Source organism: Silene latifolia, chromosome 7, assembly GCF_048544455.1.
Source record: "Silene latifolia isolate original U9 population chromosome 7, ASM4854445v1, whole genome shotgun sequence".
NCBI lineage: Eukaryota > Viridiplantae > Streptophyta > Magnoliopsida > Caryophyllales > Caryophyllaceae > Silene > Silene latifolia.
Window position 1 is genome coordinate 90,473,880 of NC_133532.1, and position 72,089 is coordinate 90,545,968.

General features: G+C 35.8%; 3 protein-coding genes and 1 long non-coding RNA gene across 5 annotated transcripts; 3 read left to right on the forward strand and 1 right to left on the reverse strand.

Annotated features, from left to right (window-relative positions):
- Positions 1–1,226: 1,226 nt before the first annotated feature.
- LOC141592353 (uncharacterized) lies at positions 1,227–4,691 on the forward strand. Of its 2 annotated transcripts, none has more exons than XM_074412984.1 (6): positions 1,227–1,775; positions 3,081–3,253; positions 3,390–3,474; positions 3,565–3,699; positions 4,080–4,252; positions 4,384–4,691. In XM_074412984.1, exons 1-6 carry the CDS (start codon positions 1,446–1,448, stop codon positions 4,433–4,435), a joined length of 948 nt encoding a protein of 315 aa, XP_074269085.1. In that variant the 5' UTR covers positions 1,227–1,445; the 3' UTR covers positions 4,436–4,691. The 2 variants fall into 2 exon arrangements, with proteins under 2 accessions (XP_074269085.1, XP_074269086.1); XM_074412985.1 differs by having other exon boundaries at positions 1,228–1,775; positions 3,565–3,677.
- A 12,558-nt stretch (positions 4,692–17,249) lies between these two features.
- Positions 17,250–27,170, forward strand: LOC141592354 (carboxyl-terminal-processing peptidase 2, chloroplastic-like). Its single transcript, XM_074412986.1, has 13 exons — positions 17,250–17,505; positions 17,598–17,883; positions 17,961–18,110; positions 18,557–18,639; positions 18,828–19,036; positions 21,256–21,324; positions 22,355–22,470; positions 23,620–23,695; positions 23,778–23,819; positions 24,250–24,358; positions 26,260–26,357; positions 26,564–26,657; positions 26,776–27,170. Exons 1-13 carry the CDS (start codon positions 17,476–17,478, stop codon positions 26,899–26,901), a joined length of 1,488 nt encoding a protein of 495 aa, XP_074269087.1. The 5' UTR covers positions 17,250–17,475; the 3' UTR covers positions 26,902–27,170.
- A 20-nt stretch (positions 27,171–27,190) lies between these two features.
- On the reverse strand, positions 27,191–28,292 carry LOC141592355 (uncharacterized). The gene is made up of 2 exons (XM_074412987.1): positions 27,954–28,292; positions 27,191–27,865 (listed from the first exon to the last, which is right to left on the reverse strand). The coding sequence occupies exons 1-2, from the start codon at positions 28,290–28,292 to the stop codon at positions 27,440–27,442; spliced, it is 765 nt and encodes a 254-aa protein (XP_074269088.1). The 3' UTR covers positions 27,191–27,439.
- Positions 27,214–28,614, forward strand: LOC141592357 (uncharacterized). Its single transcript, XR_012521132.1, has 2 exons — positions 27,214–27,294; positions 27,412–28,614. It is a non-coding gene; the product is annotated as an uncharacterized LOC141592357 (long non-coding RNA).
- The last annotated feature ends 43,475 nt before the right edge of the window (positions 28,615–72,089 follow it).

Here is a 72,089-nt window from a genome sequence, read left to right on the forward strand (position 1 = left end):
AACACTATCAAAAAGGCATCATTTGATCGAGGACATTAAGTACTCGATCGAACAAGATAGTACTCGATCGAGTACTTTCCAGCGCACAATTCCTGCTTCGCGCACTGAACTCCAAACGGCCTCCATTTCTTCGTTACTTGGGCAAACAGAGCGTTTCCGGTGGAGTTGGAAAGCTAAGAGGACAAGATTTCATCTGCAATTGGAATCACTTAAAAATCAGTTGTAGAACTCGAGATATGGCTCTTCAAAGTAGGCACTAGCAATATGAAGCTCTTCCTTTGCTCGCTTAGCTTCCTTACTTCTATGCGCATCTCAAAATAGTAGTCTCCAAGCTCCGACTCAACTCATCTCCTAAATGCATGCATAGGGACATGTATTAAGCTTGATTCCGCTTCTCTTTGGTTCATTCCTGCAAATAAGACAAGAGAAACCAAAGTAGACAATTCGGGGGACATTTGTAGCTAAACACTACTAAATATGCATAAAGATGCGTGCAAAAATGGTATAATAAGTCTATATAAAATGCACGCATCATTAACCACTAGACTCCAACCTTACGGACTCTAATCGTCATTTTTGTTTCTACTTTATCGTTTAATAATATACAAAAATCAACGTTACTAAAATATGTAAAGAATTGAAAAGGGATATGTGGGGTTCTGAGTTTTTGAATCGTTATTTTATTTTGTTACTTTTTGAAGCGGGTTTTTTTAATTTTGAAATCGGAATTCGAAAATGAGAAAAAAAAAAACAAGGGAGTAGTAATAACTCAAGTGCAATAAGGTAATATGTTAAGGGCGGAATGAGTAAAAGTAGACCTGACAAACGGGTCAATCGGGTCTGGTCAGTTCAGGTCTCTTATTGATTTTGGGTTAATTCGGGTTCGGGTCGAATTATTTCGGGTTTCGGGTCTATTTCAGGGTTGTTGTCGGATCTGTTTCTGGTCAAGCGGGTTGGGTCATTTTTGGGTCAATGAGTAAGAGATAAAAAGCCATTACAACCTTTTCGGTTCAATTGGAGTTATGTTTTGTCGGGTCATTTTCGTGATCGGTTCAGTTACGGGTCAAGAAAGCTCGTGTCATGGTTGGGTCGGGTCACTTCGGGTTTCGGGTCACCTTCAGGTCAATTTTGATCTCAGATCAGTTTTTTTGGTCGAATTGCTTTTGCCCGGTCTAAGTAAAACTAGTTGCGGAATATAACAACCCCATTAAAATTCGAGGCCTCCTCGGGGAAGAAATATTGACGGTCAACGCAGTTAGCTAGAGCCAAAGTTAAGCAAAGATAAGACGATCCAGAGCAAACCCATCCTCCTAGTTCCCCCCAAACAAAAAGGAAATTCTAAACTTAAATTATAGGAGTAGCTTCTGAAACAAAATTTGAGTACTTGGTAGAAAAATTAGAAAGAAAATTAAGGCCACAAAAATAAATAAGTTAAAAAAATTAAAATGTTGGAAACAGCCCCATCATTGAGTATATATTGGAAGAAGAATGATGAAGGGATTGAAGGTGAAAGAGTTACTAGAAAAGTAACAAATGAAGGAAGTGGTGATTTCAGTTTTGATAAAGTAAGCATGGATTTGAACAAAGAAGATGAGGAGGAAATAAGTAGTAATAGTGCTGTTGCTACTGGTATTGGGGGTGAGGGGTTGAAGGATCATCATGATTTTGAGAAAATAATGATGAATAATGATATTACTATCCAGTATTGCACAGAGTTGCTTGATGATTACCCTAATCATCCTATGTTGTTGAAGAAATATGCTGATTTCCTACTGGTTTGTTTTCTTAATGCACCCTTTTCACTTCAATTTACCCAACATCATCATCGCCGCTTAGTCTAGTGGTTAACACGGAGGACCACTTTGTCGAATCCCCCCTCCCCTCTATTGTAATGCAACTATGTGCGCTTCGTTAGACCCCAAAAAAGAAAAGAAGTTCATCCCAAATTTAGGCCGTAATAATTACCCTCATCCCAAGCGAGCCCTCCCTTAATACTGTAAGTCGACCTCAAAGATGTCTTACACAGCTTCATGCACAATCCCACATCTTCATCTGGGCAATACTCTTCATTTAAACACTTGTCACATTACCTACACTTTGAGTAATTTTTATGTATAATTGGCGCCATATTCATCTGTCATTATTACTATTACTGCAGTCTGCATGTTATTTCAGGCTGGATCAATTACTATTTATATTATATCAATAATACTGTCAATACAAATTCTTGCGGATTCGTTGAAATGGGTCATTATTTGTACTAAAGAGATTCGTTTTACATAACTTCTATATAAGGTGACAAGTTTTGTGTAAGGCGATGTTGCAGATGGACAACTGTAAATCTGTAATGTCAAATATATAATCACTTTGTTCATTATAATAATTGTACGGAGTTAATAGCAATCATCCATGCCAAATGTCTAATTTCTACACATGTTCAAGATCTAGTTATTTTAATGCTAGAAATGTATATTATATGAAATTTTTGTGACTAACTATTTGTTTCACATATTAAATTATTACTTCCTTTTTAGTTAGAGTGTTTACATGATTATAAGATTATGTACATTCATCAAAATATTTTATCGAAAAAAAGCCTAGTATGTCATCCAATATATGATTTGCTTGTTGTTGCCTAGACATGTCACCCAATTTGAATTGTCACTTGACATGTTAGCTTAACAAAACAATCCCAATTGATGTCTAAAACCAATGATATCTAACTCCACTGACCTAATACCCGAAATAAGTCTTACGATATGACGTGACCAAACCAGTCTGCCCCAGAAACGCACAAGACTCGAATAAACCTCATGTTGTATGACCTGAATCTGAAACGACTCATCTCCAGGCTTCATGTCCCCAGGCCAATTGCCACCCTTACATGTAGAGAAAAATGAGTAATGAGTCGCGGGTTTGAGGATTTTTTCGTAAAAGTTCTCCTTTTATTTCATTTCATCCTTAAAAAAATAATTTAAGCTAAAAATCTTGTCATCATTGTTGGGGAAAGGTTGCATATATCCGACACCCTACACCAAGTAACGTACTTTTCTCGTTTCCTTTTTTTCCCTTCCTATAAGGGAAAAGGAGACCTTCACGGAGCAGAAGAGTATTATTTCAGAGCTTCACAAGCTAACCCGGGAGATGGAGAAAGTTTAGCGCAGTACGCCCAATTGGTTTGGGTCCTCCATCATGATCATGAAAGAGCCTTAACCTACTTTGATCTTGCCGCTCAAACTGCTTCAGATAATAGGTGTGTCATTTTAAGATTAAGTTCCAGGTCATAAGGAAAAAACATACCTAATCGAATTTAACTACTGTATACTTGAGGATTGTGCTTGTATCATCTCGAATGGTCACTCTCACTGACATTGTACTGTATCGTTTAGCTTTGTTATGGCAGCTTATGCCAAGTTTCTTTGGGAAACAGAAGATGATGGAGAAGATCTATCAGCTGTTCCCGATACGTTTCAGGTATAAATTCCTGTCACTACATTATTATTGTTTGATTCATAGCATTGGGTGCTGACAATCGCAGAATTGCTGGCTTCTGGATGGCCACAGAAATCTGCTCACTTTCATTCAGATGATGGAATTAATGTCAACACTGATGAACTGGAAAGCTACTACAAAAGGATGATCAACGACAAGCCTTCCGATCCCACTTTCTTGAACAAGTATGCTCAGTACTTGTATGAGGTGAATCTCCAGTTATAGTTCATAGTCTATTTATGTCAAGGTTGTCTTATTCGATCTGAGTATGTAACATCGCATTTGTGAGACATTTATAGAGTATATGTGATGATAGATTTAAGGCACTATAAAATAAGCCTTAACCGGTTCAGCATTGGTGCTGAGCCATTCCAGTAATTGAGTAAAATAAATCTATGACAATGAATTCTATTTTGTTGCAAACCGTGAATCATCTCATTGTGCTAACGATATGAACAAAGGTATCTTATAGAAAATGGTTACAAACTTGTCATAACAAATGACGAACAAAACAAGTAACTCATGGATATCAACTGTTCTTTTTTTAAATCACACGAAATTTTTGAGTAACTATGTTTATGTAACAGTCAAAGGGAGATCTTGAAGATGCCAAAGAATACTATTCGCGTGCGGTCCTGGTCGAGCCACAAAATGGTGAGATGTTGTCACAGTTTGCCACATTACTATGGGAACTCTATCACGACCGAGGGCAGACTTTGAATTATTTAGAACGAGCAATCGAAGCCGCCCCACAGGACTGGTAAATATCTAATGTAGCCTTTTAGAGTTCTTGCACAAGACATACACACACATCAAGTTAAATGCATATGTTGTGCATATGGTTGTGACTCTTGAACTAAGTAGTTGCTCTTACTGTTTATTGCATTGCAGCAATGTTCTCGCAGCATATGCTCGTATCCTTTGGATCGTAGGTGATGAATGATGTTGCTACAACTTTTGATCTCTTTTGCGCTGAATGGCTCCAGACTACAATAATTTTCTACATAAATCTGTACTGTACGAATATAGATGATGTAAAGGTGTTCCCAATGCCGGACATCGGGGCCATAAAATATGTTGTTTTTGGTTTCCTTATCAGGTTCCACCGAATGCCAACCTTGGTAGGACGGGCTTGACTCAGCTAAATTGGTCTGGTGGTTCTTAAAATCAAACCCTTGTTTGGATAGGGGATTTGGAAACCGTACTGTTTACATTATTGAGTCAATCAACATGTGCATATAGATATAGATGGTAAGTTCCATTGCATTTAGTTTTAATACATACATTATTATTATTATTATTATTATTATTATTATTATTATTATTATTATTATTATTATTATTATTATTATTGCATTGTTTTAGAATATGTTATTTAGAAATTTGTTTCATATCATTTGCATGCACATGTTAATTAATGTTTAAAAATGAGAAATGTTATCTTAAGAGATACTCCTACGAAGATAACTCTCTATAGGAGCCTCTTATAAACGATCATCATCAATGATGATGTTTTATTAATTGAGTTTTGGGAACTCGTAATTATATATGAACATCTACGACACGATTGAAAGGTATCGTGGTTATTTCCGAAATGAAAAATTCAAACTTCTGTAAAGTTATTTAAAGAAAACTATTATTATTTCAACCTGAAGTTTGAGCATATGAGGATAATTATTTAAATGAGCTTCTGCCTAAACATGTGAAATTAATTTATGTTCCAGAAATACCTTAACGATTGAAAAATAATGTAGTCAAAGTCTACAATAAGAATGTCAATTCATACATATGTGGTTTAGCAAAGAAAGTTGCTCAAAGGTATTGGATGATTTATTCAATAATTATAATTATCGGATTGATTCTCAAGACAAGAATTAAGGAATGATATCTACCCTCTTTTTCCCTTCGGCTGGGTTTTTTGTCCTATCGGGTTTTTCCTAGCAAGGTTTTTAACGAGGTAGCATTATAAGTGCATTAATACGCTATTGTCATGATTGTCATTATTGTTGCGATGACAAATTATTTTGGATATATAAGGTTATGTCATATATTGAGGAGAAACACTATCAAAATTATGGAGGTATTAATTGAAATGAAGATCCAAGAGTTATTATGAAATAATTATATCTAGACTGTGAGTTCTCGAAGAAATATGATACCGACGCTGTAACACCCCACATACCAAGGTGTCTTACCAAGGACTACCCTAGCATGAGAGACTCTTACCATCTCGGTTTCCCGAAGCTAGTATATCAAAAGTAACCATTTCAAAACATTTATTAAAGTATATAAAGTTAACGAATACATTGTCTCAAAACTAACTCAAAAGAAATGTATATGAATCTCAATACAACTGGAAACAAAATAGCTAAACTCGTAACAGCGGAAGCTAGACTCGAAGTGATGACTCCCCATCTCGTCCCCGTAGCTAAAGTCATTCATCACCTGTCACAATCTGCTCACCATCCCCGAATGGATCACCACAGATTTTAAGACAATAAAATGGGGCCAGTTCACTGCATAATTAAAGTAAGCCAAATGCAACAAAGATAAACAGCTGTTCCACCATCAATCTCCAACTCACAATCACATCTCATAACTAACTATACACCAAAGTGTGTAGCCCTGCCAGATTACTGCCGCAACAGATAATCCTCACCGCCAATAGGGGACCGCAGCCTTGCCCACTTAAGCCCCGCTCATCACACGAGCGATAACCCATATTCATTAATGTGCACATCCCCTCTTGTGGCGGGTTCCACAAAGGGCGAATCAAAGGCGTGAAGTCATTCCCGCAAGTGACTCCACTCAGCCGAGGACGCACCTCGCAAACATCATTAAACTATCTCAACTCCAATACTCCATACTCCAATCAACCAACAATATTAATCATATCAATTAAATCACAACAACGCATCTTAAATCAGTTATACAATCAATTGAGTAGGGAAACCCTATCTTAGCACAAATCTGATACGAGTCAACAAGGAAGCTAGAACGGCTCTTCTACGAAATCTCCACCTAACAACAATCATACAATCCAATCACAATCATGCAAAATATCCCTTTTTCCCCCAAATCACCAAAACTAGGGTAAACCCTAAAAAGACAAACTGACAAAACTCATAAGACTAGTGGTTTACCGACGCAAAAGAGGAATGAACAAAGACTCACGAATGATCAACGATCTTGAGAGGGTTTAGAGGTGATTAGAGTTACGTTTGAGTGTTTAGATTTTGTAAAAAGTAAAAGTGAAATTGTTTAAAATAATTTATAACTCTAATCGTCTCTAATAAAACTGCGAAAATAATTCTCATCAGACCAGATACTCGGTCGAATATAGAGTATACTCGGCCGAGTATCCCTTAGTCGATCGAGTATGTGGGGTAATATCCGTATAATACCCTTAAAATATAGGACTATAACGCAAATTTTATATGTGATTATTGTCATAAAACGAAAATACAATAGAAACGATAAAGGTAAAGAATCAACCTCGGGTCCTAGTGCAATTCGGCAAAATGAATAGAAATCAACGTAGATCTCCTCCTAATTGTTGCACCCAAGACCGTCTGAGATTATGCCCTTGTGCTAGAATGTATTCTCTAATTGTCTTGCAATATTGAGAGAATTTGTTGTGAGTTTCTTTAGATGTGAGATCTAGGTTTTGAGAGAAAAATGTTCTCAAAACCCTAATAATTTTGCAAATGAAAATAATTAGGTTACAAAAGAGAGAGAGCCTCTCTTTTGTTTCCTCTTCTTAGCCGTGAGTGAGCCTACATGGGGAAGTGGGCTTCCACTTCCTCTTAATTTTACCTCGTGGTCCGGTTCGTAAAATGCTAAATGTATATGACACGCTTTTATTATAAATCGTCATCGGTTATCGGTTATTAAAACATCAACTAATAACACGGATTAGTTGAAATATTAATACATGTCCGACAAAGACAATATTGTATAATTAATTCAATATACATCAATTAAATATAATCGTTAATATTTAATTTACGAATTAACCGCTTAATTCGTCTTAGCCATTATTATTTAATCCGTATCAAATAATCATCTCAACATCGCGTTTGACTAATTATTAGTCAATGACTCCGACTAACTGTTTAGTCAACTTTGGCATCAACATGACCGTATTTTCATACCGTCACATCTCTCGAACGTATCCTATAGGTGTGACTTTTAGGGACCAGTTGATCACCGCCATCTGTATGACAATAACGTCAAACTTATCTAGCAAGCCAACCGTTATTGATAAACGTGGACCAACTGATAATAATACAAAAGTATACCCTTTGATCCTTTTAGAGATTTATAAGTCCTTGCACTAATCGTAGAGGACACCAGGCCCCAACAAGCTCCCACTTGTCCGTACAAGTGTATGTGCAATGACGTTATCCGCACTAACCGGAGGACACAAGCTCCAACAAACTCCCACTTGTCCGTACAAGTGTATGTGCGATAACCGATTCTCATATTCATTTAAAATTTCTCCCACTCAATGTAAAACAATTTGCAAATCCGGATCCGCAAAGGTCGGATTTTACAATCGATCTGTATCAAGAGTGGTTTCCCCGACTAGAGAGTAACTTAACTGATAAAACGAATTCGTATTCGAGCATGGCCATGCATTTCGATTCTGACTCCTCGAGTGGCCCTGAGAAATATCGAGTACCTGATAAAGGTTGAATATTTCCTTCAACTCGACTCCTTACGATCTAAGCACAGCATGAAATGACCCAGAAAAAAATCTACTTGGCCCCTGTTACGGATGACCGTGAGAAAGAAACCAAAGTCACCCAAAATCTGCCTTAGTCTCAAGAGACCGTCGATAGTCAAAAGAATCGACTCTTAGGATCACCATGGAGGTCCTATCCACGACCGGGCACCGAATGTTATAAAACATTTAGGACTCAACGTCGATGTCACAATTGTGTCCTACGAGATATCCGTATAAATCGCCTCTGTGATTGGTCAGTCAACCTTTTGACTTATGGCTCGTTGAACCCACCATCAACCAACGTCACAAAATAATTACCTTGAGTTATCAGCTCACGTGGGCAATTAAGGACCAAAAATATAATGTTTGTTCAGTTCACTTTGTGGTGTTCAAAATTGTCGTACAAAACCACATGAAAAACAAAATATATAAATATCAAAACGATGATGTCGTATAGAGTACATAAGAGAATGAATCTAATCCATAAAAGAGTACTACAACTTAGGAACACGTTTAATTCCCATGGAATTAACCTGCCCTTCATGCTTATCTTGTCGTAATGGTTTAGTGAGAGGATCTGCTATGTTATCCTCAGTAGCAATCTTTTCTATCACTACTTCCTTTTGCTCCACGTAATCTCGGATTAGATGAGCTTTCCGTTGTACATGTCTAGACTTGTTGCTAGACTTTGGCTCCTTAGCTTGGAAGATGGCACCTCTATTGTCGCAATAGATGGTGATCGGGTCATTCGAACTAGGCACTAGAGATAGTCCTTGTAAGAATTGACGCATCCATATCGCTTCCTTTGCGGCCTTCGGACGCGGCATAGTACTCGGACTCGATCGTAGAATCTATTGTAACACTTTGTTTGGAACTCTTCCACTGATCTGCGGCGCCATTAAGAGTAAAAACGAATCCAGGCTGAGATTTTGAGTCATCTCGATCCGTTTGGAAGCTAGCATCTGCGTAAGAAGGTTGCGCATAGCTTTTGTTCGCCTCCATAAGTCAATGCCCAATCTTTAGTCCTCCGTAGGTACTTAAGAATGTTCTTGACAACCATCCAATGTGATTCACCTGGATCTTTGTTGGAATCGACTTGTCATACTCAATGCATATGCCACGTCCGGACGTGTGCATATCATAGCATACATGATTGATCCTATAGCCGAGGCATAAGGAATCCGTGTCATGCGCTCTTTCTCTTCCGGTGTCTCCGGTGCACGAGACTTGCTCAAATGCACCCCCGGAGCCATAGGAAGAAACCCCTTTTTGGAGTTAGTCATGCCGCATCTCTCTAGGATTTTGTCTATGTAAGACTCTGATCGAGAGATAACATCCGTCGTGATCTATCTCGATAGATACGGATGCCCAAAATTCTTTGTGCCTCACCCAGATCTTTCATCCGGAAATGGTTTTTCAACCATACTTTCACCGAAGTTAAGAGAGGTATGTCATTCCCAATCGGGAGTATGTCATCGACATACAATATTAGGAAGACAATCTTGCTCCCACTCGACTTGATATATAGACATGGTTCCTCGACCGATCGAGTAAATCCATTTTCTTTTATCACTTGGTCGAAGCGATGATTCCAACTCCGAGATGCTTGCTTAAGTCCATAAATGGAACGCTTAAGCTTGCATACTTTCTTAGGATGTTCAGGATCGATGAAACCTTCGGGTTGTACCATGTACAACTCTTCCTCCAAAAAGCCGTTTAAGAAGGCGGTTTTCACATCCATCTGCCAAATTTCATAGTCATGAAAAGCGGCAATCGCTAAGATAATCCGAATGGAACGCAAAGATGACTACGGGTGCAAAGATTTCATCGTAGTGCGGACTGGCACTTGGGTGAAACCTTTAGCAACTAGTCGTGCTTTATAGATATCTTGTTGACCTTCCACAGAATGCTTTATCTTGTAAAGCCATTTGCATTGAAGGGGACGAACCTTAGCAGGTAAGTCAACAAGATCCCATACGTTGTTCTCATACATGGAGTCCATCTCGGATTGCATGGCTTCAAGCCATAGCTTTGAGTCGGAACTAGTCATGGCACCTTTATAGGTTGCGGGTTCACTACTCGTTAAGAGCAGAATGTCATCTATGTCATGTTCCTCGACCATACCAATGTATCTGTGCGGAGGAATAGAGACTCTTCCCGACCTCCTAGGTTCCTCAGGAATATTAACCGCGGCCGGGATTGAAGGAATTGGTTCCTCCAATGGTTGCTCGGTATTTGTTCTGGAATCTCCGACGGTGAAGGTTCTATCACTCTTTGCATTCTCGAGAAATTCCTTCTCTAAGAATGTCGCACTAGCCGCAACAAAAACACGTTGTTCGGTTGGCGAATAGAAGTAATGACCAAGTGTTCCTTCAGGATAACCTATAAAGTATGTCTTGACCGATCGCGGGCCGAGCTTATCCTCGTGTCTCCACTTGACATAAGCCTCGCACCCCAAACCCGTATAAAGGACAAGTTAGGGACTGTTCCTTCCATAGTTCATATGGAGTCTTGTCAACAGACTTTAGACGGACTTGATTTAAGTATTAGAGCGGTGACGAGAAGAGCATAACCCCATAATGAGTCAGGAAACACGGTGTGACTCATCATGGATCGAACCATATCAAGTAGAGTTCGATTTCTCCGTTCGGACACACCATTCAACTGAGGTGTTCCAGGTGGAGTTAACTGTAAGGCAATCCCACAGTCTTTAAGGTGTTGATCAAACTCGTGAGAAAGATACTCGCCACCACGATCCGAACGTAGTGTTTTAATCTTTCTACCCAAAGAGGTTACTGTACCTATTCGGTATTCTTTGAATTTCTCAAAGGATTCACTTTTATGCTTCATTAAGTAGACATAGCCATATCTACTTAAATCGTCCGTGAAAGTGATGAAATACCTATAGCCTTCTCGTGCGGTGATTGACATAGGTCCACATACATCCGTGTGTATGAGTTCTAATAGGTCGGCGCCGCATTCCAACACCTTTGAAGGAAATCCGAGTCATCTTACCGATGAGACATGATTCACACGTGCCAAATGATTGAAAATCAAAGGCCGAGATAGCTCCATTCTTTATGAGTAATTTACGCGTTTCTCATTAATGTGTCCCATACGGCAGTGCCATAGATACGTTTGATCTTTGTCACCAACCTTTAACCTTTTATTCATTACGTGTAATATTTCGGTGGTCTGATCTAAAACATAAATTCCGTTCATGGAGACTGCCTTGCCATAAATCATATCGTCTAATGAGAAAATGCAAGAATTATTCTCTATTACAAATGAAAAACCAAGTTTGTCAAGTGCGGCCCAAATAATGTTTTTAGAAAGACTGGGTACATAATAGCGGTTATATAAAAATAACTCAAATCCGCTAGGAAGTTGGATCACATATGTTCCCCTTGAGACGGCGGCCACTCGTGCTCCATTCCCAACACGCAGTCCACCTCACCCTTTACGAGGGTTCCATGTTTCGAGCCCCCGCACATGATTACACGATGAGAACCACAACCCGATATCTAGTACCCAAGTTCCGTAACTTGCGTGGTTAATCTCAATCATATGAATAAAAGTAGAAGAAGAAGACATACCAACGGGTTTAACGCGACCGCTTTTATGTCCTCATGGTAAACAGGACATGTACGCCTCCAATGCCCGATCTTGTGGCGGTGATGACATTCCATGTTTTCGGTCTTGCTCTTTATCGCACTTTGATGAGTTGCTCGACTCACCAGGCCCACTCTTACCTGACCACGACTTCTTGAACTTCGGTTTGCCTCTGCTAGGTCTGCCGAGCTTTGCCCTTACCCTTGCCCTTGTTTGACACAACGAGAACATCCTGTTTCAGGCTCCCACTGAACTTCATGTCCTTCTCGGTGCATGCGAGAAGGGAGTGCAGTTCATGGAGACTTTTCTTCAAATCATTCATATAGTAATTCGCTCTAAAGAGCGCAAAACCATCGTGGAGTGAATGAAGCATGCGGTCAATCACAATGTTCTCGCTGATTTTACAATCAAGCGCCTCCAGATCTCTCGACATTCTCAATCATCTTTGAGAATGTGTGGGCTAACCGGTTGGCCCTTCCGGAGTCTCGCATCAAAGAAGCGAGTGGTATGCTCATAGGTCACGATTCTCGGTGCTTTCGAGAATTCCTTAGTGAGCGTGGTGAAAATCTTGTTTGCACCTTGGGCTATGAAGCGTTTCTGCAAATTGGATTCCATTGCAAAAATGAGTACGTTTTTAATCGCACCCGCTTCCATGACGAAGTCGCTATACGTGAGACCTCGTTAACTCGAGCCGTGGGGCCTGGGGCTGGCGGGAGGGGCTCGATCGGATACTTGAGCTTCCCGTCGCCCGGTGGCGGCATTCCGTAATGCCGCCTCCCATTCCGCGAAGTTTGATCCATCATTCTTGATCCTAGTAGACGATTCATCCGATTCATAAAGATCCGAAGCCAGGACTCACGGTCCAATGTGGCACTTGGCATTGGGTCATCGAGGATACCAGCCATTATGTTATTAGCAGTTTAAAAAACGTGATCTACGCTGAAAAAGAAAGAAAAACAAAAAACGAAATAAGCAACTCATCGAGGTGATTTAAGTCTATTAAAAATTCATTTTAATCGTGTAGACTCATTGCACTTGCATAATTGATCTCCCTCAAGAATAATACAAGTGATCCCAAGACTCAATTTCCGTAAATTGATAAGCCAACTGTTTAGCTAGTTCTATCGTTAGAACTCTTGGTCGATAGATTTCCGTAAATCCTATCTATAGTCCACCATAATCACGGGATCGCATGCAGTGACCATAGTGTTAAGATAAAATAGGTCAATCGGTTCCAACTTACCCGACGTAGAAGGGGTCATATTATGCCTACCGACGAAGAAGGGATTCATTGGAGTTTGACCTATAAAGACTGTTCTCAATTTTTGTTTATACGAGGAAGATCCCATCAACTTAGTTTTAATTCATTTTTAAGTGAACGAAAAACTAGCATTACGTGAATGAATTAATTTAGGTGATGGCTTAAATAAAATCGTGTGATATCTGTATATCAAAGAAAACTAACGCGTGACCTCTATATGAGTTAGTTTTCATGCAATTATTAGGTGGTTTGGTTTTAGGCGGAAAATGATGCAATCTATCGTTACGATAAAATAAATAAAAGAATGCAATACGTAAATAAAAATTCCTAGTGTGGCCTATCCTAGTAAAAAGAACATAATACAACTTTGGAATCCACCGTTGGACCCGAGAAGCTTGTCTTGATGTTCCATCTTTGTCCATGCGGCGGAGTGAGCATCCGATCTCCATCTTTGGCCGTCTCAAAATTACAATTAAAATTTACAAAATATAAACCTATTTACATTCTAAATAAAAACTGTAATTACAAAGAAAAAAAACCAAAATGGAGATACGAGATCTCAAAATACAACCAAGACCGTGTTCCATCATTACGGTAACACGTTCTACTAAGGCCACACTAAGTTACAACTTATTGTAAAAATAAATAAATACGTAATAAAAGCATTCAAAACATACAAAATAACGATAAATAAAATGCATCAACTAAAACAAATTTATTCGAGACATAATTCCGTAATTATGTAAAATTTATCCAAACCACCTTTAATGATTAAAATTATGCGACAAAACCGCTTTAATCAACTTAATTTTAATCCGTGATAATCCGTTACTTTAAATCGCTTTAAAATAACTAAATGGTACGTGAGTGAACCGTTTCACTATCAAGCGAATGCATAAAATCCGTATTATGCATAAAAAATGGCCAAAAAAAAAAAATTGAAGCATGAAATTTTTTTTTTTTTCTTTTTCACGGTTAAACCGTGACAAAACAGCCCAAAAAAATTTTTTTTTTTTAAATCTCAGCAGAAATGCCGAGACCAAAAGGGGGAAAAAACAGTAGCTAAACCGTGAGCCACAACAATCCCAAACAAAAACGATTTGTTAAAATTCAATTGCAATTTGAACATAATTCGTATGAAAACAAAACTACAATTGACATGATCTTAACATATTGTTATAATTATCGTTTAAAATAACAATACGCAAAGAACAAAACGAAAACAAAAGATCGTCTGATCTAGCAAAAACCGTGTAAACAAGGCACGGTTCCCAAAAAAAAAACAACAAACAAATAAAAAAATCCAAAGTGACAATTTTTATGCAAAACTCATCGAATCAAATTTGTTTGATGAAAATCACAAAGAAAAATTTACGTGGCCTCGCTCTGATACCACTTGTGGGGTAATATCCGTATAATACCCTTAAAATATAGGACTATAACGCAAATTTTATATGTGATTATTGTCATAAAACGAAAATACAATAGAAACGATAAAGGTAAAGAATCAACCTCGGGTCCTAGTGCAATTCGGCAAAATGAATAGAAATCAACGTAGATCTCCTCCTAATTGTTGCACCCAAGACCGTCTGAGATTATGCCCTTGTGCTAGAATGTATTCTCTAATTGCCTTGCAATATTGAGAGAATTTGTTGTGAGTTTCTTTAGATGTGAGATCTAGGTTTTGAGAGAAAAATGTTCTCAAAACCCTAATAATTTTGCAAATGAAAATAATTAGGTTACAAAAGAGAGAGAGCCTCTCTTTTGTTTCCTCTTGCTTGGCCGGCCGTAAGCCTACATGGGGAAGTGGGCTTCCACTTCCTCTTAATTTTACCTCGTGGTCCGGTTCGTAAAATGCTAAATGTATATGACACGCTTTTATTATAAATCGTCATCGGTTATCGGTTATTAAAACATCAACTAATAACACGGATTAGTTGAAATATTAATACATGTCCGACAAAGACAATATTGTATAATTAATTCAATATACATCAATTAAATATAATCGTTAATATTTAATTTACGAATTAACCGCTTAATTCGTCTTAGCCATTATTATTTAATCCGTATCAAATAATCATCTCAACATCGCGTTTGACTAATTATTAGTCAATGACTCCGACTAACTGTTTAGTCAACTTTGGCATCAACATGACTGTATTTTCATACCGTCACATCTCTCAAACGTATCCTATAGGTGTGACTTTTAGGGACCAGTTGATCACCGCCATCTGTATGACAATAACGTCAAACTTATCTAGCAAGCCAACCGTTATTGATAAACGTGGACCAACTGATAATAATACAAAAGTATACCCTTTGATCCTTTTAGAGATTTATAAGTCCTTGCACTAACTGTAGAGGACACCAGCCCCAACAAGCTCCCACTTGTCCGTACAAGTGTACGTGCAATGACGTTATCCGCACTCACTGGAGGACACAAGCTCCAACAGAGTATTACCATACTCGGCCGAGTATTCTTGGACAGTAACCTGACCAGAAACACGCGACACATTACTCGACCGAGTAAGCCCTATTCGGCCGAGTAACAGGACTTAGAAAAACGTAGTATTACAGTCTTCCCTCCTTAAAAAAAATGAACTTCGTCCCCGAAATTCAAACCCAACCTATAAAACATGAATACCAAACACTAACTCCACCCACCATGCTTACTTCCACAACACGGCTCACGATATCGTCTCAACTACAACATATCCTCTCGATACTAACTCCATAATATTATGGAATACCAACAACATAAGTGTTGCCAACTCTGTCTTATTTCAATAACCCTCACTAGCAAACTCAATACCAATACAATCCACCAAACAAGATCAACCACAAAACGAAATGTTACAGCTGACATGGTTTTCTATTGATCGAAGATTCAAGTTTATTAACTACAATGGGTACTACTTCAACGATCGAGAAGTTATGTCAAATCATGAATCATTTCAAGATTTATTAAGTTATGTAATCATCAGGCGGAGTAGCACGCGCTGCACTCTTTTTCCTTAGCCATGGTTTTGTCCCACTGGGTTTTCCATTGAAAGGTTTTAACGAGGCAACTTGTTATGCGTGTTTGAAGATTAGTGTGCTCTTTTTCCTTCACTAGTGTTTTTCCCACGAGTTTTTTTCTAGGAAAAGAAGCATTTTTTTCGGTAATGGACATCCAAGGGAGATTGTTATGAAATATTATAGTATAATATTATATGGATGTCCATATCTTAAAAAGGTCTAGAGTGTATTATCTTGTGGAAACTCTACCCTCATTATATGTGTATATATACCCCTCATAATGAAATAATATACTGTTCTATCTAGGTGTGTTAATGAGACGAGACAGCTCGCGAGCTACTCGAGATTGACTCGGTCAAAGCTCGGCTCGGGCTCCGCTCGAGAGCTTAAAGAGTCAAGCCGAGCAAAGGCTGGCTCGACTCGAAAAGCTCGCGAGCGGCTCGAGCTTGTGTGATTACATAGGATATTGCTCATATTTTATAAAAATATTTTATCATGATTATATTCTTGTATTACACATATCAAATGTCTCGCTGATTTGCCAAATATTTTTACACATAACCTTCGAGCCTTGTTATTTAAAATATTGAAAGAAAATAAAATAAAAAAAATAAACAGTTTTATATAGGCTCGATTGGGGCTCGAGCTCGCGTTAAAGCTCGCAAGCTTTATAACGGCTCGAGCTTGTGTGATTACATAGGATATTGCTCATATTTTATAAAAATATTTTATCATGATTATATTTTTGTATTACACATATTGAATGTCTCGCTGATTTGCCAAATATTTTTACACATAACCTTAGAACCCTGTTATTTAAAATATTGAAAGAAAAAAATTAAAAAATAAACAGTTTTATATAGGCTTGATTGGGGTTCGAGCTTGGCTCGAGGCTCGAGCTCGCGTTAAAGCTCGCAATCTTTATAACGAGCACTTTTTAAATTTTTTTATCAAGCTCGGTAAGCTCGAGAACGGCTCAAGTTCGAATTTTGATTTTTGATTTTTGAGCATAAGTCGAGGATGGCCAAACTCGCGCTCAGCTCGGCTAATTAACATCCCTAATTATATCTTTATTTTCTTCTCTCTATAATTATCTCATATCTTTATTTCACCACCGAAATCAAGTACAAAAGTACACACCATAAAACATGATCTTACGCTATCCATTACAAGAGGGAACCAAAGCACTAGGAGCAAGAGCAACTATTGGAGTAGGAACTTCGCACTCCATTTGAATGATTGAACCGACATTGTAATACTATCCCGGATTGAGATCAAACAAAAGGGGAGTAATTTGGTAGTCCTAACCATTGACTGTGTGTCATCTTCCATTTTGAGTGTAAGAGCAAGTATTTCATTCATGTGGGCTTCCACCGTTGTATACTCATCGGTGAGTTCTTCTACTAGCCCTTGTATCTATCAATCAATAACCTCTTCATTATTCTTCATTTTGCTGAATTCCCTTTTAAAACTCATTTACAGGCCTTGTCCTCTAAATTTACGCTGCTATATGTCAAACAACCTCGTCCTTCTGTATATAGGCATTCCCATCATGTTCAACATTTGGTTTTTCGACGATTTTGTAAACCAATTTTATCCCAACATTACGGTTTGTATAGTCTCCAATTTTACAAATTAATTGTTGGGAAATCCTTGGAGAAATGCAAACGGCATCCTGTTGTTGTTGTTGTTGCGCCCTTTGTCCGTTTCCTTGTCGGAGTCATGCTCGTAATGTCTGTTTCTCTTGCTACCACTCAAACTCCCTCATGTAAGCTTTAATTGAATCACAATGTCTTTTATATTTTGTAATCGACCTCATTGTGACATGTTACTTGTGCTTTGCAGTGGCGCTCTCTGAAGAGAATCGCCTTTTCTTAGAAGCGTGGAGGACAATTGATCGCGCATATGTTGATAAGACTTTTAATGGCCAAAGTTGGTTCCGTTATAGAGAGAATGCCCTTCGCCTTGACCCAATGAACACTCGACAGCAGACATGTAACACCTCTACACTTTCCTCATTTTTGCTTTCCATTTCATATTCATAGTCTACAACATATTAAGTACTCCAACTTACTACTACTCCCAATCATTTGTTTACCTTTCCTGAAAATATCCCTCGAGCCTCAAGGAATAAAAAAGGAAACAAAGGATTGTAATTGAGGGACTATCAAGTAATTAGATAATGCCAAATGCCATTACATGTTGAAATTATTACTAATGAAATTCATCAATATGGCATTTGGTCTTATATGATACTCCGTAATTTGTAATTGCACTATTTGCTGCAAGCTTTTAATCCCATATTCTTTTGCGTTTCTTGTAGAGACGTTAATTTCCTAATTCACAATCTCATCAAGGAACTGAAAATAATGTCGTTGAATACTGGCCTTTGCAGCAACTTGCTTTGTCATAAATCTTTTGTTTTTTTTTTTCCCTTGCAGACATGGCGATAAGAAAGATGGTTGCTTCACTGGATGATCCTTTCACTCGTTTTCTGGAGCCTGAGAAGCTGAAGAGTTTACGTGTGAGGCGTACATTTCACTGTCTTAGTCATTTCTATTAGTTTTTTCTTAACTAATATGCTTTGTTTTTTTCTTTTAAGCTTCATTGTTTGTCAGTCATCATGCTTACTTGTACAGAAATAAGTAGATTTTATTTGATCTCAAGTCTCAACGCGTCATTACAATATTGTTTATCCTTTTCTGAAGGCAGTCAGGAACTCAGAACTCTCTTACGGGTGTAGGACTGTCCATTGGCTTCCCTACTGGCGTTGATGAATCACCAATTGGAGTTGTTGTAATCTCGGCTGCTCCTGGGGGTCCCGCTAGTAGGGCTGGCATTTTGCCTGGGGACATAATTCTGGCAATTGATGATGCACGTACAGAAAGCATGGGCATATATGATGCAGCTAATATCTTACAGTTAGTTCTTTTACCTTGTTCGCCTCTTTGCTACCTTGTGTCTTTTTTTAGGCTTATCTGCAGGAAAATTCTTGGTAGTGGTGATGGTGCACTAGTCCTTGCTTTTTTATATTCTCTATTATTTGAATAGTTTTTGTTCTTCCCAGTTTCATATTTATTCAGAATCAGAAAAAGGAGATACTGATCATCAACTACAAATTTAGTTTATGCAATGACCTTTTTTAATATAATCTCCAATTTTGATGGTACCAAAGACTTGGTATTCTTTGGGTTCTGTATTATGACGGAATAAAACAAAATAGCACACTAAAATAGACGCGCTTTTGTTTATTTATTAAATTATGAATTAGTAGGCGTCAATGCAATTCGTGATGCAGTTTTCATCTCGACGTGTTTTTGTGTACCTCATTTTATATTTTAGTAACTGAAAAATCATTAGGGCCTACACGGACTCAGAGTTATGTGTTAATGTGGTAATCGAGATCAAAACAAAAGGGAGTGAAGTGACCATGGTGTAGAGAGAATGAGGGGGTAATTATTGCAGTTTTCATCTCGACGTGTTTTTGTGTACCTCATTTTATATTTTAGTAACTGAAAAATCATTAGGGCCTACACGGACTCAGAGTTATGTGTTAATGTGGTAATCGAGATCAAAACAAAAGGGAGTGAAGTGACCATGGTGTAGAGAGAATGAGGGGGTAATTATTTCAATCATTTGGAGATCCCATTACCCTCAAATCAAGTAAGCCCACACTAATCAGTTCAATTTAAAGATTACCTTCTATTTTTGAGTACGCTCTAGTTTACAACATGTGATTTATGTTTTAAGTAACCTTTGTTATTTAAATTTTAAGAACATAAAAGTTACAAAGTAAATTAGATTGAACTTACCCACAGATCCAAGACGATATCAGAGTTGGATCATCATCTGGATATGTACAACTAGGATACATTGCCTGAGTGACTTTATGCTCATGCTAGCGAAGTTGCTATATTATTTCAAAGATTTCTGAGGATTATTCTATTTTTTTTGCTTTTCAGTTCATGTTTAACTTTCAACTAGTTTTAAACCCGTGCAAAATTGCACGGGTATGTATTTGGGCCGGTATTAATGTTTTTGGATGTATTTTTGTTTTTTTTGCATTTCTATTGTACTTATCTAGTTGGTCTAAATCAGCATCTACATAATTAATGTTTAAACTTGTTATAAATACGTGTTCACATGCAATAGTTTAAGAGGAAATAACAAAGGATATTTTTTTAAAAATATATATCGTACTATCTAGTTTTTAAAAATTATGCATGTAATTTATTCGCATTATATGTAATTCAATCCCGTTATTAAATGTAATTCCTTCTCGTAATTATGTAATTTTATTATTATTTAATTTTTTTTTTTTTTAAAATTATGTAATTCATTTATTTGTAATTAGTTTCATTTATTCCGATTTGTAATTCATTTCGCTTATATGCCATTAATTTCATTTATTCGAAATGTATAAAATTATTTCATAGTATTATTTCATAGTATTTGTTCTAAGACGCAATTTGTCGCATGTTTGTATAGCCGAAATTCTGAAGAAATAAATACATTGCACACTAACGGGTCCCACCATAACATGTATTTCCAAAAAAAATAAAAGGTTGAATTAATGACGTGGCACGCCCTGGATTGAGTATTGTCTTCTGAATTAATAAAGATAAGATTGTCCAATTGGGACAAAAGTTCACTATTCTTTGGCTTTGGAATAGGTTGAAAAGAAGCTAAATAGCTCACTAACTCCTTATGCTTCTTTTATTGTGAAGCAGTAGAGTGTCTATGCATTTTATGATTTTCTTCATAGGTGATCCAGAAATAGTCTGTATGTATTTTAAAGGAGTAAGTCGGCATATATCTGAGTATCTGACCCCTTACGGCCATAGGTGGGAGCCATTGAGACACTAGGGTAATGTTGTATCAATTACCAGTGAACAAACATGCTGTTGTCATATGATGATGTCTTATTTAGCTAGCCTATGTCAAATTATTTTGGGATGGTGAAATCTACATGCATGAGGTCCTCGTGTTGCTCTATTTAATTGGGTAGCATGTATTCTCAATCTATGATGGCAACTCACTCTCTAGTTTTCTATTCTAGTCAATAGTTCTAAACGTTCTTTCTAGGACGCTCAAGATTAATATGTTGACTTAATTGCTTATGTGTGCAAATTTATCACAGGGGACCTGAAGGAAGTTCAGTGGAGTTAACAATTCGTAGCAGGGGTGAGCTTAAAAATGTTGTCCTGAAGTAAGTTAAAAATTTCCTCTCTTCTGAGATAAAAAGGTCCATCTCCCCCACCCCTTTTTTCTCATACCTTTTCTCTTTATGAGACAAGGGGAGTACGCAGAATGGAAGCTTCCAAGAGACTTGAGATCAATCCCGTGTAAACCTTTGAGGGAACAAGATCAACACATAGCCACCTATTAAACTACGCTACGAGTTTCCTCATAGAATTACTGCTTTTTCTTTTAATAAACGACAACAACATTACCCTAGTGCTTCAATGGCTCCCGCAAATTGCGGAGTAAGGGGGAGTCCGATGTAAGCAGCCTTACAACACAAAGAGGCTGTTTCCAAATGAGTCAAGATGAAAATTGTGTCAAGAACTGCATTGAATAACCGCTACTTCACAAGAGAAAGAAGTGCACCTACTTTAGTGAGCCATTTTGATTTCGTCCATCACAATCCATATTCAAAGAGTAATGAGTTTTTGGTTCCATTGGAATATGGAAGCACTGCCTTTTCTTTTAAATGTAAAATAAAAATATATGAGCTTCTTGGAGAATAAAGAAGAAATGGCATTGAAGAGTACAACGCATGCATAGAGAAAAAAAGTTAATAGATGATGAATTTTTTATATTTATTCCTCACATTTTAACTCTACATTTCTTTTCTATCCTTCTCAATGTTTTTTTAGATCTATTTTTTTTACACTTTGTTTCGTTTATCATTATGAGTTTCTTTATACCGCGTTGGTGCAATGTTGAGAGAAATAAATTTGTTGCATTTTATTTTTTGACTTTGATGGCTTTATTTGTAAAGTAAATTTACCTTCTCCTTTCTTTAAAAGAAAACCAGTTTTTATGTGTCAATGACAGTTTCGAACGATGATTCATTTTAATTTGGGACTCAGGCTTTGTTGTTCTTGCACTCAAAAAAGAAAAAGTTTTTGGAGTTTCTGGCATCTACCTTTCAGTTTCATCTTTCTTTTTATTCCGCCTCTAACTTGATATGTTACTTTTTATTTTGATTTTAATTATGCGCCATATTGTTCCAGGAGAGAAAAAGTCACGTTGAACCCAGTCAAATCCAGATTATGTGAAATACGTTCAGCAAAGGATACTGCAAAAGTAGGATATATCAAATTAACATCATTTACTCAGAATTCTTCTGGTGAGCTCAGCTCTCATGCTGTTTCTTTTTCAAACGTCTGCAGAATGAGTGTATGTCTCTTAGTCTTAGACAGTCTGTTCCTTTTCATGTCTATGTATCCGATGTCATTTTCTTGATTCTTACTCTGTAAAGGATAGGCAGAATTAAAGGTATGGAAAAGAGAGGGAGGATTGAGGAGGTATCCATAATCCTTATTTCTCATAACAGTGATATGATGATGGAGAAAGAAAGAGTGAGAATAGGAGGCAACTGTTTCCTCTGTTCCCAATATACCAAATAGTCTAAAGACATTGAACTTTAATTCTCATTTACTTCTGATTATTATCTTTTACCTTCTTCCATAGCTAATCTAACAATGGAACTCTTTCTCTCGAATCTTCTTCCAAGCCTCTACCGCGAGTGACATGGATACCCATCAAATTTTTTGTTCTTTATCATATAAGTGTGTCCTGTGACTTCTCTAAATCAAAATGTGAACATATAAGCTATACCAAACATTCTGAAAGAGTACATTGGCTCCTTTTACCCATTTGGATCTTCTCCCCTGTCAAAATTTTGAGTGAAGTTCCTTTTGCTATAACTGTATTAAAATAAGAAGAGAAAGAACCAGCTTTTTTGTGTAAACTTGTATCCAACGAAACAGTTAGCTGATCCAGTGCATTCTTTCATGCCTTGCCTCTGGATCTCCTTCATTTGGGAAGTGTTTATTTTTTTGTCTTTTAATGAACTACATAATTAGTGAGAAGATCAATATTTGCTCCACAATTTCGTATTCTTCCCTTTGTTTGCATTTCATTTACTTCCCCTTCCTAATCATAAACTTAAACAAATTGTTAGTGTCATTGGATCAGTGAGGGTTGTAACTTTCATGTGAGTGTTTATCTCTGAAATTAGAGTTCGGCTGCCTTGTTCCGCCCAACCTGTCTATGTATGTATGTATTAAAACATTACCACAGTGCCTCAAGGGCTTAGCCTTTTAGGTGTATTTTAAATGTACCATATATTTTCTTTTCCTGTTATCCTAGAGGATTTAGCTCTTGTGTCTCGTCCATTGTACTTCCATAACTTTCCAGGATGCCACTTTAGCATGTTATTTTGCCATTTTGTCACGTTATTTGATTTTTTTTTTTTTTTGTATATTCCGTCCAGCTGCTGTCAAAGAAGCTATAGAGACACTGCAAAGTAAAAATGTTAATGCTTTCGTGCTTGATCTTCGAGATAATAGGTGAAAATTTTGCATTCTTGTATCCATTTACTATAAAACACAAAAGTAAACTGCCTCTAGACTGACATGCATTACTTTGCAGTGGTGGTCTCTTCCCTGAGGGCATTGAGATAGCCAAAATATGGTAGGCATTTGAATTTGTTCGTAGAAACATAGTATTCTCTACATTTATTATGCTGTCTGTGAGTTTCTTTGTTGACTGCTAACAAAAATAAAAATCTGTGTTTTCATTATGTTTTCACATGCATGATAATGGATTAGGAATGAGATTTGAGCAGGGATTTAAAAGGTATAGGAGTACGGTTGTACTGTGGGAAACAAAGATTGAGGACAGGAGGGTGAGGGAACTCGCGGACTGTGTTAAACACTTTTTTCTTAAAATAGTCGTCTCATGAAGATTGAAGAGTTTGTTTATCCAAATAATGTGACCGTTTTTTTTGAATTTTTTTTGTCCTGTTTTATCTGATATTGCTCTTGAGGCTGTAGGCAAGATAGGGATACCAGATTTTCCTTCTCTACTTGTGAGAACTACTGATTTTATCTGCGATATTCAGGATGAACAAAGGAGTTATTGTGTATATTTGTGATAGCCGTGGTGTTCGTGATATATATGACGTTGATGGAAACAGTGCTCTAGCACCTTCAGAACCTCTTGCTGTTCTGGTACTCAACTTCTTTTAATGATGTTTGCATCTTTACCTTGTTTCTACAAAAGGACTGGCCGTAAAGCTTCTCCAACACGACCACGACACTTGGATACTTAATTTAAACCGAAACGTGACAGTTTATGAGTTTATCACATATCATAAAATCTCTGACCGTATACTTGAATATGAACGTAGGAAACTTCTGACTCATGGTATTAAAATGCAGTATCGGTATGGCGGTAATGGTCATGGAAATATCGCAAACGTTATGTAACGTGTCGCGGTCGATGCAGTCAGAATTTTGATAAAGTTACCAAATAAGCAACACGGAATAATGCTGTTATTTTGAAAAAGATTCATCTTTGCTAGAGAAATCTCTAAAATATCGCTATTAACGCCATTATTTTGGAAAAAAAAGACAAAACCGCAATAATGGTGTTTTTGAATACACTGTTATGTGATATTTTATCGTAACGGTGAACACCAAAGCCATTACATTATGCAACGACCGCATTTTAATATCCCATTCTAACCTAGTCTAAGTATATGTATGCTGTGATGCTCGGGCTCTCTTCTGATCCCGCCGTATCCGTACGGACCCGACCCAGACACGGAATACGTGTCGGATCCTGCAATGTGCAATCGGAGACTTCGTTTTGGTTGAACTATGAAGATTAAATATTCATGAAGCAATGAAGATATAAAAGAAGTGAAGCTTTTGTAGTAGGGACTACAACTAGAGAATAATAAAAGAAATAAGATATTCAAGTTAAATTTTACTTGGGGATCCTCGTATCCGAGTCCTTAATTATTAGATTTCAAGAGTCCGACCCTCGTATCCGTATCCGTATCTGTGTCGGATACTCCTATCCGAGTCTGAGCATCACATTATGTATGGTGTGGCTGCTAGTGTTTGATCATCGCCATGCTGTAGTGACAAGCGTTTCAAGGTGTTTGTTGTTGAGTCTTTTATGTTATTGGTCTTCTGGTCTTATCGACAGCCGCCTAAACTTCTGCATGAGAGAATAAATAGCATGTCTTGTAAAACAATAGTGATGGGATAAATTAGTTTATGCTACATCTTTCTGGTGCTATACTGCTATACTGAGCATTTCTCTGCGTTTTTCTACAACTTTTTGTCAATTTTCATGCATGACTGGTAACACCAGAGATCTACCTAGTATGCTTTCCTCAAGTAGTCTTTGAAAATCTTGTTTCTAAATTTACGATGGAGATCATACAATCACTACATGTTTATTTACTTTGAATAACAATGGTGTTCTCTTAGACATGTGCATAAAACTGGGCTTCTTGATACTGTTTGAACATTCTTCTAGTTGTTGCTCAAGCGCCCAAATTGGTATTTTGTCATACACTCCTATTTACTAGAAGTCACTCACTAACTTTGCTTTTGAAACAAAGTTTTAGGAAATGATATATGTACGAGCAAAGATATGGGCAAACACTTATATGGGAGTATCTTGTGGCTTATTTTTTTTTTTTTTTTTTAGAAATCATTTGTGGCTTATTTTATATTCCCTCCGTCCCGGTCATTTGTTGTCCTATTTCATTTTGGGGTGTCTTAGTCAATTGTTGTCCTTTCTATTTTAGGATTGCATTTGATGAGCAATTTCATCCTTGACACTCAATTTGGTCCACTTGTCATTTTATAATTTGCCCCCTCCTCTTATCTTGGTCTTTGTCAAAAACCAAAACCAAAGACAATGATTGACGGGGACGGAGGGAGTATCAAAGTGGAAATGTATTAAATTAGTTCAACAACCTTAATAAAAGGAAAATATTGTGAATCCAACTGAATTGAAGGAGACAGGGAGCAATATTATATGGCTTTACTTTGGGGTTTCAGTTTGCGTCGTTGATTGTGCTTTGTACGTGTTCATTTGTAATTCTGCTCAGGTGAACAAGGGCACTGCAAGTGCTAGTGAAATATTGGCAGGGGCATTAAAGGACAACAAGCGAGCTGTGCTTTATGGAGAGCCTACCTACGGCAAAGGGTACTCTTTTTAAGTTTCTTCAGTGAGCCTTGTATGAGGTTGTCTTACATGTGAAACCAACTGAAATCCTTATCTATTCGTTGTTAAATAATATAGGATTAACGGTTATGTCTCAAATGTAAGACGGTCTCATATAATTTATTGTGAAGTTTTATTGTTCTTTTCATCTTGTTAGACGTTTATCTGTAATTTGGTGCCCTCTATAGCAAAATACAGTCGGTTTTTGAGCTATCGGATGGATCTGGCTTGGTGGTCACTGTTGCTCGCTATGAAACTCCCGCTCACACGGATATTAACAAGGTTTTCTAGGGTTCCCACTGTTTTAATCTTTTTCGTACCCAAGTTTCACATTCTACTCTGGTTGAGTCTTCTCACTTATAGCTTTAATTTAATGTGTATCATTAAATGTTCTTATTAGGTGGGAATCAAACCCGATCATCCTCTACCAGCATCATTTCCCAAGGACGAGAACGACTTCTGCACATGCGTCCAGGATTCCTCATCAGCTTGCTTTCTGGACAGGCAACAGCTCTTTTCAAGATGACCTTAAATCTCATGAATATGGCTATTGTTTTTCATTGTATCGGAAGGTTCATTATTTTACTCAATTATTCATTGTAAGACAAGTTGCAGAATTTTAGACAGATTAATGATTGATAGTAGCTCCAACTATGGTGTATATGCATCGTTCATCATTGAAAAACACCAACAGTTCAGTACCTACTGTTCATGAAGCACATTCTTGTATTTTGGTTGAATCTCAACTCTAAGAATTTACATGTTTATATACTAATGACTCCTGTCATTCCCTTCCTTCACGTGAGTACTTAATCTGGATAGAATCGTGAGTTCACTATTGACCGTCGATTAATCTGGGATGGTGCAGGACTTAAATTTACAACAATGTTATTCAATTATTTTACGGGACATCCGAAAGGCAAGTTTTCGGGGAAAAATAATTTACCTTTATTGTACAATAGTCTTTAAAATGAAGAGACACCATGAAACACATTTCATGTCTTGTATAAAATTAACCTCTCGTGGTTTGATGCAGGAGGTGGTGATAAAATTAGAGGCAATTATCATCTCTCTTCCAGTGAACTCCCTAGCTTCTTCCCCGTCATCATCTCAAATCTTTGTTTGGTAGCAGAAGGCCTCTCTGTTTCGTGTTCAGTAAGCAACTCGTCCCACCCACCAAAACTGTTAATCCTCGTTCTGTAATTTCTGCTCTTGTTCTTTTCACCTTGTCGAGTTTGTTGCTGTTGGGTATTCTGGTCCTCCATGGAAATGTCCCATTTTCCATCAAAGCGCGACCTTGAGTGCTTGTATTTGGGTGTAGGCTTAGAGGTAAGGGTATAATTAAGTGATTGGGACAACTTGTTGAATGCAAAGGCGAGCAAGGAGAGTCCAAATGGGATGCCTGAGCCCATGATGAAGGCTTTTGGTCCGGTTGCTATCAGGAGGGATATCAAGATGATGGGTAAGAATAAACCATACGATTTGAACACCTACACTAATTCGAATCAGTCAGGTATTTATTTAATATTTATAGATGAAGAAGATAGGTATGTAGTATGTAGTATGTAGTAGTGTTACCTGAAGAATCCAGAGATTATCAACTAGTTGTTGGAGAATACCACCCTCTTCTTCATCGTCGTCTTGATGATCATCAAACCACCATCTTGGTTGCCTCGACCGTCTACCATTTCCTCCTTGGGGTTTTCTTCTCCTCCTCCTCCTCCTTAGAAACACCACATTGTCGTCGTCGAACCTCGAGGGATCAGAGTTAACGTTCCGGGCATGTAAAATGACAGAGCGAGAATTGAGGCGTAGGAAGGGAGGAGTTAGTGGAATAAGGAGCAAGTGAGAGGAAGAGAGTTGCCATGGTGGTGGTGGTGGTGGAGTAGAAGGTAAGGGAGGAGCAGGGTACGCCATAGTTTTAGTTGTGTTGAATATGGCGTGTCATGTTTTATGACCACACCACGTTTTCTTGTTGCGCGTTATCTGTTTCTTTTGTCATCTCACTTCAGGTTGTACAGCGTCGACAAAACCAAACGCAAATACAACCAACCACCTATCCAATTGGAATTGTAACGGTAATAGCAATGCCACACTCGTAGGGGTTCCCCGTATTTTCTTCTCATTTTCTCTTTCCCTATCATTTTCCACTAATTTTTTCAACAATAAATCTACGAGAAAAAGGATTGTACATCGGATGTACTACATCATATTTAATGACTTTTTGAGTTTTTGTGTATTTTTTTCGAGTATTATAGAGTTTATATATTACATTTTAGTTTTATGATGTCAAAAATCAAATATTTTTGAGCTTATATGTAATTTTTTTGAGTTATAATGTAACTTTTTGAGATTGAAGTTTAAGTAAATAAACTCAAAAACTTTAAAATAAAACTCAAAAATTTTAGATTAAAACTCAAAAACTTTATATTAATGCAAAAACTATAACATCTAATGTACTACATCAGATGTATAATCCACTTACTTATAAATCTACCCGTCTTAATCTTAAGACAAGTCGGATAAAACCGTATTATGTGATAATGGGGTATCAAAATGCGCCATGAGTAATAGTTGGCAAGTTGCGTGTAGTCTGCACAGGAAAAGACTAGCTGAAATTAGAAGTGACAGTCCCAAATAAAAAATTGAATAATATTACCTTCCAAATGCACATTTTGATTACACCCAAAATTACAGTTCGCCTTGCTTATGATGGATATATCCGTCACAAGCTTGCGATGGGTCGAATAGTACCATATTGTTGCAAATGGTATAAAACTGGACACATGTGGTGTGTAACAGTGTAAGTGAGAGGGCGGTAGTAATAAATGTAGGAAGGGAATGAGTTGATAAATGAGGAGAGAGAAGCGACACATGAGAATAAATAAACACAATGTTATAAAATGTAGAGAAAAAAGTGAACAATAGTAGAGAGGTGTATATTCCTTATTACCATAAAGAGGTATATATATATACGGAGTACATCACTACAAATGGGTGTATACTCCTTTCTAGTCGCTATTTCTTCCTTCTTTTCTTTTTCATGGTAGTCGGATTTTTTTTCCCTATTTCCTTTTTTGAAAAGTTTTGTGTGGTCAAAATTCATTTGCATGTGGGATAGAGTGGGGTAGAGTGTTTTGTGTGTTCGAAAATAATTTCCTTATTTCTTGTGCAAAAATGAGAGGAAAGAAATGAAATGACTATGAGGAAGTATATATATATATATATATATATATATATATATATATATATATATATATATATATATATATATATATATATATATATATATATATATATATATAGGAAGGATCAACTAAGGTCCATTATATATTTGAGTCCATAAGGTCTTTTGTGAGCCATTGGATGGAGAGAGATGGAGGGATGAGATGAACCCACCAAAAGTCATTATACAAGCAAATTAACACACTTTACTAATCCACCCTAATTAACCACTAATTTACTATATATTTGTTTTCTACCCACCTATTTCTCTCTCATCTCACACATTTCACTCTTCTCTTCTCTCAAAAAAAAAACCCAAAAAATCCAAATAAATAAAAAACCCAAAAAATTCAAATAAATAAAAAAAACCCAAAAAATCCAAATAAATAAAAAAAACCCAAAAATTCCAAATAAATAAAAAAAACCCAAAAAATCCAAATAAATAAAATTCATTTCTCTCTTCCTCATTCACCACCACCCACCACTATCCCACCCGACACCACCCACCGCCCACATCCACCGCCACCTCCACCACCGCCGTTGGTAATTATATAAACTCGTTTTTTTTTTTTTTTTTTTTTTTTTCTTTTTTCAGTTTTGCGTCTCGGTTTATTTTCGTCACTTTTTTTTTTTTTTTTTTTTTTTTTTCGATTTTGTGTTAAATTAGTTGTTTGGGGTCGGTTTATTCTATTTCTTAATTTTTGTTAGTTTTTGTTGTTATTTATTCTTTTCAAATCTATTCTTATTATACGTTTTTAAATAAAAATTTGGGTTTTAAATATCGTTTTTTTTGGTGATGTACTTTTTTTCAACTAAGATCTACTAAAATATTGACTAAAATTATACAAATAAGGACTAAAGCTATACAAAAATTAACTAAAGTTATACAAAAATGAACCAAAGTCATACAAAAATAGACCAAAGTTATACAAAAAAAGACCAAAGTTATACAAAAATTGGACTAAAGTTATACAAAAAATTGGACTAAAGTTATACAAAAATTGGACTAAAGTTATACAAAAATGAACCAAAGTTATTCAAAAATCGACCAGAGTTATACAAAAATGCACCAAAGTTATACAAAAATTGGACTAAAGTCATACAACAATGGACTAAAGTTATACAAAAAATTGGACTAAAGTTATACAAAAATGAACCAAAGTTATACAAAAATGAACCAAAGTTATACAAAAATGGACCGAGTTATACAAAAATGCGTGAGTTATACAAAAAATTGGACTAAAGTTATAAAAAAAATGAACCAAAGTTATACAAAAATGAACCAAAGTTATACAAAAATGCACCAGAGTTATACAAAAATGCACCAGAGTTATACAAAAGTTAGTCCATTTTTGTATAACTTTGGTGCATTTTTGTATAACTCAGTGCATTTTTGTATAACTCAGTGCATTTTTGTATAACTCTAGTTCATTTTTGTATAACTTTGGTTCATTTTTTGTATAACTTTAGTCCAATTTTTTGTATAACTTTAGTCCATTGTTGTATGACTTTAGTCCAATTTTTGTATAACTTTGTGCATTTTTTTATAACTCAGGTCGTTTTTTGAATAACTTTTGTCTTTTTTATAACTTTGGTCTATTTTTGTAACTTGATCCTTTTTTGTATAACTTTAGTCCATATTTGTATAACTTTGGATCATTTTTGTATAACTTTAGTCCATTGTTGTATCACTTTAGTCCAATTTTTGTATAACTTTAGTCTTTTTTGTATAACTTTGGTCTATTTTTGTATAACTCCGATCTTTTTTGTATAACTTTAGCCCATATTTGTATAACTTTAGTCCATTTTTGTACAACTTTGGTCCATTTTTGTATAACTTTGGTTCATTTTTGTATAACTTTGGTTCATTTTTGTATAACTCTGGTTCATTTTTGTATAACTTTAGTCCAATTTTTTGTATAACTTAAGTCCAATTTTTGTATAACTTTAGTCTTTTTTTGTATAACTTTGGTCATAAAATGTATAACTTTAGTCATAAAATGTATAACTTTAGTCGTAAATAGTAAAAAAATCAAACAATAAATATGAAAAATATGAAAAAAAAATAATAATAACAAAAACCAAAAAAACTCATAATAACAAAAACAAAAAACCAAATAACAATAATAAAACCAAAAAACCAACAACCTAACCAAACCCGAAATCTAAAATAAACCAAATAACAATAAAAAAAACCAAATTTAAATATCGTGTGTATAACTCTAATGCACGCAGTGTATAACTTTAATAGACAAGATGTATAACTTTAGTCCAAAAAATCAAATAACAATAACAAAACCAAATAACAATAACAAAATAAACAAAAAATAACAAAAACAAAAAACAAAAAACAAAAACAAAACAAAAAAGTAAATGTGCAAAATAACAACAAACAAAAAAAGAATGAGAAATGAAAAAGCGTCCTCACTGAAATTGTACATCTTTATCTCAGCCAACAACAACGACCACCATTTTTTTGTTGTACACAATGACCACCATTTTTTTGTTAAATGAGAAAATCATCATCACCACCATTTTTTTAAAAAAATAAAAGAAAAAGCAAGGTGGAGAGCAACATCAAATAAGAACAAAGAACCACATAAATAAAATCACCTCGGCCAACAACAACAACAACAACAAGAACCATATAAATTTTTCGAGATCCAAAAATAAAAAGAGAAAGGAGAGGATAGGGATGCGGCTGCTTGTCGTCTGTCGCGGTGTGGTGGGGTGGTGCCGTGGTGGTGTGGTGTAGTGTGGTGGAGGAGGGGCTGTTTTTGGTTTTTTTTGTTGTTGTTTTAGTTTGGTGCGGTGTGGTGCGGTGTGGTGGAGTGTGGTGGAGTCGGGATTGGTTGGTGGTGTTGGCGGGTCCGTGGTGTGTGGCGGGTTGTGGGTCGGGTGTGGTGTGTGGTGGGGTGGTGGTGGGTCGGGTGTGGTGTTTGGAGGAGGGGTTATTTTGGTTTTTTTTTTTTTTTTTTTTGTTGTTTTAGTTTGGGTTTTTTTTTATCAACCGGTTTTTTGTTTAGAGAGGGTGGGAAGAAAATGAGAGAGAAAGAGTGAATGTGAGAAATGAGAGAGGATGAGTGAATGAGGAAGTGAGTTGGGAGATTAGAATGGTGGTAGAGTTGTACACAATTAGCCAGAGTTATACACAATTAGGGAAGGAGATTAGGGAGGGAGATTTGTAGCCCTCCATTGAGATGTAATCTCATCCCTCCATCCCTTCCATCCAAAGGCCCTTATAAGGACTTAGGGCCTTATATGATAGGAGGACCTTATAAGAACCCTTCTCTATATATATATATATATATATATATATATATATATATATATATATATATATATATATATATATATATATATATATATATATATATATATAGAGTCGGGATCCGGTGAGAACTACTAAATATTTGAGGATTGAGTAACGAATGAAATATCACACGATATTCTAAAGAGTATCACTCGCGAATAGATTAAAAAAACACTCGGACCTTCTTCAAAAAATCATAACGAACGACATCTTTATTTACTCCACACTTTCTCTCTCTAAAACTGAATCAAAAACAAGGGATTAAATTAGCGAATCAATCAAAACTACGAAGGAATAACGATCAATCTTCAATACAATTGCGTTTTGAGCATAATTCAGGTACCATTTTTGCCTTAATGCTCTGGAATTTTTGAATTCAGGAATATCTTCAATACAATTGGGTTTCGTATTGTTTCAATCTCGTAAATTAGGTTTATAATTGTTCGATTGTGAAATTTAGTTGTCGACATTGTTCGATTTTGAAAATTAGGGTTTCGTATTGTTTCAATCTCGTAAATTAGGTTTTTAATTGTTCGATAATGAAATTTAGGGTTCAAAATTATTCGATTTTGAAAATTAGGGATTCGTATTGTTTCAATCTTGTAAATTAGGGTTTTAATTGTTCGATAGTGAAATTTAGGGTTCAAAATTGTTCGCATGAGTAGAATGAGTAATTGTTCGATAGTGAAAATGTAGTTGACGAATGAGTAATGAAAATGACAGTTTTGAATGAGTAGAATGAGTAATTGTCGAAAGGCTGATTGTTTACGAAAACCTTGTGATACTTTTATTTGTACGATGTGATATTTTATGTGAAGATTAGTGGTACTCAATCTTCCTACATTATTTCTATAACTTGTCATATTGTTTCTCAATATCAGGAAAATGGATTTGACAGTTTCAAATAATCCTGAGATATTCAGCGGCGTAAAGAGGCCTCTAGCGACAAACGACGTGGTTGAACGACCACAAACCAAGAACTTAAAGGCTGCTAATAAAAAGAAGAGCAAAAACGATGAAATGGTGATACAAAAAAAAGTAGTAGAACAACTTGAGTTGATTCGAGAGCAAAAGGTGGTGGACAGAAAAACGGAAGAAGTTGAGATTATCAAGTCCAACCAGGGAAATGAGGATAGCTCACTGTCTAAGGACAAAGAAATCGGATGCCCTTAGACGGTGAGGTATGTTATCTGAATCTGTTGTTGTTTTATCACAATGTCCTCTCGTTTACGATTTGGGTGACTAAAAATCTTGCATTTATGCAGGTGGTAGTTGATTGATTTTCTATACTGATAACCTTCAATACTTGCAGTCAGAATGGACAAAAGATCGTATGTGTAAGGAGTATGCAAATTATATATGTGATAGAACTGGAGCAATATAATTTGGGTTTGTCATCTAACTGATGTCATGCCTTCAGATGTTTTCTTCTCATACGGAGCCATGCCTTTATGTATATCTTGTCAAATTGGTAGACCTGTAACTGTTTTTATTTCACATCTCACATTTTTTTACTCTGTACATTTTACTGTGATTTAGGTCTCTTTAGATGATCTGAAGAATTTGCTTAACGATTATGGATTGGCTCAGGGTTTTGCCGTGGATGATGCGAAATACATGTACACGAAGGAAAGAGCAGTGAAAGACATTAATGGATTAATGAATATAAGAACAACTGATGATGGATATGTTGTCTTTTGTTAATCTGTTGTATCTAGAACTATTAATATGAACAATTTTTCTTATACTTTGTGGCTACATTTTATAACACCTCATCATAAAAGCCTATTAGCTCAATCGGTAGAGCATTGTGCAATGCGCAAAGAATGTGGGTTCAAGTCCCACATAGGCTACTATCAATGTGCTATTTCAAAGTATAATTCCATTTGCATATTTGTGCTATTTCAAAGGGTCTGCTATTCTTCATGTTACATGTGTTATTTCTGTTACAGTAAACAAGTGTGATATTATATTGAATGCATTGTGATATTGTATTACATAAATTGTGATATTCTAACTAAAATCCAATAGTAGGAATTGTCTTTGTTAGCTCCGATTGAGGTGGGGCGACAAGCCATTGGTGTCTCGATTCAATTGCTAAGTTGATTTTGTGTGCTTGGTTGAATTATGAATCTTTTCTTGCGAGTTACGCCGGCATCCGTGTGATAGGCGATTATGCGTAGTGAAGTGGTTGGGGACATCAGAGGTGCGCCAGAATGTTTGCCGGCGGTGGAAGGTGTTACTCATAGGTGTGTGTGGTGGTGGTGGTGGTATTCTTTGTTAATAGTTGTGATCTTGTTTCTTAATATCACAAAAATTGGAAGGATGTAAACAATTTTTTTATATGTGATATTGTTTTGGGTGAAGTGTGATATTGTTTGGTAATGGTTGTGATATTGTTTTTTAATATCACAAAAGTTGAGGGATGATAACAATCTTTATAACTGTGATATTGTTTTGGGTGAAATGTGAAATTCTTTGGTAATGGTTGCAGTTACAAATTTTTTTATCTGTGATATTGTTTTGGGTGAAGTGTGATATTATTTGGTAATGGTTGTGATATTGTTTCTTAATATCACAAAAGTTGAGGGATGAAAATAATATTTATAACTGTGATATTGTTTGGGGTGAAGTGTGATATTGTTTGGTAATGGTTGTGATATTGTTTCTTAATATCACAAAAGTTGAGGGATGAAAACAATCTGTATAACTGTAATATTGTTTTTGGTGAAGTATGAACTTGCGAAAGTTCAACCTATACAATTGCATTGTTTGTCTATGTAGGATTCGAACCCACATCTTGTGAAATAACACAATGCTCTACCTTTTGAGCTAATAGACGAGAAACTGCCAAATTATTGATTTAGAAAAGGGTCGTTGTTAAAATTTTGGTAGCAAATACTTAGATTACAACCATAGTAACTAGCTAATTGAGTAAAAAAAACTCTTCGCAGCTTAAAGATTTGGAGCCTTCTTCAAGTTGTGACACTAACACCATTACAAGAGTTCAGATGATAAGATCATGTAGTTGACCAAATCCCTTCAACCTGCTACATAGAATAGGACACAATTACCAACCAGTAGATCATATTCCAAAAACACAGTTAAACCATTAGAATAATACTGGTGTACTTACTGTAGTGATATCAGATATGAAGTTGAGCAAGGCTTAATGCCCTACTGTAGTGAAGCATCTGTCTCTGCCTCGGTCTCAGTAACTGCATTACTGCACTGCAATAGCATTATCTCATACACACAAACAGAATGCAATGCTTCTTCCAATAAACTTGGTCGCTACTGACATTCTAAATTAACAAAAGCTCTCACTAAATCATTATCATAGATGTACACCACATAGCATAGTTAATTATTGCAGTGATGCTTTTTCTAGAAAGAAACATTAGATTAACATAGTTAGACTACTCAAATATGTGAATTCTTTATGATAAACCTAGATTCTTAAATTGATTCTTAAATCAAAAGGAGAGTAGATAAACCTAGATTCTTAAATCGATTACTCCGTTCATAAGTGAAGGTATACAAATGATTGAGACATAGAAAGAAAGAAGTAATCAAGTAGCACACACTTTAGATCTAATAAGTAATCAAAATAAAACAAAGGAACAAATCAGAAACATCAAGATTGAAAATCGAAAACACTAGATTTCATTTCATTTAATTCCAGAAGCTAAAAGCTTTACATCAACAACTACTACATCAAGAAAAATGACTAAACATGTAACGAATTCGTAGCATATTTGAATTTAAATGTGGATGTATGAAAAAGAAGGCAAATAAATCATATGAGATTCAAATTAAACTTAATTTAGGGGAAATGACAAATAATGACAAATAAAGCATGGAAATCAGGATGAATAGCTACATAATCCCGAATGAACGACAAAAATGCATGAAGAATAGTTCTAAGAAAAGAATAACATTATAAACTATGAATTTTTAACAAAATTGAAAAAGGAATTTAATCAAACACAAACCTGAAATTGTAATTGCAAACAAAGAATAAATTGTATTGATGGAAAATGGAATGAGATGACGAAAACAACAACGAATCGAACGTCGATCTTGTATTGCGCGAGTGATTGAGGGAATATTAGAGAGTTTATGGGGAAGGAAAAGAAAGAGAGAAGGTAGAGAGAGAAATAAATCAGGTGAGAATGAATGAATTTGCTGGAGAAGGGGTATATATGTGCGCGCGTTGAAATGACAAATTTACCCTTAATGATCCGCAAACAATAGGGTGCATTGGATCTCTTAGATCTGACAGCTAGTATTAATCCTCAATCCTCAAATATATGAGTCATACTCACATGATCCCATTCCTATATATATATATATATATATATATATATATATATATATATATATATATATAGAGGCGGGATCTCGTGAGTTGGGTTCTTACGGTGAGTTGTGAGTTTGGAAAATCTAGACCATTAGATTAAGAGAAACAAACGGCTGAGATTGAATTAAAAAAGGAAACAAAGCTTGGGATTTAAAAAGTCGCGTTCTTCCTCTCTAACCTTTAGTTCGTCCTTTATTTTTTTCACTGTACTCTCTAATAATCTTCATTCGCAGATAAAAAATCGCATTCATCATCTATCGCCGACCATTGCTGCTGCTTTCCCCTCGTCAGGCCGTCAAGCTAACACGCAGTACCACCCACCAATTTCGAATTAGGGTTCTAGTTCTGAGTTAGAACAGATTTCTATTCGATTTTAGGCGTGAATTTGGGATTTTCGTCGGGTTTTCAGCAATTACAAGGAGTATTTCCGCCATTAAAGCAAGGTTTGATTTATAATTGTTTAATTTTCGAAAAAAAGTTCAGCAATTTGGGTTACTCGATGGTTGTGGATTGGTGATGAATTGATAAAGGAGGATGAAGGTGGTTGTGGATTGGTGATGAATTTGTTGATGGCGAAGAACGATTGGATAAGGAGGACGAAAGTGGTGGCTGTGGAGGTGAGTGAGGGATGTTGGTGCCGCCGCTGCTGGTGGATGTGGGTCTGTTTCGGATTCGAGCTACGTGCTCTGGCGAAAATGAGCAGGGGAGACGAGTATGGCTGTGGTCGAGTAATGGGTTACTCGATGGTGGGAGGAAGGAGGAGGAAGGACGGAGGTGTCGTTGTTAGTTGGTGACGGTGGTGGGTGGCGTCGTGGGGCTGGAAGGTGGTGGCAGAACTCAGAAGGCGAGAGGAAGGAGGAGGAAGGACGGAGGTGCCGAGACAAATGTTGTTCTTCTCAATCGAGTTTTATTGTGTGTGGTGCAGGACAATAAATTTATCGATATGATCTATCTAGCATTGTCGAATTCCGACAATTGAACTCGTTATCTTTGCAATGATTATCCAAGTGTCTGTTTGTGTCTATAAGAGGTCTAGGCCATTTTGAGGCATTGTTGCTGTCTTTGGGGTAAGTAAAGTTCTTTGTTGGTGCTTCTATTAGCTTCGTTTGTTCTGACCTTTCGATATTGGTGAAATGATTAAATTTGGATTATAATCATCTTTCGTACATACTATCGCTGTTTATGCGTCATGACATACTATCGCTGTTTATGCGTCATTACATACTATCATCTTTCGTAAGTTTTGCGAGTCTTGGTGGTGCTCATGGTGCTCAAAATCGGCCTTATGGTGGTCTATTATTGTCCGGTGCGACTTTGATTTGGTCGAGCGTGGTGATTTAGCGGGGAAAGGAGATGGGCTTGATTGTTTAGTATTACTATTCTTGATTATAAATTGATGGTGCTCGAATTGACTGGAGTTAATTGTTATGTGGTTTATGAAATGATTCAGATCAATTCCGAAGGGATATGGACTTCAAATAATTCCAAAGGGATATGGACTTCAAAAGAATTGGACTGGAGTTACTATTGAAGTTGACACCAAAATAACAGCACATTAACACGTGTTAAAAAAGAGTAAAAATATCAAAGTAGTAAACAAATCAAAGTAACATCGGATTAACATCACAATAACATCAGAATAACAATGACACCAGAATAACAACACAATAACATGTGGTAAAAGAAAGGGTAAAAAAATCAAAGTAGTAAAAAAATGTAAGTGACACCGGAATAACATCACAATAACACCAGAATAACAGCACAATAACATGTGGTAGAAAAAAGTAAAAAAATCAAAAGTAGTAAAAAAAATCAAAGTGACACTGGAATAACATCACAATAACACCAGAATAACAGCACAATAACATGCGGTAAAAAAAAGTAAAAAAATCAAAGTAGTAAAAAAAATCAAAAGTGAAACCGGAATAACATCACAATAGTAGAAGAATAATAGTAGAATAACAGCACAATAACACGTGGTAAAAAAAAAAAATTAAATTCGTAAAAAAAATTAAAGTGACAGCAGAATAACATCACTATAACAGCGGAGTAACAATAACAGCACAATAACACGTGGTAAAAAAAATAAAAAAAATCAAAGTCGTAAAAAAAAATCAAAGTAACAGCAGAATAACATCACAATAACAGCGAAATAACAATAACAGCATAATAACATGTGGTAAAAAAAAAGAGAAAAAAAAAAATCAAAGTCGTTAAAAAATCAAGTTAAAAAAAAAAGCACAATAACAACATAATAACACGAGGTAAAAAAAATAAGAGTGAAAAAAAATTCAAGCAAAAAAAAATTTGGTACAAAAAGAAAAAGAAAAAAAGGTAACATAATGAGAAAATTAGAGAAAAACATAAGAGAAAAAAAAATCAAAGTAGTAAAAAAAAGCATAATAACACGAGGTAAAAAAATCCGATCTCTCTCTCTCTCTCTCTCTATATATATATATATATATATATATATATATATAGAAATAGGATCCTGTGCGAACCTAAAGTTCGGTACGAACTGTGCGAACTAAATAAAAAAACCCAAATTGTAAAAATAAAAACAATAGTTTATCAGTGATTACGACTTATCTCCTTCCCTCTTTCAGTCATACTAATACAGTGAGCCCACTACCCTCCTTCCACCTTCCTCAACCACCACCTTCGACGCGGCCGCTCCATTGCTCCGACGACAGCTCCGACACCGCCACTCCAACGCAGCCTCTCGACATCGGCCAACTGTACTTCCGATACAAGCGTGGCTTTCATTCACACCATAACCTCCCTCTACCTCATCCGTACCTATCACCACCACCTTTAGATGACGCCGACGACAACTCCGGACAAGAATGACCACTCAAACTCCGTGAAATTCTGACGGTAATTTTTAAATCCGAGAATCGTTTTAATCGTAGATCTGGCGAAGGTTTTACTTCCCTTGGGAAATGCGGTATTTTGGTGATCGATGCGGCAGTGGTCTTGGCCGTTAATGTGGTTGTTGTGGTTGGTATGGACAGTGGGTCTGGTTCGAGGCTTGACAGATGTTTGTCTGAGTTTCGGGAGATGTTCGGGGTATGGCTGATCGCGGTGCCGAATAATGTTAAATGTTGATCGCTGGCATGCGTTTCTTAAATTGGTAAAAAAACATGCTAAAATTTATGAAACCAAATTTTTAATTTGGTAAAAAGACAAGAAATTTGTTGAATTTCTTGAAGACCCGATTCTTAAATTGTTAAAAAAATGCTAAAATTTAAAATACACAACTTAAATAAGCTAGATACACTCGTTTACCTTACTAGATACACTTATCTAATAAGCTACATACATTCTTTTACCTTCCTAGATAAACTTATTTACATTGCTAAATACACTTATTTACCTTGCTAGATACACATCTATAGCAAGCTACATACACTCATTTACTATCGGATACACATGGTAGTACTACCCTCATTGAGTCCTATATGTGGCGGCCTTTAATGGATTGGTGCGACAGTGCCCCTGAAAGGAGAACATACAGGGCAATTTTCATCCCAACTCCCTGGAATGCAATTTGTCGCCTTTAATGGATTCGGCAGGAGCAGAGGTGGTACTACCTAGCGTCCTACCAACTCCCTGGAATGCAATTTGTCGCCTTTGCGGTTCCTGCACCTGAAAAACGAAAAAGAAATAACACGTTTATAATTCTAATGTTGATGATAGAGAAAGGTCTTAAAAGTATAGTCGGAAAGGAGAACATACATGGCCATTTTCATCCCTCCTTGTAAGATTGACACTGACTTTAGTCCTCCTGTCTTTTGGCTCCAACTCTTTCGGGCACTCGGAATTTTTTATGCTCTGTGCAAGTATTTGGGCAATAATCAGCATACTACAATGAAGTGTTAACAATACCCCCAAAACAGTGTAGCTTATAACAAAAACCAGCTCTAAAGTCTAAACAACAGCAAATGGTAATTCACACGTCTCTTTAGCTATGTTACTCGGACTCGTCTACTCGTATCCGACAAAATACATATCGGAGTATCTGATACGACTATTTTGTGCGAAATTTTCAATATTTTGGTCTAAAATGAAGTATCTAAGTGTCGTATCGTATCCGACAAAATACGTATCGGATACGGAATACGGCAAGTAAGTGAAGTATCCGAGTAACATAGCTCTTTAGGGTTATAAACCGACTTAATGGTGTTGAAATGGTAGTGAAACTGATAGAGGTTAGCAAAGTAACCAGCAGGTCTACAGGCTGCATAAAAAAATTAGCCTTTTGTTCATAAACTCAAATCACATTCCAGAAACCCACTGGCACCACTCGTAATTCATTGCACAACCACCATATTACCAATCAGCTATGTTACTCAGATTTGGTTAGAAGTAAAACCCATGAAAATGGTTGGTCATTGATGCATAAGGTGCCAGAACTCAACTATTTTAAGAAAAAAAAAATCCCAGGTTTTCGGTCTAAAATGAAGTTTTAGACTGTCAGAATATGCCGTTGTCAAGAGTAGGACATGAGTACTTAAGGTCTTATGAAGAGTCAAGATAAGATTAACATTGCCCAATGCCCATCAGGTTATCACCCTTTTTCCATCTCTTGTTACGAGAACATCCAGCCAGTGAAAACACTTATATCCCATTTTCCTTCGATTGCTGTGTAGAGACACAGTTAAGACGCGTAAAATGGAAGTTATGTTTTTGATTAATGCATTGGTATGACATACAACATTCCCATCTTATATCAACATTCACTACTACTACCCTTGGATACACATGATATTACTATCGGATACACATGGTAGTTGATGCGTGTCATTTATATGATGTTTTACACCCTATTTTACACGCATTTTAGAGCTCAATTGAGTAGTTTATGCTACTATTTCCCTTGTTTCGTGTATTTCTTCCTTTTCTTGTGATTTTGCAGGAATATGAAGATTTCAGTGGAAAATAAGCCGAATCCGTCCCTAAGTACTTAGCATTGCATTTGACATGGATTATTGACTCTAGGAAGCGAACTTGGTACGCGTTTCAAGGCCTAAAGATAGCAAAAGCATGGGTGCGTACGAGTTTAACAAGCGAAGAAGTGCTTCTCGACATTGCAGGCTGCTTAAAATGGCTATATATCGAGTTCTAGAGCTGATAATCTAGTGATTCTAATTGGAGGTGAAAGCTTATCCTCTTAGCTTTCCAACGCCGCGTAGAACGCCTGATTTGACCAAGTAACGAAGAAATGGCAGCTGTTTTAAGATCGGTGCGCGTTACAGGAATCGTCGAATGCAGTGCATGCAAAGACCTTTGGTCGATCGACTGGCCTAAGTGGTCGATCGACCAACTTACGAGCTGATGCGTGAATTAAACTTATAGAACGAGAAACCCGAAGCCCAAGATGTGTTAGGTTTAGGAATAATGTTACGTTATATTTCTATATAACGTAACCCGACATTGCGTTAGGCATCCATTTTATACATTCGATTTTCATTCGGTTTTTATCAGTTTTCATCATCAAATTCTAGGGTTCTTAGTTTATAATTATTTCCTTCCATACAAGTTAGTTTCGCATTCGGTTTTTGGGATCTTTATTCGCTGCAATTTCATACGGTATCTTCTTTCCAAATTTCGTTTTATTGCTTTAATTTCTCTATAGTTAGATTTGCTAGTTAGGATTCCCAAAGCCGTGTTACTAATTTATGTTATTTGTTTGTTCAATTGTCTCAATCATGAATTCAGTATTTTTATGCCTTAGTCTTATTGTTATTTTCATCATAGACATGAGTAGCTAAATACCTTGCTAGGATGTAGGCGAACTTAGCGTAGATGGCATACGAATAGGTGACCCTCGGATTAGGGCTTGGTCGATCGACGGCTTATCCGGTCGATCGATCGAGCCGGTTGGTCGATCGACCGAGTAGCTGGTCGATCGACCGACTCAGCGTCGATTTGCTTCGTTTAATTCGTTAAGTGCAATATCTATCAATGAGACCTAGCGGAGACTTGTTAGATGCTTAGTTTTGACCAACCCGTAGATCGAAAGATAGGGAAGGACTTAAATTAACGAATTAAGACGGCTAAATTGCTAGATCGAAAGATAATGTAATTTAGGCATTAGGATCATTAGTCAAGAACGAAAGTTAGTATTAGTGACACCTAGGGACTGATAGCATAGACCGAGAGGGGCTATTAGTTGACTTGGACCGAGAGGACTTGTCATACCCATCACCCACGACTGTATTTCGAGACTTACCTAGACTTATGTGCCATCGAAGCTATAGTGACCCGATCATCCTAGCTCCTTTTCATTATTTGTTCACATCTTTATTTTTATTGCTTATTTTTATTGTCTTATTTATTTTTACTTGCATTTAGTTTAGCCATTAATCAATCCAAACCCCCACAATTGTTATCCTTAGACTGAAATTAGAAACAACTATTATCTCCCTACCTCCCTGCGGATCGACCCTTACTACCGCTTGCTAGTAGTAGTTTGGAAAATTATAAATTTATCTTTGGTACTCACTTCGACGGGTATCAAATTTTGGCGCCGTTGCCGGGGAGGCAGCGCTAGTTTTAGTTGTTTTTCATTTTAGTCTGTTTTTCGCCTCAAGGGAAGACTGAGTACCTTGAGGCAGTTCTTATCTTCTTCTTTAGTGCTTTGTTTATTTGCAGTACTTCAGAGGGTGCACCCATGCTCCGTTCTCAGGAGCAGCAGATGCCGTTTTGTGGGAGATGCGGCGGAACGGGACACACATCTGAGGGATGCGGGCACCCTAAGGAGAAGATGTTTGCTTTTCATCAACTTCAGCTCGACAATTCATATAACTACGCTCCTACTTCACCGCAGCAACCATTTGAGCCTCCTTATGAAGCCCCACTACCATCCACTCCGTCACAGCAAGAGTTGAAAAACGAAGTTGCAGAGTTGATGAGTCTAGTGCAGCTGCTTGTGGTGGAAGTACAGAAAAGAAATGCGGCGAATCAGGCCTTAATCACGAAGCTGATATCTCAAATTGCCACATTAGACAAGAATGCAGCTGAGATACCAAGTCAATTCCACTCTCGAATCAGCGTATTGAGACCTTACATGCAATGAATGACGCCGAGGAGCGGGTCCGCTCTTGATGGACCTGAGAAAGCTGCTGAAAAAGGGAAGAAGAAAAAGGTCGAGAAAAAGACGATCAGCAGTAATCACGGTCGATCGACCACATCATCCAGTCGATCGACCAGTCCGCAAAAAGAAACAGCTACTGTTCCTGTAGAAGTCAGTCGATCGACTGACATACATGGTCGATCGACTGACTGCGCTGCTGATGATGAGCCATTTCGTCCTCCAATGCCAGATAATGCCGGTATGAGAGACCTAGAGGAGAGGGCTAAGTTACTTTTGCAAGCCCCATATCCAGAGAGGCTGGTACCAACAAAAGATGAGGTATACTTTGAAAAATTTAAAAATGTCATTCATGGTCTTAATGTGCAAGTACCTTTTCTTGAGTTGGTAAATCAAGTTCCCGCTTACATTAAATTCATGAAACAGCTTTTAAATAAGAAGCGGAAACTTGATACGGTCGAGTCTGTTAATTTAACTGAAGAATCTAGTTCCTATTTGACTCACACTGCTCCACACAAGTTAGCTGACCCGGGTAGCTTTTCCGTTCCTTGCGATATTGGTACCTTCTCAATTGAGAAGGCATTATGTGACCTAGGAGCCAGCATTAGCGTTATGCCTTTGAGTCTAGCTAGAAAATTGAAATTGACTAGGTTTGCAGTTACTAGCATGACGGTACAGATGGCTGATCGTTCTGCGGTCCAGCCTATAGGAGTCTTAGAAGACATTCCTGTGCAAATAGGAAAGTTTTTCTTCCCTGTTGACTTCGTTGTACTAGATATACCCGAGGATGCTCATATTCCTATCATTTTGGGTAGACCCTTTACGCACACTTCTTTGGTGCGATTATTGATGTTGGCTCAGGGACACTGACCTTTAAAGTAGGGAAGCAGTCCATTAGTTTTGCCCAGACTTATAGGAAGAAAGATGCTATGTGTCCTGTGACTTGTAATGCAATTTCTACTCGTAAGTCTTATGTTGTCATTACTGACAATCCTACTCCCTTGCCTGTACCTATTCCTGTTATGACACCTCCGCCCCAGATTGGGAGCAAATTGGAGGAAGATTCTTCTGTTCTGAGTATTGGAGGAAATGGTTTGGGGAAGTTTGAACCGCTAATCGCTCCAACTGTGAAGGAGCCCATTGTTCAAAGAGGCGGTCTAGGATGTCTTAGTTATGGCACGAACGAGGTGCCAGATGAGGAGCCCAAGAAGAAGGAGCCAGTCAAAATTTCGGAGTCGGATCTTGAGTGTGAGAAACTAGAAGATGATGGCCATACTTGGGAAGATGCTAGGGATGATCCATTGAGTATTCCAGTCGGAGTAGAGTGGAGTCCAGCTTCTGAGATGAGCACTGCGGAAGCTACTTCATGTAGACAGAAGCCTTGGTCGGAGATTTTCCATAGTTTCCGCTGATCTATTCGTTTCTTAGACCTTTTTTTTAGACATTTTATTGCTTTTGTTAAACTTTTTTTTGTTTTTCGTGTGCGCGAGACTTCGCTCTTTAATTTGGTTTGCTTAGGATTTTTATAAACTTTAGACTGTTACTTTGGGTTTTGCGCAATTTTGGGCGCATTGTTATGTGTATTTGCAGGTTTATAGACCTTGTTAGCTCAATTTATTGAGCTAATTCGAAGAAATCGTGGTTACAAAGAGCTATTTCGATCGATCGATCGACCGCCATCTTGTCGATCGGCCGAGCGCTCTGATTCCAGAGCTTTCCCGCCATCTTGGTCGATCGACTGGGTAAGATGGTCGATCGACCGTTGTCGCTGCTGTACCAGTTCACGACCTTTCCCCTGTTGTGTTTGGTCGTTTTGCGGAATTGAGGGAGTCTTTCCTCCCTTTTATTTTCCGACATTTTTCTGTTTTCTTCCATTTCTTCTTCTTTTGCACATAACTACCGCTTCCACGTTGCTTTCTTGATTTTATGCGTGGTATTGTTGTCTTTTCAGGTACCTATTGGTAGCACTGCTGGCTACTGAAACCTCCTAGCTCACGCTGGTTTGGGAGGTTTCCTTTTGCGTGCTTAAAGTCTTGTGAGTTCCCGATTTCCACTTCATGTCTTGTTTGTTTAATTTAACGCAAATTCCCGTTTCTCTTTTTATTTCATTACATGATTTTGCACAATGGGGACATTGTGCGATTTGGTTTGGGGAATGGTTTTGCATTGCATTTCATTTGCTTGCATTCACGTTTACATTTCAGTTTGCATTTGTTTATTTCATTTCCCTTATATATATATATACAAATATACAAAAATCCAAAAAATTTCAAAAAATTTCAAAAAAAATGCACGTTTATTTTAGCATATAGGTCGAGTCGGAACGGTAGTATTTCAATGATGACATTGCATTTGCAGCTGTTTACGCGTAAACCTTGCTAATTGACATGTTATTAGTAGAATCATATATGCATAGTCTACGAGTTTTCGTTAATTTCTTGCTGAACTTGAGACTTGACTTTGAAAATTGGCAACCTACATCATATTTCTGAGATTTAGAGCTTATAACTGGTGACATTCATGACCAGTTTATCTTGGAATGTGAGTAGTTACTCCTTATGAGACATGTTACATAAATGTGCATAAATATGAACTTGATCTGCTTAATACCTGTATGCATTCGGTTTGTGGTTTGTTGACACATGTGGTAGAGGTTTCCCTTTATTCATTTTACCCATGAGCCCCTCATAGCCAAATTTAGCCCTTTGTCCCTTAACTACATCCTATATTTAGCCTGCCTTTGTCAAGCTAGTAGTATTAGTCTTTGGGAATGTGTTTGTTGCGGTTTGGTTATTATGCTCTTATTGAGATGATGTTGGATGAAAGAATGAAGGAGGAAAATGATTTGAGAAAGTTGAAAAGAAAGAAAAAAAAAAAGAAAAAGAAAAAATGATTCGAAAAAGAAAAAAAAAGTGTGCTGCCCTGAAGAGGGTGGTCGATCGACTGCTTCCTTTGGTCGATCGACTGCAGCCCGAGAAAAAGAAAGAAAAAATCACATGTTTCAATTATTATGATTTGGTGATTTTCACTCCCATGTTATCATTTATATTCTTTGGGGAGGTGACTTTTATGGAAGTTGCGAGATTTGTGCTTGATAATTAGCATCGGGTTTTATTGTTGAATATGAGCAAGAAGTTGGATGTTGCCACATGGTTTTGTTTAGGTACTAGCTTGATCACCTATACCTCCACATTCCCATAATTATTTTTGCCTCTTCTTACCCATTACCTCACATTTCCATATCTATCTCGGCATGTGTCATGGTCATTTGTTTGGTTGGAATGCATATGTACGGTTGTAGAGATCATTTTCATATTAGATTGCAGGCATGTTCTTATAGGTCGTAGTTAGGTGAGAGTCTTCACAAAATTACTTCTTTCTATCTATACATTATTCACCTTGTGCTTATTTGAGTGATTTGAGCGACCCGTGAGAGTCCAATGTGATAAGTCTCTATAGTTTACGGTTCGTGATTTTTAACGACTTTATAACTCGTTTGCATGATTCAGATTGCTAATTGATTGTTGGTTATTGCATTAAATTGGTTTAGGCTTGACAGTTTGCATTTCGCTCTGAGATTGAACTCGTTCCATTAGGTTTTAGGATCGAGTCTAGTTCTTGCTTGGGGACAAGCAAGGGTTTGGTTTGGGGAAGTTTGATGCGTGTCATTTATATGATGTTTTACACCCTATTTTACACGCATTTCAGAGCTCAATTGAGTAGTTTATGCTACTATTTCCCTTGTTTCGTGTATTTCTTCCTTTTCTTGTGATTTTGCAGGAATATGAAGATTTCAGTGGAAAATAAGTCGAATCCATCCCTAAGTACTTAGCATTGCATTTAACATGGATTATTGACTCGAGGAAGCGAACTTGGTGCGCGTTTCAAGGCCTAAAGATAGCAAAAGCATGGGTGCGTACGAGTTTAACAAGCGAAGAAGTGCTTCTCGACATTGCAGGCTGCTTAAAATGGCTATATCTCGAGTTCTAGAGCTGATAATCTAGTGATTCCAATTGGAGGTGAAAGCTTATCCTCTTAGCTTTCCAACGCCGCGTAGAACGCCTGATTTGACCAAGTAACGAAGAAATGGCAGCTGTTTTAAGATCGGTGCGCGTTACAGGAATCGTCAGAATGCAATTCTGTACAGCACCTTTGGTCGATCGACTGGCCTAAGTGGTCGATCGACCAACTTACGAGCTGATGCGTGAATTAAACTTATAGAACGAGAAACCCGAAGCCTAAGATGTGTTAGGTTTAGGAATAATGTTACGTTATATTTCTATATAACGTAACCTGACATTAAGCGTTAGGCATCCAGTTTTATACATTCAGTTTTCATTCGGTTTTTATCAGTTTTCATCATCAAATTCTAGGGTTCTTAGTTTATAATTATTTCCTTCCATACAAGTTAGTTTCGCATTCGGTTTTTGGGATCTTTATTCGCTGCAATTTCATACGGTATCTTCTGTTCCAAATTTCAGTTTATTGCTTTAATTTCTCTATAGTTAGATTTGCTAGTTAGGATTCCCAAAGCCGTGTTACTAATTTATGTTATTGGTTTGTTCAATTGTCTCAATCATGAATTCAGTATTTTTATGCCTTAGTCTTATTGTTATTTTCATCATAGACACGAGTAGCTAAATACCTTGCTAGGATGTAGGCGAACTTAGCGTAGATGGCATACGAATAGGTGACCCTCGGATTAGGGCTTGGTCGATCGACTGGCTTATCTGGTCGATCGATCGAGCTGATCGATCGATCGGAGTAGCTGGTCGATCGATGACTTCAACGTCGATTTGCTTCGTTTAATTCGTTAAGTGCAATATCTATCAATGAGACCTAGCGGAGACTTGTTAAATGCTTAGTTTTGACCAACCCGTAGATCGAAAGATAGGGAAGGACTTAAATTAACGAATTAAGACGGCTAAATTGCTAGATCGAAAGATAATGTAATTTAGGCATTAGGATCATTAGTCAAGAACGAAAGTTAGTATTAGTGACACCTAGGGACTGATAGCATAGACCGAGAGGGGCTATTAGTTGACTTGGACCGAGAGGACTTGTCATACCCATCACCCACGACTGTATTTCGAGACTTACCTAGACTTATGTGCCATCGAAGCTATAGTGACCCGATCATCCTAGCTCCTTTTCATTATTTGTTCACATCTTTATTTTTATTGCTTATTTTTATTGTCTTATTTATTTTTACTTGCATTTAGTTTAGCCATTAATCAATCCAAACCCCCACAATTGTTATCCTTAGACTGAAATTAGAAACAACTATTATCTCCCTACCTCCCCGCGGATCGACCCTTACTACCGCTTGCTAGTAGTAGTTTGGAAAATTATAAATTTATCTTTGGTACTCACTTCGACGGGTATCAGTAGTACTACCGGATACGCAAATCGATTTGAGTATCCAATAGTAATACCATGTGTATCCGGGTTCGTATTTTGTGTATCCACCCTCCTACTATACCATAATACAGCAACCCACCACTAGCCACCAACATGCACCCCTTACTAACTTACCGCCACCCTCTTCCATACACAACCACACACTAGTTCCACGCAACCAGGCTGCCACCAACGCGTCCACCAATTACAACGCCAGCCCTCACCCTCCATTTCGCATCCCAACCACCAACCCTTAGCCAACGTCGTCCCACCAAACCACCGCTATAACGCCCTCCTCTCTCTGCCACATTCCAATAATCTGTCAAACATAAACCGCACCACTGATTGCTCGATGACGTGCCTTCACAACCACCATAAATCTCAAGTTTTAAAAGATGTTGTAATCTAAATCATAGATCTAAAAAATGAAGAATTGCAAAAATCAGACCGAATTAACACATTCCTACAAGATTTCGAGCCAAATAGAATCACAAAAACGTGAAGGAAAAAAAAAGAAAGGCGTTGCCAGCGTTTTCTTAGGATGTGCAATCAACGGGATCAACGATGGTGCACCAGATTGGAGACCAAGAAAAGAAAGAGAAGGGAAAGGATGGATGGATCGCAAAGAGGGAATAAACATCTAGCGTTGACGGAGGTGGCTGATCGCTGGAGGAGTTACTGTCGCGGTGTCGCCGGCCCGTGCTGGCGCCATGATGGGGCCTGCTAGGTAGGAGACGGAAGAGAGAGAATATGGGGGAGGGAATGTATTACGTTTGTTTTGAGAATTAATCAAGATCAAGACCTTTCATGTGATTTATCCAATGGTCTATATTAGTTCGTACGGTTCGTACTGAACTTTAGTTCGCACGTGACCCCAACCCTATATATATATATATATATATATAGAGGGGTTCTTCTAAGGTCCTTACATCCATTGAGTCCCTAAGTCCTTATAAGGGCCTTTGGATGGAAGGGATGGAGGGATGAGATTTCATCTTGATGGAGGGCCATAAATCTCCCTCACTAATCTCCCTCACTAATCTTGTACAACTCCATCCTAATTTGTATAACTCCATCCTCGTTCTAATTCTCCCAACTCACTCACTCATTATTCACTCTCTCACACTTCTCTCATCCTTCTTTCTCTCTCATTTTTCCTCTCATTCTCTCAAAACAAAAAAAAAAACCCAAATAAAACACAAACTTAAAAAAACCAAAACACAAACAAAAAACCAATAAAATAAACCTCTCATCTCCCACCACCACCCCTCACCCGAAACCACCACCCACCTCCTCCCCCGACCTCTTTCCATTACACCACCACACTACGCCCACCATCGTCATCCTCCCCCCATAAACGCCTCCTCCCAGCCCACATCCCTCCACCACGACCCTCTCTCAACCACCAGCGAACCAACAACAACAACCAGCAACAACAACACCACGACAACAACAACAACAACAACTCCACGACTCCCTCCTCCCTCTACCACCGCAATAACTCCACACCACAAACCACCAGACCCACCACCACCACCGAGAAACCCACACGACAAACCCACCTCACAAACCCACCAGATCTAAACCCACCCCCGACAAACCCAACCGACACCCGACTACCCTTAAACACCATCCTCCCTCCTTCACAGCCACCGCAACAACCGACATCAACAACCACTCACTGCCGTACCACCTTTCTCCCTCCCTGCTGCCGCCTAAACACCACGGGTCAGAAAAAATGGTGGTTTCGTGGGTTTGTCGTTGGTGTTGGTGTTGTCGTTGACGTTAGTGTTGTCGTTGGTGTTAGTGTTGTTCAAAATTTGCTTTGTTTTTTGTTTTTTGGTTCTCCCTCCCTGCTGCCGCCTAAACGCCATACTCACTTTGTTTTTTTTTTTTTTTTTCCTGTGATTTGGTTACTTTTTGCTTTGTTTGTTTTGTTTTTTATTGTTTAAATTTCAGATTTGTGGTTTTTGTTTTTATTTGTTTGGTTTATTTTTTTATTTTTTTGTTATTTGGTTTTTTTTGACTTAGTGGTTAGTTTTTTATTATTGTTATTCAAGATTTTTTACTATTTACGACTAAAGTTATACATTTTATGACTAAAGTTATACATTTTATGACTAAAGTTATACCCTTGAAACATTAAAGTTATAATTTTTATGACTAAAGTTATACATATTGTCCATTAAAGTTATACACTATTAATGTCTAAAGTTATACATTGTATAAATTGAAGTTACACAAATTTTGGACTAAAGTTATACATCTTGTCTATTAAAGTTATACACTGCGTGCATTAACATTATACACACGATATATAAATTTCAATTATTGTTATTGTTTTTTTCTTAGACGGGTTTTTTTTGTTAGATTGGCGGGTTTTTTTATTTTAGATCTAGTATTGGCGAGATTTGGTTTTTATTTTTTCAGTTTTGTTGGTTTTTTATTTTTGGACTAAAGTTATACAATTTTTGGACTAAAGTTATACAATTTTGGACTAAAGTTATACATTTGGACAAAAGTTATAAGTTTGTTGGATTAAAGTTGGATTTTGGACTAAAGTTATACATATGAAGGACTAAAGTTATACAAATAAGGACTAGAGTTATACAAAAATTGACTAAAGTTATACAAATATGGACTAAAGTTATACAAAAATGGACAAAAGTTATACAAAAATGGACTAAAGTCATACAAAAATGGGCTAAAGTTATACAAAAAATTGGACTAAAGTTATACAAAAATGAACCAAAGTTATACAAAAATGAACCAAAGTTATACAAAAAATAGACCAGAATTATACAAAAATGCACCAAAGTTATACAAAAAATGGACTAAAGTTATACAAAAAATTGGACTAAAGTTATACAAAAATTGGACTAAAGTTATACAAAAATAGACCAAAGTTATACAAAAAAAGACCAAAGTTATACAAAAATTGGACTAAAGTCATACAACAATGGACTAAAGTTGTACAACAATGAACCAAAGTTATACAAAAATGAACCAAAGTTATACAAAAATGAACCAAAGTTATACAAAAATGGACTAAAGTTATACAAAAAATTGAACCAAAGTTATACAAAAATGAACCAAAGTTATACAAATATAGACCAAAGTTATACAAAAATGAACCAAAGTTATACAAAAATGAACCAAAGTTATACAAATATAGACCAAAGTTATACAAAAATGAACCAAAGTTGTACAAAAATGAACCAAAGTTATACAAAAATGGACTAAAGTTAGTCCATATTTGTATAACTTTAGTCCATTTTTGTATAACTTTGGTTCATTTTTGTATAACTTTGGTTCATTTTTGTATAACTTTAGTCCAATTTTTTGTATAACTTTAGTCCAATTTTTGTATAACTTTAGTCTTTTTTTGTATAACTTTGGTCTATTTTTGTATAACTTTGGTTCATGTTTGTATAACTTGAGTCCATTTTTGTATAACTTTGGTTCATTTTTGTATAACTTTGGTCCATTTTTGTATAACTTTAGTCTTTATTTGTATAACTTTAGCCCATATTTGTATAACTTTAGTCTTTATTTGTATAACTTTAGTCCATTTTTGTATAACTTTGGTTCATTTTTGTATAACTTTGGTTCATTTTTGTATAACTTTGGTTCATTTTTGTATAACTTTAGTCCAATTTTTTGTATAACTTTAGTCTTTTTTTGTATAACTTTGGTCTATTTTTGTATAACTTTGGTTCATTTTTGTATAACTTTAGTCCATTTTTGTCTTAGATGAAAAAAAAGAATCTCACAAAAAAAAAACGAGATTTAAAACACGAAATCTTTAAAAAAACGTATAACAAGAAGAGATTTAAGAAAATGAATAAAAAATGAGAACTAACAAAATAAAAGACAACTAAAATAAAATAAAAGACAAAAAAAATAATGAATGGAAAGAACAACTCAAAACATACAAATTAACACAAAACGGAAAAAAAAAAAACGAGTTGAAAAAAAAAAAAAAAAAGGCAACGGCGGTGAGGTGGCGGCGGCGGGGGTGGTGAGTGGTTAGTTGGTGTCGGGTGGGGTGGTGGTGGGTGGTGGTGAATGAAGATGAGAGGAGTGGGTGATTTATTTGGTTTTTTTTATTTATTTGGATTTTTTGGGTTTTTTTATTTATTTGGATTTTTTGGGTTTTTTTTATTTGTTTGGGTTTTTTTTAGAGTTTGAGAGAAGAGAGAAATGAAATGTGTAAGATGAAAGAGAAATGGATGAGTGGAAAACAAATATATAGTGAATTAGTGATTAATTAGAGTGGATTAGTGAAGGAGGAGAGAGATGGTGAGATTAGCTTATAAACACACTTTTTTGGGGTTGATCTCATCCCTCCATCTCCCTCCATCCAATGGCTCATAATAGAACTTATGGACTTAAATTATCTAAGGACCTTAGTTGATCTCTTTTTCTCTCTCTCTCTCTCTCTCTCTCTCTCTCTCTATATATATATATATATATATATATATATATATATATATATATATATATATATATATATATATATATATATGGCGGGTTCGTCTGAATCGCCTTAACGTCTGGCCGTCGAACTAGCTTAATTAGGCGAGTTTTTTTTTTTTTTTTTTTTTTTTTTTCAGATACACTTTATCTACTTACCATATACACCTCTTATTCAGATACATCTTATAACATATCTAGATACACTTTTTCTACACAACAATTCTAGATGCACTTTTACACTTTTTTTTTTTTTGAAGTTTTAAGACTAACTCCTAGATACATTTTATACTATTTCCGGATACATTTTATATTATTAGCGGATACACTTTGTGTAAATTGTTACAAGTTTTAACACTAACTTTCGAATCGTTTTATATTTTTTGCGGATACATTTTATAATTTTTGCGGATACACATGACATTAATGCCGTATACACATTATAATAATTCAGGTACACACGTTCATACTTCCGGATACACATCGTATTAATACCAGATACACATGGTTATACTGCCGGATACACATGTATCCCGTATTAATACGGTGTGTATTTGGGGTGGTATTTTGTGTATCCACTGCCACCACCATCACTGTTGCCCCATCACCGCCACTACCACTGGAACGACACCGCTGCCACCACAACTACCACCACCACAACTACCACCACCACAACCGACATACACAAAGATCATAATCAAGCCGTTGTCGACAGCAACTCATTGATTTTCGACCAAATCTGAGCATTCCGACCACCATATTTCGACACAACCCACCACCTCCCACCCTAAACACCATACTCCGACACACCCAAACACACCAAAACAATCACCACCATTGACATTAGCACGTCATCCCACGACCATCACCACCAAGTTGTCGACATCAACTCATTGATTTCCGATTAAGCAAAATAAATATACTAGTTTTTAGTAGATCTAAGGATTCAAATTAGAAAGTTTCAAAAAAAAAGATCGAATATCGAAAATCGACATCAAAAGGTCGAAATCTAAGATCTAGAATTGGCTGTAAATGAATTTTTTTTTGTAGTCCGCATGACTTCTCCGGCAACGCCACTTCACCACATTTTCCTTACCTTTGCTCCCCTTCCTCTTCACCATGAACAACACCGCCACCAGCGCCATCTTCCACAGCCTATTTTAACCCATTCCAACAACCATTATCGAAATCTAAAAGATAGATCTACAAAAAACTAAATACAAATTCAAAAAATTAAAAGGCACGCGAATTTATCGGGAAGTTGAGAGCCGAAATTAGGTAAGGCTCGGTTTTTTTCGTTTCAAAATTCGATCTAAATGTTAGATCTACCAAAAAAGGAAGTAAAATTTCAAAATTTATTCATTAAATTTTGTTTGTAATTGTTAGATCTATTCAAATTAACAAGAAATTTCAAAAAAATAATTATGGAAATGCATTTGTAGTGAGATTTCGAATTAAACTATGATAGCACTGTCAAATGCGTCTCGTTGGTAGTGAGATTAAAGACGGCGAGATGGCGCTGGATTGACTCGCCGGAAAAGTGATGAAGCTCGGAGCTCCGGCACTGTGCGAAGGTGAGCCACGAGAGAAGAAAACATAAAGGAGATGAGGAAAAGCAGCAGCGAGAAATGTAGCAAGGAGACGAGGAGAAGCCTTCGATGGGCGCCGTAACCGACCTGGTTGTCGGTGGTTCGCCGGCGGCGACAACAACTGTGGTCGGTGATGAGAGAGGATGGAGAGGAGTGATGATGATGGAGTTTGGGTTTGTGGGAATAGAGTGGAGATCTGAGGTGGTATGATTGAATATAAAAGAGAGTTTGTGTGAGATAGAGGCGTGTAATCTTGACGGTTGATTACTTTGATCTAAGGGTATGAGTTCAGTTCGTACGGTTCGCACCATAATTTAGTTCGTACAGGATCCTGATTCTATATATATATATATATATATATATATATATATATATATATATATATATATAGAGGTAAGATCTAATGAGTCCTCCTCTCAAATTGAGTCCATAAGTCCCTCTAAGGGCCATTGGATGGCCTCAATGGATGGTTGAGATTAATTTGATTAAAGGCCATTAAAAAGAAAAGGAAAAAAATGTGGATGGTTGGATTGAGATGGGTGGTTGAGATTGAAAATTACCAAAAAAAATTACCACTAATCAAATTTCTATACACTAATTAATTTTTCTTTGTCTCTCTAGCCCCTAATTAATCAGTTTTGAGTTTTAGATTTCAGAAGTGTAAATGTAATGTTGTATGAGTTTTACAAGTGTAAATGTGACGGAAATTTTGAGTTTATATAATTTTAACAGTTTACAAGTGTAAATGTGATGTTTTACGAGTGTAAATGTAACATTTTAAGAGTGTAAAATTTATTTTTTGTGACGGAAATTTTGAATTTATATAATTTTAACAGTTTACAAGTGTAAATGTGATGTTTTACGAGTGTAAATGTAACATTTTAAGAGTGTAAATTTGATTTTTGTGACGGAAATTTTGAATTTATATAATTTTAACATTTTACAAGTGTAAATGTGAAGTTTTACGAGTGTAAATGTAACATTTTTAGAGTGTAAATTTGATTTTTGTGACGGAAATTTTGAATTTATATAATTTTAACATTTTACAAGTGTAAATGTGAAGTTTTACGAGTGTAAATGTAACATTTTTAGAGTGTAAATTTAATTTTTTTGTGACGGAAATTTTGAATTTATATAATTTTAACATTTTACAAGTGTAAATGTGAAGTTTTACGAGTGTAAATGTAACATTTTTAGAGTGTAAATTTGATTTTTTGTGACGGAAATTTTGAATTTATATAATTTTAACATTTTACAAGTGTAAATGTGAAGTTTTACGAGTGTAAATGTAACATTTTAAGAGTGTAAATTTGATTTTTTTGTGACGGAAATTTTGAATTTATATAATTTTAACATTTTACAAGTGTAAATGTGAAGTTTTACGAGTGTAAATGTAACATTTTTAGAGTGTAAATTTAATTTTTTAGTCAATTTGAAGGTTTTAGAGTGTAACTTTAGTCCTTTGAGTGTGAATTTGGTCCTTTATAAGTGTAACTTTGTCCTTTACGAGTCAAACTTTAGTCCGACTACCAAAAACGCCACCACCGTCAGTTCTCCACCACCAACTCATATCCACACAAATATATTAGTGCAAATCTATATAAATTTAACAAGTGTAAATGTACAAATATATGAGTGTAAATGTAAAGAAATATGAGTGTAAATGTAAAATTATGAGTGTAAATGTAAAGAAGTACGAGTGTAAATCTAAAGAAATATGAGTGTAAATCTGAAAATGCGTGTAAATGTAAAGAAATATAAGTGTAAATGTAAAGAAATACGAGTGTAAATGTGAGGAAATACAAGTGTAAATGTAAAGAAATATGAGTGTAAATGTGAGGAAATACAAGTGTAAATGTGAAAGAATTATGAGTGTAAATGTAAAGAATTATGAGTGTAAACGTAAAGAAATATGAGTGTAAATGTGGAGAAGTGCGATTGTAAATGTAAAAAAATATGAGTATAATAAATATATTTATTAGATCTAAGAATAAAAATTATGATAATAAGAAAAAACAAAAAAAAAACATTGAAACGAGATCCGGAAGAAAGGAGAAACAAAAAACAAAATGGACAACAAGGACAAAAACTGAAATACAATCTCATTCACAACTCATCAAAAAAAAAGGACAAAAACTAAAAAAAGAACCAAAAAAGACGCATAAAAATAAATTGGCAGCCAACAACTAAGCTAAGCCACCAAAACCCGTAATCATTACAAAAAGAAAAGAAATCATAAAAAACAAAAACCATAAACATAAACCACCAAAACGGAATCATAAACACAACAAATTGAAATCTGGAAAATTTGAACAAATCAAAAAATTTGAACCACCGTAATCATTCAGCAACAACAAAGCAACTTTCTTCAAACAAACAAAAGGACACGAGGTTATTTGAAAAAAAAGCTCAAATTAACACCATTGACAACCATCGACGATAACAACACCACCATCGACTACAACCAGATCTGGCGTTGGTGGTGGTGTTTGTGGCGGCGTTTGTGAGACAGTGGGTAGCGGTTTTGGAGGAAGTGGCGGTTTTTGGTGGTGGTAAATCTGATTGTGGGTGACGGAAAGGGAGGGCGGCAGGGGTCAGTTTTTGGTGGTGGTTGTGGGTGAAGGAAAAGGAGGAAGGAGAAAGGGGGTGATGTAGATCTGTTTTGGTGGTGGTTGTCGGGTAGTCGGGTTTTGGTGTAGATCTGTTTTGGTGGCTGGTTTGGCGGGTTTTGCGTGGAGGGTGGGTGGTGGCGTCTGGGTATTGGTGGTGGAGACTTTTTTTTTTTTTTTTTTTTTTTGTATTTGGTGGTGGTGGTTGTCGTGGGGCCTTGGCTGTGACGGGCAAGGGTGAAATGAGGTTTTTGCGGCAGTAGAAGTGTGGTGACGACAGTAGTGCGAGTTGGTGGTGGTGTGTTGTGGGTGGTGACGGTGATGTTGAGGTGGCGGGTGTGTGGGTGGTGTGTTGTGGTGGTGGTGGGTGATGACTGAGAGGATAATGAGTGAATGAGGGGGAAATTTTTTTTTTTTGATTTTTTTTGAATTATTTGGTTTTTGATTTTTGTTGGATTTTTGAGAGGAATTGAATTTTATGGATTTTTAGAGAGATGAGAGGAATGATAATTGTGTGAGATGAGAGAGAAGTGAGTGGAAAATAAATGTTATATAGTAAAATTAGTGGTTGATTAGTAGAGGTAGTGAGGGAAAGTGATTAATTAGCTTCAATCCCCTCCATTTAGCATTAATCCCTCCCTTTTCCCCTTCAATCTCAACCCTTCATCCTATCTTTTCAATGGCCCATAAGAGGACTTATGGACTCAATGAATTTGGGTGGACTCACTTGATCCTTCCTCTATATATATATATATATATATATATATATATATATATATATATATATATATATATATATATATATATATATATATATAGTAATAAGATCAAGTAAGTCCATGTCTTACATTTGAGTCCATGAGTTCCATTGTCTACCCTTAGATCATGTTATTGAATGGCTTAGATTAAAAGAAAAAAGCAACTAATAATAATATTCTAATGCCTAAAATAATTACCTCTCTCCTCCTACCACTCATAGGGTATTAGCATGCATGCAGGTTGTCAATCAAAACATCACACACACACACACACACACACACGTCCTACAAACTTCCCCCCATTTATCATCTCTCTATTATTCAAATCAAATCTTCCCCCAAAATATTTCCCCCAAATTAAACCCCATTAATTTTCCCCCAAACTGCTGCTCTAAATCCCCCAATTCTATCGCTTTTTTTGTTACCTTATTATCGTTTTTTTCTCCATTTTCTTTTCTCACTTGCAAGCTGCCATTTTCGTCCATTCATATTACTTCAGAAGGTAATTTTTGTTGGATTTTTAGAGTTTTATGATTTGTTTTTGGGTTTTAATAGTTTTATGATCTTTTCTCTTCATTTATTTAGACGTTTTTTTTAATTTATTGGACATTGTTATGTAATTGGACTGTATTTGGTAACTGTACTTTGTCACCATTGTCGCTGTACTGTTCTATTTGATCACTGTATTTGGTTTCTTCATTTTGATTAGCCAGTTATTATTAGCACATTTAGGACATGTATGACATTTATTTTTGATCACTGTATTTTGTCAACTAACGGTTTTAGCATATATGTTCATATTCATTAAGATTAGTCAGATTTTTTTGAAAAATCCTACTTTTGTTGCTTACAATTACTCTTTCTTTGTTAAAATTACAGTTTATCCAATTTTTTTTTTTGGAGAAATCCCACTTTTGATTACCCTTTTGTTAGAATTACACTTTTGTTGCTAAAATAACACTTTATGCTGATACAATGACACTTTTTTTTGCTGAAATTACACTGTTGTCTGTTAAAATAACACATTATTTTTTTAGAATTACACTTTTGTAAGCTAAAATAACACTTTATGCTGCTAAAAAACCCACTTTTGATTACCCTTTTGTTAGAATCACACTTTTGTTGTTAAAATAACACTTTATGCTGCTACAATTACACTTTTTTTTGCTAAAATTACACTGTTGCCTGTTAAAATAACACTTTATCTTGTTAGAATTACACTTTTGTCAGCTAAAATCACACTTTTTTCTGTTAAAATGTCACTGTTGCCTGTTAAAATAACACTTTATTTTGTTAGAATTACACTTTTGTAAGCTAAAATAACACTTTATGCTGACAAAAGTGTAATAATTACACTTTTGTTTGTCAAAATTACACTTTTGTCTGTTAAATTAACATTTGATTTTGTTAGAATTACACTTTTGGTGCTAAAATAACACTTTATACTGCTATAATCACACTTTTTTTTGCTGAGAGTTTTCTGTTGCCTGTTAAAATAACACTTTATTTTTTTAGAATTACACTTGTTGCTGCTATAATTACACCTTTATATTGTTAGAATTACACTTGTGGCTGCTATAATTACACTTTATGCTGCTACAAATCCCACTTTTGATTACCCTTTTGTTAGAATCACACTTTGTTGCTAAAATAACACTTTATGCTGCTACAATTACACTTTTTTTTGCTAAAATTTCACTGTTGCCTGTTAAAATAACACTTTATCTTGTTAGAATCTCACTTTTGTCAGCTAAAATCACACTTTTTCCTGTTAAAATGTCACTGTTGCCTGTTAAAATAACACTTTATTTTGTTAGAATTACACTTTAAATCTACAATTACACTTTTGTTTGCCAAAATTACACTTTTGTCTGTTAAATTAACATTTGATTTTGTTAGAATTACACTTTTGTTGCTAAAATAACACTTTATGCTGCTACAATCACACTTTTTTTTTTGCTGAGAGTTTTCTGTTGCCTGTTAAAATAACACTTTATTTTTTTAGAATTACACTTGTTGCTGCTATAATTACACCTTTATATTGTTAGAATTACACTTGTGGCTGCTATAATTACACTTTATGCTGCTACAATTTAAACTTTTTTTTGTAGTAATTTTTTTTTTGTATGCAACAATTAATTTTGAGTAATGTTAACAGATGTCAGATGGAAATGAGGGTAAATCAGGCAAGTCCAAAAAAGCAAAGGTGCTGTCGAGTTGAATAAGGAGCTTGTTGTTGCCAAACCAACCAAACCAAATAAAACCAACCCACGAACAAAATTGCAAAGGTGGCTGTCAAGTGCCGGCCGAAGCAGCTTGTTAAGCTCGTTGAAAAGCTTAATGATGCACAGCGAGATGCGGTACGGAAGATCGGTGTCGGTGGTATTCTGGAGCTTAAGCTCAAAACATATCCGATGGGTCATGTTAAAGATTTTCTGAAAGCATTGTTGGGAAATGTGTCCTCAACAATAGTGCGATCACATGATTTAAATATCATTTCTAAATCTCATTTTAAGAATACAATTGGGAAGTAATATTGTTACTGTCAACTGGTCAACATATATCGGTAATGATTGGGTGACTAGAGTTTGACATTACTTGTCGTGTGACGGTGGTGATCGATTGACCCCTAGGTCATACCTAAAGGGCAATACACTTAATTGATTATTTAATTAATCGTATAACGTTACGAGTTGATTAAATTACTTGAAAATTGACGGGCGATTTTGGAAGTAAAATTTACGTATCAAATTGAAATGTGATTAAATGAGATACGGTCCAAGTAATTGAATTGTATCATTACTCGGATGAAATAATTGTTTAATGTAACAATTGAATTGAATGAATTATTATAAATACAATCCGTTGTGATTTATTAATTGGTAAAAATTTTGGTACAAGTAATTATGATATTACTAAGTCAATTTTTGTATGTGACGTATTTTTGATAATACGTTGTTTTTTAATATGTTAAAAATTACATAACAAATATATGTGACATGTGACATGTAACATATAGACAATTGACAAAAATAATATGGACACCATGTTATGTAAAGTGCCGAAAATAAGAGGGGAATGGACTTAATATTGTGTTTATATTTTAAATAAGAAAACATAATGATTATAAAGTAATCTAGCCATGCAAGCCTATGAACATTGTTAAGAGCAACAATTTCATGCATTGGCTCTTTCCTTCCTCCACTCCCACCGGTTTTGGGAAGTAAAAACACTTGAGTTTGTTTTTCTTATTTTGCCTAATATTTACTAAGAGGTAGTGGATGCTTATTCATTCTTTTACTCATCAAAATATAAGATTTCTAGAGAGACAAAAACTCTCTCTTCTTCTTCTCTCCCATATAGCCGAAATTATTAAGTATGTATAATAATTTTGGGTCATTTTTCTACTAGATTAATATTATACTAGTATTCATAATATTAATTAGATTAAGTGTTAAGCCTTGGGTATAAAGCTTGGGGAGAGATCTTATTCTTAGATCTTGTTCATCCATTGGAATAGCTCAAGAACAAGAAGAGAAAGGTGATCTCTCTTGTGCCCAATATAGCCGAAATATTGAATGGAAGGACATTATTTCTCTTCTTTTATATTATTGTTTGCATGCATAAAATCCGTTTAATTTTATGACAAATTATTTTAGACATATATGAGTATGTTAAATATGTATATAGATCTACATTTCTTTCAATCGGTATCAGAGCCACGGTTGTTTGCATGCAAATTGGTTAAAAGTTTTTCCGAGTTATATGAATAACAAAATAAAACTTGTAAAATTTGTGTTATTATGATATATCACGAAATAATTACATGCATGTTAATATTTCTGGTCCTAAAGTGTTTTAGGATATTTTGGTTAATTTTTCGGATTTTTATTGTTCATATTTAATAATAATGACATTTAAATGTGATTTTATGAGTAAAAATGTCATTTTTGGTCGAAAATTAGCTATACTTCGAATTTTCACTTGGTTTTTGGATATGTTGTTACATATATTATTTTGAGATAACCTGTAAATTTTCATAATTTTTGCACTTGTTATGCTCGAAAAATGATTTTTTCATTATTAAATTCGGATTTACAAGAAAAATAGGTTAATATGAGTTAAATTTCGAATCTGGTCATAGAAAATTTATATGTTGTCACATGCAATTTTACAAGATGTGTGTAAAATAATTGGCTATAAAGAAGTCTTTTAGCATGATTTATGAATTTTTGAAGAAAAATGGCATAAATAGTGACATTATTAGTGAAAATTAATAAAATATAATCTATGACTTAGGAAAAACGTATAATGTTGCATTTTATTATCTTTTTCAGATCTAAAATTGAAAAGTTGGTGAAAATAATTTTTCCATGTTTTTATGATTATTTTATTAAATATCGATAAACCGCAACATTGTTTTTCCTAAAATTTTCAAATTTTTAACCTAAGATTTTGAACATTATGAGTGTCATGGATTTTTCCAGAATGTTCATGAATTTAAATTTCAAATTTTGAATTTATTTGAAATTTTTCGATTTATTTGAAGTTTAATGGCTTATTTTTGTAATTTTGGTCCATTTATGAACAATTTTGTAAATAAAAGTTAATTATGGTCAAATTATTAGTGAAGACTATATTTTGAGTCCTAAGAGGTTAGGGTAATTAACTTATGCATAAATATGAGTTTATGTATTTTTGTGATTATAAAATGTTGAAATCACGCAAATCCGTAAAAACCGAGTAATATATGATATTGGCTATTTAAAGGCGATTTAGCATAAAAATTGAGCATGTTCCTACATATTATAATGCTGCATTTTCCTTATGATTGTCATATTTTTAATTTATGTAATTTTGAATTATGTAATTTTACTTAGTATGGCCTTAGATTTTAATTGGTATTTCCCGAAATGTATGGGAATATCGATTCGGTTGTAATTTTTATTGTGATCTCGTATCACCGTTTTGTAATATTTAATAGATTTATTTTATTTTAGTTACAAATGTATAATAGGAAATTATGTAATTTATTATGTAATTTTATTCATTCCGGAGTTCCTAAAGACGGATTTCTTCAAGAATGACGATTCATAAAGACGGTGTTACCTCGAGATGCGTGCCACAATCGAAGTTCAAGGGACCAATGGAGTTGGTTTCCGAATATGTAATAGATTAATAGTTTTTCTATTTTAGGATAGGCCATACTAGGATTTATTTATTCTTTTATGCTTGCATTTTATTTTATGTCACATGCATCGCTAAATCGCCATAACTAAAACATGCATTGTCTTTTATCGAGTTTATCGACCGTGTCAATTACAATTATCGTAGTTCACCGCTTTAGTTCACTTAAAACGTGATAGATAATAAATTGACATGACCTCTCGCTAAAACAATTAATTGAGATATAGCCTTACCAAATAGTAGAAACCATGAAAACCTATTTCGCGAGGAGTGCACTCGGCCCTACCGGGGTACAAACCTTGTTACGTAGGGGAAGTGGGTGATAAATGTTAATCCACCGAATTCATGTTGATAAGGGATGTATCGGCCCTACCGTGCCCAAGTTGATATGGATTTGGATCATGGACACATTTATTCGAAATTTGGATTGAACTCAACAAAAGTTTTTGATAAGGGATGTATCGGCCCTACCGTGCCCTTGTCGAATGTGTTTTGGGCTAAAGATAAATGTTAATGTAATGTTATCGACCAAGAGTTCTAAAAGTAGAATCGATTAAACGTTAATCCACCGAGTTATATTGATAAAGGATGAATCGGCCCTACCGTGCCTAAGTCGATATGAATTTGGGTCTTGGAATCATTTATCATAGTTGGGTAGAGGTCACTATGTAAATGCTATACTTGTTTACAAGTATTAATATAACGATAAATGTTTTGTTTTCCACTATTCCGTTATCATATTGTTCTATTTCTTTACCACAATTCATATACGATATCATTTCGTTTTTGATTCAAATCTCCATTAAAATATCGTATCTAAAGACAAATATGAGTTTGCTTCTAAAACCTCACATGAACCATTGCTAAGGATCTCTTGTAAAGAGTATAGATTAAAGTTATTCATTATCAAACAGGTTTTTGATTCTTGACTAACACATCTACTTGCAATGGATTGTTTTTCATGTACTTAAATGCATTAAGTACATCGAAGCGATAAAATTGTTTTGGTAATTAGTTTTGTCAAGAATTAGTAATTGACCAAAATAACGCAACCACTTCAATGAAAGTTTTTAAGACTAAAACGAACAAATGAAGAGTAATCTTCATGAATTCAATTTTGCTTCTCAAAGCAAAGACTCATTGAAATGAGTGGGAGCATTCTCTTAAACCGTTAAGATGAGGACGAGGTTCAAGAAGTAAAGATAATAATGGAATTGATACAAGGTAATGTTAAAGGTAAAGTTGTTGTGAATGACGATACTAAACCTATCAATTCCGACCGATAAAGTTTCCATTGTCTTAAAATGTTGGACACGAGAAAGGAAACTACCCCAAATTATTGAAGAATCAACAAAGTTAGTTGTGGGACATCTAATGGGACCTTCTTCTTTAAAAATGTTTATTTGATTAAACATAAATTTTGCTAGTATTACTTCGTCAATATTAGAAACCGGTGGTGGTTTTCATCATTATGTTTGATACATAGGATGATTAGAATATGACGACTAGCAACAATGAAGTCGAGAGATAGAGTAATTGTGTACTCAATCTAGTTTTTGGATTTAAAGTGGTACTTAATTGTGACTATTAAGTGCATAAACTCTAAATAAGAATATAAACTTGTTAAGAGACAAAAGAGGTTTCACTTTTGTGACCCTTTACACCACGATTTGATATATGGCTAGCCCATTATCAAGGTGATAATATTCTAAACCAAACTAGAACGATATATCATGAAGATGATACAAGACTCAAATTGGTAACCCAAGTTTAAACCTTAAAATTTTGGAATGATGAACGCAAAGAGTTATCGAGTACTCTTGAAACCATTAGATTGTTAATGGTATATGCGTATCTTGTATTCAAAGCAAGATATCTCGTGCCTTTTGGTTGAAAAGGAAATCGAGGTTGTATATCATCGATCCAAAATAGGTTGATCATTTTCTTTTACCAACGATTTAAGTTGACGCAAGAATGTTCACTTAATAAGGTAAAAGGAGAAATCTTTGAAGGATTTCAAAGAGTTCAAGGAATCACGATTTAGTCGTGATGGGATTATCAAAGTGAAGACTTTGATATAAGCCAAAGGAAATGTGATATAGTATCACATGTTAATCTCTCTTAGCACGCATTATGAAATAATGTGTGATTAGATAAGAAATCAAACGCTATTCGATATGGTTTGGATTTCAATCAAGTTACTTTGAGTTACTTGATCCTTTTGGGGATTTTATCATTTTTGTCTAAATTAATTTTTCCACTAAATCGAATCATATGAGATATGAAATGGTAAGGGTACCATGGTTGTAAGTTTTCACAAGAAACAAATGCTCATTTTTCCCTTTCATTTTTCACGAGTACAACGGGTTTGCGGCTCATGAAGTCATTCTTTCTAAAATACAAGTTTATTTTTAGAAGACAGAGTGGGAGAAATTTATCAAAGAGCCACAAAGATGTTATGTCGCAAGAAACTGGTCTTTCTTGGCTACGTGAGACGTTTTGTGTAAGACATTGTTTCTTCAAAACCTAGGAGGTTAAAATTCGTCACTTGTTAAAAATGATGAATTCATGTTACTTTTAAGAAAGTAAAGAGCTTATAACTTACAAAGAAATTGTTTGATTCAAGATTGATTACTTCTGAAGAGTAATGAACATATGACTTACATAAGAGTGTTTAAGTCACAACTCAATACAAGGCTTAGAGCCATGAAAATCCGAAATAAAAGGCTTGATTAGTGACAAAGGGTTTTGCACTAATAAAGAGAGATTTCAAGGTTTGATTGGTTGCAAAGGTTTTTGCACCAATTGAAATGCTTAAGTCTATTTGGATCTTCTTAGGGATTGTGTTTCATTATTATGAAATACATAGCGAGTGAATCTAGAACCCACTTCTTCAATTAGAAGGAATGTATTCAATACATGTCTTGAGTTTTGAAGATTCTTGCAATCCTAAGATAATGTGAAACTTAAGAGAGGGTCTTAAGTAGGACATCAATGAGTTGGAATCAACATTTTGGATCATGTGATAAAACATTTCTCGATAAGTCAAGAAGTTGTGTTTATACATGCATGAAGTTTAGTGGGAGTTACGGAAATTTTAATTAGTCCGATATGTGGATGACATATTGATCATTGAGAATGATTTAAGACTTTTGGAGTATTATAATACATCTTAGATATCCGGATTTATGAAGATAAATCCACATGATATTAGCGTCAATAAGAAGTCTTATGTTGATAAGATTCATGACTAGTTCAATTAAATTGAACATATTTGATTGATTCCATTTGCTTCCGCTGGCGGATCAATTAAATAAGTAATGATGTATAACACTTCATATACTTTGAGTATGATGAATTGTTTTTTTCAAAATCGAATTTAAGTAATCTTTACCAAGTATGTAAAGATTACCCTTAAGTGCTTGCAAAAGCATTAAGGAAGTAAAGCAAAGTGTTTATGATGCAATTTTGTGTAAGGGTGTTACACAAGTGACAATTGACAATTGAGATTGCGCATGGTTTCCGACAAAACCATAATCAAAACACATTAAGAGGGTTAAGATACCATTGTGGCAATGTTAATAAAGAAGTAGATTTTCTAGAATCGTTCTAGGCAATAAAGAACAATGAGAGATATTTATAACGGAAATTGAGTACACTTACGATCATGAGATGTGCAAGAAGGATGAGTCCCGCACACTTTGTGAAAACAAAGTGGGAGCTATTCTTAGGCTAGAGGGCCTATGTCTTGATTAGGATCTCGACACGTACTCAGAAAGTTTTGTAATGCAAATGTATACATTACAAAGGAAAACAAGTATGTAGTGAGGTTAAGTAAGGTACAAGAAATTGATAAAACCTACTAACCAAAGCCTTCTCAAAGGCTAAACATGATGAGTCATGTCATTTCAATTGAATTAAAATGAACAACTACATGCAAGATCAAATTAGATTATAGAATATGAAATAGTAATCAGGCATTGACTATTCATATATGATAATCGCATTTGTCGTTCGAGTTTTTCTTTAAAAACTCCTTTTATACTTTGTTACATCCAAACGGGTTGTAGAGACAATTGAACCCCGTTAAAGTGAACACGGATTAACATTGTATTCGCCCATAGTCACTTGTATGAGGTGACGTCTCGAAGTGACTAGAGTGTGATGCGATTGATGGTAAGTTCAAGTGCCATACAGTCATGTGAGATGACTAGTCGATCACATAGGCGGATGTTAGGAACACCTTGTCGGGCCTAATGACCGCTTATAGAGTTACGCAAATTTATATAGCCTGGTCGTGGCGAGAGTCATATAGTATTCTAATGAGTCGATTCTTTTGACTAAAGACTATTCACCTAAGATGGCTCGATTTGATTAACTTTGATTTGTGTTACTACGACCTTCGTAAATGGGGTCAAATGGGCATATTTTGGGTTATGATGGTGTGGCTAGTCGAAGGGAATGAGTGCGATAAGAATTGTCCATCCCCTTGTCAGGGTTAAAACAATATCTCAGGGCCACTCGAGGAGTAATGAACTGGAAATGCGTGGCCACGCTCGGAAGGTATCCAGAGTGGATAAATCCGGTCAATCAGTTATTCTCCAAGATCGAGGAAACCACTCTCGATATGATCACTTGCAAGTACGACCTGAAAGACACCTTGCATTGAGTGGGAGATAGTAATAGGACAAGAGAATTGGTGACGCACACTTGTCGAGGACAAGTGGGAGATTGTTGGGAAATGTGTCCTCAACAATAGTGCGATCACATGATTTAAATATCATTTCTAAATCTCATTTTAAGAATACAATTGGGAAGTAATATTGTTACCAACAACCGGTCAACATATATCGGTAATGATTGGTGACTAGAGTTTGACATTACTTGTCGTGTGACGGTGGTGATCGATTGACCCCTAGGTCATACCTAAAGGGCAATACACTTAATTGATTATTTAATTAATCGTATAACGTTACGAGTTGATTAAATTACTTGAAAATTGACGGGCGATTTTGGAAGTAAAATTTACGTATCAAATTGAAATGTGATTAAATGAGATACGGTCCAAGTAATTGAATTGTATCATTACTCGGATGAAATAATTGTTTAATGTAACAATTGAATTGAATGAATTATTATAAATACAATCCGTTGTGATTTATTAATTGGTAAAAATTTTGGTACAAGTAATTATGATATTACTAAGTCAATTTTTGTATGTGACGTATTTTTGATAATACGTTGTTTTTTAATATGTTAAAAATTACATAACAAATATATGTGACATGTGACATGTAACATATAGACAATTGACAAAAATAATATGGACACCATGTTATGTAAAGTGCCGAAAATAAGAGGGGAATGGACTTAATATTGTGTTTATATTTTAAATAAGAAAACATAATGATTATAAAGTAATCTAGCCATGCAAGCCTATGAACATTGTTAAGAGCAACAATTTCATGCATTGGCTCTTTCCTTCCTCCACTCCCACCGGTTTTGGGAAGTAAAAACACTTGAGTTTGTTTTTCTTATTTTGCCTAATATTTACTAAGAGGTAGTGGATGCTTATTCATTCTTTTACTCATCAAAATATAAGATTTCTAGAGAGACAAAAACTCTCTCTTCTTCTTCTCTCCCATATAGCCGAAATTATTAAGTATGTATAATAATTTTGGGTCATTTTTCTACTAGATTAATATTATACTAGTATTCATAATATTAATTAGATTAAGTGTTAAGCCTTGGGTATAAAGCTTGGGGAGAGATCTTATTCTTAGATCTTGTTCATCCATTGGAATAGCTCAAGAACAAGAAGAGAAAGGTGATCTCTCTTGTGCCCAATATAGCCGAAATATTGAATGTAAGGACATTATTTCTCTTCTTTTATATTATTGTTTGCATGCATAAAATCCGTTTTAATTTTATGACAAATTATTTTAGACATATATGAGTATGTTAAATATGTATATAGATCTACATTTCTTTCAAGCATTCAGTGACGAATCGTATATTTTCCGGGCAGCTAAGGATAAGGAGTTCATGGTCACCAAGCATGACGTGTATGACTGTTTTATGTTACCACTTGGTCCTAAAACTGTTGATCTAGTACCTACGTGCCGCCAGAAGGATTCTCAAGCGCCAGAGAACAAGCAATTGAAAGATAAATGGCGAAAAGCGTACAACATAAAAGGGGTTAACGAAGGCATTACTTTAGGAATTGTCTTCCAAGATATTTTTAAAAAAAATACAAAAAAGGAGGGCCTCAATTCTGCAGGCTGTTTGTTCTGCTCGCCATGTCATCATTCCTAACTCCAATGTCATACAGTGGGGTTGACTTCAAGCTTTTGAGAGCTGTTGAAGATGTTGACTCGATTATGCAGTACGATTGGTGTACTTATGTGCTGGAACATTTGGTGAAGGCTGCGGCGCCATCGGTGAAAATAAATGACGATCTTTGGGGTGTATCCCCTTCTTAATGATCACGTAATTTCAACGTTTCGATTTCCGTGGAAAGAGTTGTCGCCACAACCTGCCTCTCATTAAGCATCGGGACCGCAGACCCGCTCCGACAGACTACATGGTGAGCTTGACAAGAACCGTTTGGGTCGGCTAACTTGGTCCTTGGTCAAGTACCCTCGGTGCCTTCAAAAAGAATTGTTAAGCATTGGCGGGGTGCCTAATGACAGCCAAGTGTTGGCCATTGGAAATGTGGTTAGTGATGCGGCATTACAAGTGACTTCAACTTCAGGCAGGAAGAAGTTCATCGAGATTGAACTCCCTTCTGGTGTTGATGATGACGAGGAGCTGAAAGCTCGAGCTGTAGATGTAAGTGTTATTTGTTCATTTGTCAAGGCTAATTTTAATGTTTTAAAAATTAGACTTTTGTTTGTTACAATTACACTTTTGTGCGTTAAAATTATACTTTTTAAAGTTAAAATTATACTTTTGTTTGATACAATTACACTTTAGTCCGTTAGAATTACACTTCTAAAGTTAAAATTATACTTTTGTAGCTTACAATTACACTTTCATCCGTTAGAATTATACTTTTTGCCCTTAGAATTACACTTGTCAAAATAAAAATTATACTTTTGACTGAACACTTTTGACTGAACACTTGTCCAAACATCTGTATTTTTAATGTAGGATGTGCATGAGCTTTACTTGAAGATGCAAAGGAATGCTACTGTCTTCTATTCATGGTATGCGAGATGCACCATGACGCTCAAAAGGTTAACGAAGGGTCCGAACTATTCTAGTGACCACAATCAGCTACACAATGCACGCAATCATTCTTTCAAAGCCAAAGTATGAAGGATTATGCTGTGGAAATGCAAGAGATAGCTGAACGAATAAACCGTTCCGTGAAATCAGCTCCTGTGCTGCAATAAAGTCCAGGTGATCAGTATCAGAATGACGAGGTAGATGACGACGGATACGAGCAGCATGTTGGGGATGATGATGAAGAGGAGGACAATGGTGATGAGGACGAGGGAGATGATGAGAATGGTGATAATGTTGAGGATGCGGAGGATGGTGATGATATGGAGGATGATGGATACGATAATGAGAAAGAGGTGACTGTAGATGCTGGTACACACCTCGAAGGCACGATGGCCGCCTCAATTGTTTCGGATGAAGTAGACATTCAGAAAGCACGGGAGGTGTCTACACAACAGATAATGGAGGCGG

Coding starts and splice junctions, on each gene's coding strand:
- LOC141592354 (XM_074412986.1), top strand. CDS start 17,476: ATGTGGGCTTCCACCGTTGTATACTCATCG. Junction 19,037..21,255: donor GATGCAGCTAATATCTTACA/GTTAGTTCTTTT, acceptor AATTTATCACAG/GGGACCTGAAGGAAGTTCAG. Junction 26,358..26,563: donor GAGCCTACCTACGGCAAAGG/GTACTCTTTTTA, acceptor TGCCCTCTATAG/CAAAATACAGTCGGTTTTTG.
- LOC141592353 (XM_074412984.1), top strand. CDS start 1,446: ATGTTGGAAACAGCCCCATCATTGAGTATATATTGGAAGAAGAATGAT. Junction 3,475..3,564: donor CTGTTCCCGATACGTTTCAG/GTATAAATTCCT, acceptor GGATGGCCACAG/AAATCTGCTCACTTTCATTC. Junction 4,253..4,383: donor GAAGCCGCCCCACAGGACTG/GTAAATATCTAA, acceptor ATTGCATTGCAG/CAATGTTCTCGCAGCATATG.
- LOC141592355 (XM_074412987.1), bottom strand. CDS start 28,292: ATGGCGTACCCTGCTCCTCCCTTACCTTCTACTCCACCACCACCACCA. Junction 27,866..27,953: donor ATAATCTCTGGATTCTTCAG/GTAACACTACTA, acceptor GAATTAGTGTAG/GTGTTCAAATCGTATGGTTT.